Consider the following 72089-nt stretch of genomic DNA (forward strand, 5'->3'; position numbering starts at 1 on the left):
TCGATGTTGACATATGCATCCTATTCGAACCTCGAGTATCAGGTATTCCATGTGCATTATCCCATCAAATAATACCCGTCATTGCAATAGTTGCTTTCCAAGAGAAGCTGACAATTGGCGCACATCACGTATGTCACTCGCGTCCTCCTTATGCCTTAACCTGTTTGAGGCACGCCCCGTGTGTTACCACTTTCTGCATAGCCCGCCAAGGTTCCGTTGGTACGTCTACGCATTTGTGTCTTGGGTTTAAACTAACCATCGACCCACACCCCACATGCGGTGGTCTCATCCCGCTTGCTTCTAGTTTAGGACACGCCCTCTACGTCGGTCTGTTTTAGGAAACTTGTGTTTCCCAGAAAGACGGTTCCCTGTTATCAGTATCGATACCAAGTAAACTATGGACAAATGCCCCGCATGCCTCCATCACGGTCTGTTTGAGTCTCGGACATACCATGAGCGTCACATCAGTCCGTGTAACACCGCCTATCTTCGAAGTACGTCATTGCCACCAAGGATGGCAATCCCTCACATACACCTCATGCATGGTCACTTAGGTTGTTCTTTTTAGATCGTGAGTCGTATCAATGTACCAAGTATGTCATTCCCACCACTCATGTCGCTACCCCTCCAATACCTAGCGTCCTAGGGAACTTTACTCATCATGAGGGTCGTCTCAATCTCACAAGTGTCAGTCGTGTCAAGCGTCATTCAACATTGTACATCTTGTAAAGCATTGCAAGGTGAACTTGTAGGGTTCGTACTAATGTGTGTATAACAGTTGAAATGGTTTTAGGCATCGGCACTTCCAAACAGGTAAGTTAGCACAAACGACCAAAGTACTGCCGACGGCTCTGGTAAAAAAAAAAAAAAAAAAAAAAAAAAGAAAAGAAAAAAGAAGAATGGGTTTAGCTCCAGTCAAATCGTGTTTATGTTGTAAGAAATAAAGCGCAGACCACGAATCATGCATAAATCATACAACCATCTATAGGAGGCACAAGTAGATAGCTTTAGCATTCGCATCGCACGTGCATCATCAAAATTCATAATGCCTAAAAAGCTCCACTCACCGATCCTTTCTCTTTCCTTGTTAGAAACCCAACTCATGGCCCAGTCCAGCAATTCAAACCACAATCTTGAGAGCCGTGTGCAAGGGGCTTTAGCCAAATACATCTTTTCTGATGAGTTCAAACGTGCTCTTAATGATCCGGAGAATACTAAGCATGAGGGGGTTGAAAATTCCCAAGAGGAGATTTCAATCTCAGAGCAGAAATCGAGCGAGTTCTTCCCGATATCCTTGCTTCAGATGAATTCAAGATAGAGCTGAAAAGGTTGGTCAGGGAGGTCCTGAGCGAGTCACTGGTCGCAGAGATCCCAAAAGCTATTGTGGAGAAACCTATGTTCCAGCTCGCGTCACAAGTTAATCCACAAATATTCACTCCACCAAGGGTAGTCTCACACCATATTTCACGAACACAACAAGATCCACACCATCGGGGACATGAGATTACCAGGGTTGTTCGCCCTCCGTCGCCCACTCAGTATAGAAGGGAGGGAAGGGAATTCTCCACTTTCACTCAACCCTTATTAGAAGTGTTGGAGGGTCTACAAATGCATGATATACTTCATCCCCTACCAGCCACGGGAGGTCCAACCACTGAATTAGTCAAACGCAGGGGCTACTGCCACTTCCACCAGAAATATAGTCACGAAACAAGCACTTGCATGAAGTTGAAGCATGAAATCCAAGATCTCATCGAAGCTGGGAAGATAAGTGACCCAGATCCTTCTCAGCGGATGAAGTCTTCGACTTGTTCCTTGAACGGTGAGGTCTACCACGGATCAGGATAAACGAAAGAAGAGGTTCTCTAGATTGAGGACGCTTATGAAGCGGGAGAACTTGAAGCTTCCTGAAGTATTATGAGAGAGAGGATTGCACTTGTAGTCTTTATCCTTGTCTTTTATTTTATCTTCTATTCCACAAGATGTTATTAACCTCCTTTTGAATTCAATGAAATTTCGTTTCCGCAAGTTTATCCTAAACATACGTACTTACATTTGATATCCACTTAATTGAGATATTCCCGCTTCTATCATGGCACGGACATAAGCTCTAGAATATACTTATTGCTCAGTACTTAACCACTGAAGAGAGAAAATTAAGAGAATAAAAAAAAAGCAAAATAAATCATGAGAAGCGATTCCCTGACTCTACAATGATAAGTCGGACGTAGATCCATAAAACGAAGGGTTCTCACCGGCTTTTGCCAAGAAGAAGATTGAGCGACAATCAACAAAGTCCAAAAGAGAGAAAAAGAAAAGAAAATATGGAGCAAGCAACAAGCCCTCAGAGCCATACTTACACTGAGGCACCGACAAAGATTTCTCCCCCCAAGGGGGGACACAAGTACAGGAGTGCGCCATTTAGAACGAGGCGGGGGCAACTAACCTATCAGCGATAAAGTATTTTGTTCCAGGATCAACGAAAGGGTTAGACCTATGATGACTCAAAGTTAAACAAAGGAAGAAGAAAAAAAATGATGCTAAAAAGGCCCTGGGGCAAAGTCAAGTCAATCGGAAGTAAAAGAAAATAAATCAAAAGCTGACGTGATCAGCCAAGAGGCGTCAAGGTGGCAAGAACGGTTGACATTGTCCAACAAATGTGTGATCAAATGTACGAGAAAAGCTCACTGTAACGAAGAAAGATCAAATGCGTAGTCAAGGGAAGCCGAAGGCGGCAACAAAGTTCAGAACTTTAATCAATCTCGAGGGAACCGAGGAATCCTTCTCATAAAAATAAAAAAAAAAGAAAGAAAGAAAATCCCGATAGGTTGAAAATCCGCAAAGGACGGCCTATGCAACAATAAGGGACACCCCAATAAGTGAAAACCCCGTGGGGCGCTTATTTGAAAATTCCGGGGATAGAAGGAGAGAGTTAAAATAACTGAAGTGTGAAAACCCGAAAGGGCATACTTCGGTGACAGTGGTTAATAAACTGAGCAGTAATCAACTCAATGTATGTTTGCCAAGTGCTTTACTTAAGCTAGACGGTTGCATTTGCCATAAAAACACCCGCATCAATAGGCACCCCATCTCAACTGAAATCACCCCAACACCCATAAACCGATCCAAAATCTATAAAAAAAGAAAAACTAAAAAAAAAAAGACTATTCCTCTCTCTCATGCTCCATGAAGTCTGGTTCCTCTGCTCCTATGTGGTCCTCTCAAGGGTCAAACTTCGACCGAAGCGTCTCTCCTCCATAGCTACTCCCAACGGCAGTATCCCTAGTTTGGCGCACACGAAATCTCACCTCGAGTTGGCAGGGGCATACGCCCGCATCAACTTCTAACCTACACCAAGACGGTAACTTTAATCGGGGGCACGGCCCTACAATCAGATCAACATCCATCTCACTCCGGAAGCTTCTCCATTAACGAAGGCATCGGGCATGAACTCATCATCAAATGATTAGCATAGAAATGGCCCGTGAATATAAACCCCCTGTGCTATCCGGTATTATTCACAATCAAGAAAGAAAGAAAAAAAGAAGAAAAATTGAACAAAAAGGTTGGATTGAAAACCTCCAAAGAGGCGATCCAAGCAAAAGGAGAGATAGAGAAAATCAGTGAGATATAGAAAAGATGAATTGAAAACCCCTAGGGGCAGTTCATGCAAAAGGAGAGATAGAGAACATCGGAGAGATCCCGTTGAGTTGAAAACCCGAAAAGGGCAGCTCAGGCAAAAATTAGGGAAAAAATGAATACGTCAAACTCTGGTTAAAAGCGAGAGCCCCTTTGACACGAGCTCATTAAGACCAAATCCTTATCCTTACAACCCTTGGTTTCCAACTTAACCTCGCCCTCATCCTCGCACTCCTTGGGGACGGCCCGAAACATCATTTCTCGATCTGAAGCTACAAAAATCCTCCAAGCCTATGAAAAGGGAATCCATCCGAGCATTTCATCCACATGTACATAGTTCGCATACACACATGTCCATACATCCGCATAAAGCAAAACACATAAGCCACACTTATGCACATTCAAACACACGCACAGTCACCTACACACACATAGGTGTTTACATGCATCCATAGACTAGGCTACATTCATCCATCTATATGCATCACTACACACCTACGGTCGATTTAGAGACCAGGGTTGCTTTTGAGCCATTTTGACTCACGGTCGCAGACCGGAGTTGCTTTTGAGCCACCTGACTCGCGGTCGCAGATCGGAGTTGCTTTTGAGCCATCTGACTCGCGGTCGCAGACCGGAGTTGCTTTTGATCCATTTGACTCACGGTCGCAGACCGGAGTTGCTTTTGAGCCATCCGACTCACGGTCGCAGACCGGAGTTGCTTTTGAGCCATCTGACTCACGGTCGCAGACCGGAGTTGCTTTTGAGCCATCTGACTCACGGTCGCAGACCAGAGTTGCTTTTGAGCCATCTGACTCACGGTCGCAGACCGGAGTTGCTTTTGAGCCATCTGACTCACGGTCGCAGACCGGAGTTGCTTTTGAGCCATCTGACTCACGGTCGCAGATCGGAGTTGCTTTTGAGCCATCTGACTCATGGTCGCAGACCGGAGTTGCTTTTGAGCCATATTTACCTAAGATAGTAGACTAGGGTAGCTGTTTAGCCATTATCCCCGCGATCTTGAAATGGGGTAGCTGTTTAGCCATTATCCCCGCAATCTTGAAATAGGGTAGCTGTTTAGCCATTATCCCCGCAATCTTGAAATGGGGTAGCTGTTTAGCCATTATCCCCGCAATCTTGAAATAGGGTAGCTGTTTAGCCATTATCCCCGCAATCTTGAAATAGGGTAGCTGTTTAGCCATTATCCCCACAGTCGTAAATCAGGGTAGCTGTTTAGCCATTATCCTCGCGATCTTGAAATAGGGTAGCTGTTTAGCCATTATCCCCGCAATCTTGAAATAGGGTAGCTGTTTAGCCATTATCCCCGCAATCTTGAAATAGGGTAGCTGTTTAGCCATTATCCCCGCAATCTTGAAATAGGGTAGCTGTTTAGCCATTATCCCCGCAATCTTGAAATAGGGTAGCTGTTTAGCCATTATCCCCGCAATCTTGAAATAGGGTAGCTATTTAGCCATTATCCCCGCAATCGTAAATCAGGGTAGCTATTTAGCCATTATCCCCGCAATATTGAAATAGGGTAGCTGTTTAGCCATTATCCCCGCGGTCGTAAACTAGGGTAGCTATTTAGCCATTATCCCCGCGGTCGTGAACTAGGGTGCAGCCCGAAGCAGAGTCTGATGCAGTCAGAGAGCAACGCCGGAGCGTGCAGCGCAAAGGTCAGGTATGTTTCCTCCTACTCGTTACGTGTCTTTTACTTTTATATGTTTTACATTGCATGTGTTACGTTAGCAAAAAAACGTTTTCGAACCACACACATCACTGTCAAAATAGAAAAGTAGGGGCAACTGTAGACATCGAGTCGGAGGACCTGTGACGAAAACCTGAAACAAGACGGTCGAAGCGATTGATTCCGGAAGTTTTGAAAAATATATAAAGAATAATAAGCTGAGAAAAATTAACGGCACGGCGCGGGCACGCAACGGCATCCCGCACGCGGACGACGATGGTCGAACGCCCGCTTGACGGCTCGAGACGTGCGCGCGGCGTCCGTCGGACGCACCGCGAGTGGCACGCTCTCCACGCCCGAGCAATGCCTGGGACCGCTGACGGTGCGCGCCCTCGTGGGCCGTTGAGCACACGTGCCTGGCAGCGCGAGGCGCGCGTTCGGCGTCCGCGACGTGCGAGCGTCTAGCTGCGCGGAACGCGCGCTCGGCGGCCACGGAGTGCACGCGTCCGACGGCGCGGGGCACACCCCGAGGGTCGTCGGGCGGGCACCCAACCACGTCGGGCGAACGCCCAACGCGTCGGGCGGACGCCCGACGAGGGTTAGGCGTGGGCGCCCAACCTCGCGTTGGGCGCTCGCCCAACGCCGTTGGGCGATCGCCCAACCACAATGGGCGACGCCCAATTTTTTTTGGGCGTCGCCCATTGTTCCGGGATCCGTTTCCCTATATAAGGGCACGGATCCCAAGGTGAAAGGGGGGCCTTTTTTGAGAGGAAAACTTTCTCACTCTAAACATTTTTAGAGAGAGAGGGAGTGGATTTTTTTTTAGAAAAATATTTTTTTTTCTCAAAAATTCCAAATTTCCTAAGTTCAATTTTTACTAAATTTTTATTAAAATCGGGAGCTCGTGGTTCGTGGAATCAATCGGCTTCGACTGTCAGATACCGAATCAAAGGTATTATCCGAGGACTAGACTCTTTATTTTATTTAATTTATTTCTCTCCTTCTATTTATTTTTTTATGCTATAGTTTTTATTCCTTTAGTCATTTATTTATTTTGTCACGTTTTATTTAGTTAGCGTATTTATTTAATTTTCGTTTCGTGTTAAATAAAATTCGGTTTTGTTTTAAAATAAAAACCTCGTTTTGGATATCCCCATACGAACCGTGATCCGATAAAAAGGTAGTTCGGGTATCGAAAATGTTGTAATTATAAGTTTTTGATTTAAAAGAGGTTTCCAAATAACGTTTTAAAATAAAAACATCGTTTTAGGAACTTCCGTTTTCGACTATGATCCATCTTTGGTAGTTCGGAAGTCCAAAACGATTGAATTAGATTTAATTTAATGCTTTTGAATAAATCTGGAAAATGTTGGAGTGCTGCTGTAATTTGCCATTTCTGTCACTAAAGGTTGTTTACCGACGGATTTTCCGTCGGTAAATCTGCCAAAATGTAAAAAATGTCATTTCGGTCCCTTTTTCTTAACTTTTAGACTTTTAATCCTTAGTATATATATATATAATTACGTAACATATTCTTTTCAAATTATTAAAGAATTTTAGTATATATATTTATTTTAGAATATTGGTATATCATTTTTATTTTATTTTACAATATAAGTATAAATATATATATATACGTATTTCCTTTTTATTAACTTAGGCTATGTTTAAATATAAGTTATTTGATATTTTGAGAAACAATAGACGGATATTAGTATATGTCATTTTTGGTATTTAAACTATATTAATTATGTATATATATGTATAGTTTTAGGAACATTTGGGTTATTTCGTTAATTATTGAAGGAAGTTATTTTTGGGTAAATATTATTTTCTTATCCATAAGATTTACTTATTGTTTTAGCATTTTTAAAGTATAAATGTATTTTATCTAGCATTTTCATATATGTATTATATAGTTTCCTTTTATTAACTCTTATTTTCTTATCTTCTCCTTTTCGATTTAAATGTATATATATATATGTGTCTAAACTATTTTCTTTATTCTTTTGGCCCATTCATGGGTCCATGTTCCAAGAAGGCTTTATTTGAGTGTGAATATTAGTTTAAATAAGTTTATTGTTGTAAGTATAACAATTAGAGAGTCCATTAAATAAGTGGGGAAAATAAATCATAAAAAAGAGAGTTTTCAATTGAATTATTTAAACTAATGAATTTTTGGAGTTTCCTAATGTGAATAAATAGAGTCGTTTTTGTTAGCATTTCAAACCGTCTTCAAAACACCACGTTTTAAAACCTTAGTCCGTTCCAAAGGCGGATTAAAGGATTATTGTAATTAAAATCGTTTTCGTTGTGAATAATAGAATTTTCGAATCACTTTCTTAAAGAATTTGTACAAAATAAAATTGACTTGTATGTTTAACCACGTTTTCTCGTTAAAAGGTTTTTATCTCAAACGTCTTCAAATACTCGAGTCGTTCCAACGGCGATTCGGGTAAACTTCATCCAACGGGGCTTTAAAACGCACCTCAATCGTTCCAACGGCGATTAAGGCGCGAACCATGTAATAAACATCGTTTTGGGGAAATAAGTTAATGTAGAATAGACACACAACATAACATTTAAATACGGTTGTAAATAAATCACCTCTTTCTTCCCCCTCTCTGTGTATGTATAAACATAAATGGGTGATTCTTTACTGATGTGGCTTTTCAATATCATATGCTCAAAACGGTTTCCAAAAAGAGAAAGAAAAGGGTTTCAAATGAATTTTAAACTTAAAGAAGTATACGATTAGTCCGTTATCGCCTAACATGCTGAGTAGGAGGCCGGTGGTTCATAACCGGGCGATGTCGGGGTGCCTAGTAGCCTTTCTCCGGAAAGGAGCTAGCCTTCTCGGCTCGTACCTAAGTTTCCCGAACCCACACCGGTCTCCCGCAAGGGATCGGTGTTCATTTTCCCATTCGTGGGTGGAGACTCTTCCATATCTCCGAGCTCCGGTCCTGCCGAGCAGCTTGATTCCGCGATTGGTTGCTTTCGGCGCCAATCACCGCTTACGTCGCCATGAGGTTGTCCACCCCCCGGTCCGCCCGGGAGATTAGGCCGCGGCACCTCGTCTAACAGATGTCTCACTGACTGGTCAGCACCCCAGTGTTGAGCGTGCCAGCACACCTTTGTGGTGTGTCCTTTCTTCCCACAGAAGTCACACTTGACATTCCGCTGAGGATTCCATCTCTGCTGACCAGTACTTCGGTACTGAGTATTCAGAGGAATATTTCTTTTGTTTGGAACCTTTAGTTGGTTCTAAATGGATGTGACGTCCTTTCTCAGTTTCTTAGAATCTGATTGGACCTCAGAGACAAACTTTTGCATAATTCCAATGTTACTATGCAAATCTGAGTTGTCCTGAAGAAGATATCGAAGGTCACTCAGTTTGACCTCCTCAACCTCGTCACATCGCCTGCTGAGTGCTCTAACCTTTTTATTACACTTTTTGACAAGTGTGTAAAGATCACTCTGGGCATTAACCATTTCATTTCTGAGCAAGGGTAGTGATATTACCTCAGTTGAATGTTCCTCATCATCAGATGCAATGGAGGGGTCAGCATGCTCAGAAGCACATGGCTCAGCAAGTTCGTCAGCCATGAAACAAATCTTCGCTGACTCAGTGGCATCAGCTTCAGATGATGATGAATCATCACTATCACTCCAGGTTGCCACCATTGCCTTCTTGCCGTTCTTTCTTTCTTTCCTCAGCGAGGGACAGCTTGACTTGATATGGCCAGTTTGATGACATTCAAAGCAAGTAATGGGCTTTGAGTTGTCCTTCTTGTACTTGCTGTCGCTGGAGTCAGCTTTGTACTTATCAAACTTTTTATAAGGCTTCTTAGAATATTTGTCATTCTTTTTGAACAGTCTTTTCATCTTTCTGGTAAACATAGCCATCTCTTCATCGTCTGTTGAGCTTCCATCAGTGGAGTCAACTTTCATGACAAGAGACTTTTGCTTCTTGTCTTCAGACTTTTCCTTCACCTCGAAATTCTTCATCGAGATCTCATAGGTCAGCAGTGAGCCGATGAGTTCATCATACTTATAGGTGGTTAAGTCTTGAGCTTCCTCAACAGCGGTCTTCTTTGCTTGCCAGTTTTTAGGAAGACTCCTAAGAATCTTCTTGACTTGTTCTTCCTCAGTGAAGATCTTCCCAAGTCTCTTGAGCTCGTTGATGATGTTTGTAAACCTTGCATTCATGTCAGAGATTCCTTTATCATCGTTCATTTCGAACAGCTCGTATAGTCTCATCTGCTGGTTCACCTTGGACTCCTTTACTTTGTTGGTTCCTTCGTAGGTGACCTCCAGCTTCTTCCAGATCTCTTGCACTGACTCACAACCTGAAATCTTGTTATATTCTACATCATCAAGCGCACAGTGAAGCATGTTTATAGCCGAAGCGTGGTTTTGTATCTTCTTGAGATCATCTTCTGTCCATTTGGCCTCAGCTTTGACAACTGTTTGGCCAGCCACAACTTCGACAGGAACAAATGGGCCTTGGACTATTGAAAGCCATGCACTCATATTTGTTGCCTGAATAAAGTTTTTCATCCTATTCTTCCAGAAGGTGTAGTTAGACCCGAAGAATAGGGGAGGCCGAGTAATGGACAGCCCCTCAGGTAAGATCTGAGTTGTCTGGTTTCCTGGGAGAAACCGAGTGCTGTTTTCAGCCATAGTGGGGATCAGCTCAAGGTAGTTAAACCTTTCACAGTGAGCTTTTAAGCTCTGATACCACTTGTTGGTCCCTTATAACGTAACAGGTTAGTTCCAAGGGGGGGATAGGAACTATTTAAAATTTTAGTACGTTAAGGCTAACTTCTTTTACTTTGAAAAGGAATTTCACAGCGCGTTGAGTGAAGTAAGACACTGGCTTAATCAACTGGTGACTAAGTCAGCTTCTTTCTTTGAGTCAGGAGATAGCACTTGAGTCTATTCCTGAACTCAGATACTCAATGCACACAACTCAGCGTGACCTCTTTACTTGGTCAGTTTTGTTTAAGCAAGCAATATATATATTAAAGGAGTTTAAGGTTAGAACGATGTTACTCAGCAGATTTATCCAGGTTCGGCCTCTATGCCTACGTCCTGTCCCCGGAACACGTTCCGAGCTTTCGAATTCTCTACTGAGCTCTTTAACGGTAGAGCATCAAACCTTTTACAACAAGAAGCTGAGTATAACAAGAGTACCTTCCTCTATACCTCTACTCACTCCTATTCTATTGCTGAGTACTATAACCGAGTACTCAGCCTCTCCTTTCTAATTCTAGAAATGATAATTTGTCCTAAACAACAATCGCTAAGACACTTTAGATGATTGGATAATCACTCTAGACTTTTACACAGTAATATGGAAATTGGTGTAAGTATTTGCTTTGCTTTTTCACACAGATTCTTCAAGTAGAAATTTGGTCAGCGTAATGGCTTGGTGAAGATCTGCATCGAATGAAGCAACTGAAAGGCCTATTTATAGTGACACATGAGGTATCGGTTATTTCAAATTTCGAAATAACCGTTGGAGGGAAACGGCTTGATGTCGTTGTCACTCAGTACACGCTCAGTGTCGTTGGCCAATCAGATTATTGTATCTTCTGTCTTCAGTCAGTGCTGAGCAGCTTTTAGACAGACAGTCAGAATGTTTCGCCTTTTATGGCAAAGTCTTCCAGACAGCTTTCTGTGTCTTCTGAACTTTACCCAAAGTAGAAATACTTTGTCTTGAAGTTGTTCCTTGCTCAGCTGCTGTCTTGTACTCTTTGTCGTCCAACTCAGCAGCTTCGTTCCGAAGTAGATAAAGAGAGTCTTCCAGATCCTTCTTCATGCTGAGCTGCGTTTTGTCCACAACGACAGCGTTTTGTTTACACGGGCCGAGTTGTCTTGGGCTTTTGACTTTCCTTTGGGCCTTTAGCCTTTTAGTCTTTATGTCTTATAAACAATTTAACTCAATATTGAACAAACACATTAGTGTAATAAATCAAAGCATTTAAACTTAGTGTGTTTAGAATATTTTTTAATCATATACTTAAATAATTTTGTCAAATCAAAATCATGTGAAAAGGTATTTCAACAGTTTCGCCTCTTGTAATCTCCAAATATTATTTTATATATATTCTATGGAGTACTATTTCAATATTTTAAAATATATGGGACAGTTTAAGATGCATGCTTTAATTCAAGAGATTTTGTGTTGAACATTAACTCCACAAAGATAGATGTAGTATCTGGACTTTGGAGAAAATGCTTTGAGGGTGAAGGCACACAAGGGTGATTTATCACATTCTCCTATTAGCAGTAGGTCTACGAAAGCAAGTGAAGTGTTGAATTCCCCGGCCTGGATGAGCTGGCAGTATACCAGAGCAAGGCAGACCCCTCTCTTTCAATGATTTATCCATTTGCTTAAATAATAGTTTCATGATGGCAGTGTAATTTATTCGATCTAATCATCGAAAAATGTAAAGATTAGGGTGGAATTCGGTAATTGAATCATTGGGTTTTTTACACTTAATAATTACACATACGAAAAAGAAGAAGGTGCTTCAAGACGAATGTAATCATACATAATCCCCTGAAAAGGACTAGTTGCTCTAGGTTGTGTCAAAAACACTGTATTCTCTCCTTTCACAAGTCTACTCCCTTCTACTTGTATGTTGTAGAACCAATACAGCCCATGAATTCCATGTCTTGCTATTGAGTTGTCTTTCCCTATCATTCCACTTCCAAATATTGGGTTTGCTTTCTGATCATTCATTCTAACCTGCAATTCTGCAATAGTTGCTGATGCAAGTGCAATCCGCAGTTTATATATCCCATCTTCAACAACTTCCTCTAGTTTGAACTTTATTTGCCATGTACTTCTCTGGTATGTCCCATCATCTTTCTTCCTGCATCCAATATCAATTTAATTAATTAATAGGATTTTCATCCAATTATTACTAATTAATAATTGAAATAAACAACAGGTAACCTGTTAAGTTGAGCAAAGAACCAATCTTTTCTATAATCACTAACACCAACTGTGTAAACTAAGTCTCCATCAGGATACAGCTGTACATATCTTTCCCACAATCCATATTGCCTAAACCTGCCAATCAAACCCAGAAATTCAGAACTAATTTATTTATATGGTAACATAGTCTTTGCAGAATAATACGAACCTGTCAGGATGATTAACATAGAGTTTGTTGATATACAAAGGATTGGGATCAGGAATATAGAATTCTGCAGCAGAACGATCAGGAATTCCAATTTCCCATAATGTTGGACCATCTCTTGGAGGTTCATATACAAGAACGCTCATATCTATATCAGAACCTGTTTATATATATATACAACACATGAATATCTATGTAAGTAAAAAAAAGAATGGTAATTAAGAAATTACCTGGAAGAATGGTAATGAGAACATCATACTTGAAATCACCAATAAAACCAGGAACCCATGCATAAAGATTATAGTCACCAGTACGTATATTCCTAATAGAGAAATAGCCATTTTCATCTGCTCTGGTCCAGAATTGATAGTCCTAATATGCCATAACTTAATTCATTATTCCAAAGAATGATATACTCTATTTAATCAAGAAAATAACCTTACCTTGCATTCCCTTTGCCAGGATCCAACCTCTCCAGGTGGGGCCAATCCAACATATGCTCCATTTGCTGATATATACTCATCACTAATAAATCTACATATATTAATCATTAATCAGACATATCATGTAATCTCTAGGGAAATTGACAGCATAAACAAAAAGTACCTATCTTTGACAAATAGTGTACCGCTAACATTCCCCCGTTGATCTGATTTTGGGTAATCTATGGAAGCTGGAAAACAATAGGGCCAGCTTTGGGTTTCAATCTCCATCTGAATTACATCAAATATGTCATTACAGAATATAATATAGATTCTTGTTGATTGAAATTTTAAAAAAAAAAAACCTGTTGTTTAGCATCCTCCCAGAGTGAAAGTGGATCATCATCTCCAACTCCAATAGTAAGAGAATTCAAATACATAAAAACAGGACCAAACACTTTCTTCCAGGCTTCACCAGCTTTAAATTTTGGCACCAAATCTTCTCCAGAATAATGAGCACTCAGAAACATCTGATTCTCCTTAATTAGTTAAATTAGAATTAGGTGGTGATGGATGAATTAAAAGTAAAAAAGAACTTACAGCCAAAGTGGTGGGACCGACGTGGGAAGTTAAGTTCTGTTTATGGGGGCCACCTGATCGGAACTCATCGCTAGGAGTAATTTGCCAAAAGCCCAGTGGTGGGTCCATGCAAATCCAGCCATGAACCTTATTGTCTATGTTCTCACATGAATATTGATATTTGTCATCCACCTTGTTGTTGTTGTTACATTTGTCATTAATTAATATTTGTTAATTAGTTAATCCAAATGATGAGACTAGACTCGACTCGAGAGTGATACCTCTCCTTTGAGGTCAGGCTCGACTGGATTGACAAGCAACACAGCTTCAGGATAGGCCAGGGCTTGCCCTCTTGGCGCCAAACGGTCATCAGGTAATGGCATGTACCTTTGCCTATTGTTTGCTACTGCCATGTAATGGAACCTATATATTCTCCAATTTTAGTATAAATTGATTAATGAATATCCAATAGGAAATAATGAATGAATGAATGAATACTTGTCTTTTCTAAGCTTGAATGCGATTCTTGTTTCAGCAAGGTTGAAACCAGGCCATTCTTTTAAGTGCTCGTAGATGGCATATGAGTAGAATCCTGAACAACCACGAAGCATCACAAACCTACAACAATCAATTTCAACCATCATTTATTTATTCATTCATTCATCATATGATATGATATGTATAAGTATACCTTTTGTCTATATTTAATGGAACCAGTTTCCCCTCCATAGAAGGATCCCATCCTCGACCAAATGATACCTCTACTTGTTCTTCGCTTTCCATTATAACCTTAAAACTTGTTCCTTTAATCCTGCATCAATTAATACCAACTATCACTAATTTCATTCATATGTTTTCTGGGAAATACATGAGATAAATTATGTTTTACTTGTCCACCCATGAATTTTAAGTGCACCATGTCCAATGGCAAGGGAAGGCTTGCCCCCAATACACCCTTGTGGTGGGACCCCTCCCCGGACCCTCGCTCAGCGGGGACGCGTAATGCGACCGGGCCGCCCTTTTTTTTTTTTTTTAAACAGTCTTTATTTCATACATTCATACACATTAATTAATTTTTATCAAAAATATGTCTGTCTTTTAATTAAAGTGAAAATAAAAGATTAATTAAGAAACATACACGTCAAAGATTCCAGTTGTTCCTGTAGTTCCTGGCAAGCTCCAAACAAGGTCCCAATACCTACACATTTTGTAATAACCAAAAAAGATATTCCTATTTAAAAGAAAAGGTAAATATAGGTAGAAAGTATGGGTTACCCTCTATTAGATTCGTCGTTAAGAAGTTCAAGCAGATTGTCAATACCATTGTAGTGAATGGCAGTGACAATTCCTTCAGGATTTGAAAGGGTAAGTTGCAGAATTCCATTATCTATCATTACCTAAATTAACAAGAATGAAAAACGATGAATAAAATAAGAGAAAATAATAGTATTATGGTTATGGAAGGAGAAAACAATTTGGTTACATGACGATCTTGAATATAGAGTTTCACCCCTTTTAGTGGCATAGTATTATATTTATTACTTAATATGCTATTTCAACAACACAATCTACATTATATAGGAAATTGTTTGCTTAAACTGGAGTTAAAGCATTCATTCTCTTCACTACAACTTTCTCTTTACTTAGTCGCTACTCGCCCCTTGTACAATTTGGTGAACCAGATCAATGCTTATAATAATACCTACATTCAAGTAATCGCTGCTGCTTTTAGATTACCATAATCTTTCAAAATTACACCTCCCCTTAATCTATCCTAAAACACTTGTTACTGTGTTTGCACCAAAAATAAATTTTCCTGATGTATACCCTGGTTTACTCTTTTCGTGGATAAACTTTTCTTTTTAGGAAACTTTTTCTTAAAAGAACATTTTAGGAAACTTTTCCTTAAAAAGCCTGTTTAGAAAAATTTTCATTTCGGGAAACTTTTCATATTTTCCTAGTACATCGTTCACTTAACATTTCCTAGAGTGAACCTCAGTTTCCCTCAGAGGAAACATCGCAAAAAGTGTACCACGTGGGAAACCAACTTCCTACATGGTGTACCTCGTGGGAAACCAACTTCCTATATAGTGTACCTCGTGGGACACCAACTTCCTATGTAGTGTACCTTAGTGGAAATCATAGTGTACCGCGTGGGAAACCATAGTGTACCTTGGGGGAAACTATAGTTCACCTTAGGGGAAACCATAGTGTATCTTAGGGGAAACCAACTTCCTAGAGTGGAGAGTGGACATCAGGGGGACTTAAAATAAACTTAAAGGAACCAAAGATCTAGTTAATATTTTAACGTGTTCTTTGTGAGCCAATTAAAAAGCAGGAAAGTCAGAAAGTGTACATATCAATCCATCGTGGAAGTCAAAGTGGAGGTTACTCAATATGGTGGAGAACGTGACTTAGTGGAAAGAAGCAGGAAGTTACCTCCAACATCTATAAAAGGGAGGAATCACGATGAAACAAGCCCAACCAATCAACCAACTTCAGCATCTTTAGATTTCTCAGTTGTTCCCTTAGTTTCAATTTTCAGATCTAAAGTTCATTCATTTCCCAGTACATTTTTATTTTATTTGTTGTTCAATCGTTTCTATAAGGTTGGTATCGTTTTGATAATCGAATCTTTGGAATTTTACGGTCTCTTTTATTCCATACAATCGTTTTGATAATTAGAAGTTAGAAAGCGCACTCAATTTCACTCCATAGTTTGATAATACTATAATTATCTGACACGCCCGCAATTTCCCACGAAAGAGCCAAACGCTGCCTTATTATCTACCACTATTTGCAATGTTCAACTCATTCTCCCATTACCCCACTTAAATGCCGTCTCTGTGTCTGAAATCCAGAATCCCATTCCCTTTCTCCCTTAACGTTTTCTTGCTATCAAGAAAAAAGTACTCTAACCCACTACTAAACTTTGTCGCAATTATTTTTAAATATTTTTATTTAATTGCATTTTTTTTTAATGAAACTGGAATATATATTGGTATCTTTTTTTACTCTACTCATCGAGATAAATATGATAAGTTTAGATCCTCTCAATTTCAAAGTATACAGGATTAGATTTCTGTTAAGTTCAAAACGACCATGAAAAATCATGTATATAATTTCAACCATTTAATACAAATAATTAAATCCCAATCGTTCATTTCATTTTGATTCGAACAACAAAATCTCAAATTTAAAGTGCACATGAGAAGTAATTTGAATAAAAAGTTAAAATAGCCCTCAAACTTAGCATTGAGAAGTTCGCAAATTTTAACAAATTCACCTAAATTTTTATAATTTTTTGGTATTACAGATCATTTGTCAAAATTTTCCAAATTGATATATAAATTTTAATTTGGACTAAATTGAAATCCTCTCAAGTTTAAAGTTACCATGTCATTCTATTCAAAATGAATGGTCATCTAATAAACAAATAAGTTCAAAGCTATTTTCATTTCCATTCCCCATTTCAATTTCTATTTTTTCTAGGTAAATTGCACTCATGATCCTTCAACCTTGCTTTTATTTTCATCATGACCCTTAAACTTTAAAACCGGACATTATAACCCTTAAACTTTGCATTATGGCTATTTTTCGTTGACAAATCGAAATTTCCAATGACGATTTCAAAATAAAAAAGTCTAATAATTAAAAAAATCACATTTTTATGCAACTATTATTTTAGATTTTTCAAATCATAGTTTCCGGAGCTTTTACTTTTTAAACAACCTTTTTTTTCTCATGATCAAACGTTTGAATGACTTTAAAAACCAAAATGTTCTAGAGTTAAAATTAGGTCTAAATTATACACAGCCTCCTGAACTTGTCATTTTTTGTCATCTTGCCCCTTTAACTTACGGGACAACCTATTTGCCCTCTCAACTATTTAAAAGTAGTATTAGCAACCCCCTATTTTCATTATAACGGAAACAAGATGAAGTTCCAACATTAGTACAAGTGTTCATAGAAGTATTGGAACCATCTTGCATATATTTAGACGATTTAGAAAGAGTTAAAGCTATATGGAATTTTTACAAGAGAACTTTGTGTACTATCTGTACTAACCTCATTTGCAGCTTGTTTTAGTAGTGTGCAACCCTTTTTATTATGACATTGGTGCTTGCAATGAGAACATGTCATGATTGTTTCCGTTATAATGAAAAGCAAAGGGTTGCTAATACCACTTTTAAATAGTTGAAGGGACAAATAGGTTGTCCCATAAGTTTAGGGGACAAAATGACCAAAAGTGACAAATTCAAAAGGCTGCATATGATTTAGGCCTTAAAATTATTAGCATATCATTTCCATGTCCTATGCAATGAAAGATTACTACTATTGGAGTGTCATCTTCATCAATGGTAAATTGATGGATCATTCTATTGTTAAAGAGCAAAGTTCATGATTATAATGTTATGTTTTAAAATTTATGTCATAAGGAAAATAAAAGCAAAATTGAAAAGTCACAAATGTAATTTATTATTGATTTTTCTCCAATCCACTACATCAATCATTACACTAAAATAAATATTCTCTACTTAATTATTTCGTTTATCATAACCCTTTTATTAATATTTTACATAAAAATATTAAATAACTAATATAAAATAATTACAAAAAAACAAAATAATATTTTTAAATTAGTAAAACTGAAAAATCGAACTTTTTATTTTGGTTGAAAATGAGTCTCCACACCATTTAGGTATGGAGAAATGAGGGTGGTTGGAGGGACATCTCCAGAGCTCAATTGGATTAAATTTTAACCATTTATTGCATCGAAAGGTTGAGATGTTGAGAGGACTTACACAACTTCACAGTTTTTGAAGGCTTACCCAGGGATATGTCGACAACGAAGATGATGGACGAACGTGTCTACAATGTAGAGGATGCACATTTATTACATATCTCTCATTACAAATTCATTGATATAAAATACTATAATCCTATAACAAAACAATATACATTCACCCAAATTACCAATAAAAACAAAACATTTACTTACACGAAAATGAGCATGAAATTTCATTAGCGAGTCATAAAGATGAAGGACCTTCTAGCCGAATATAGTCGTACATAAGACCCTGGAAAGGGCTAGTGCATCTTGGTTGTGTCAGAAAGATGGTGTTGTCCCCTTCAACTAATCGGGCACCTGGTATATTCACATGGTACAACCAGTAGAGCCCATGAATTCCATGTCTTGCAATTGTGTTGTCCCTCCCTATCAGTCCACTTGTAAATAAAGGGCGTGCCGTATTTGGATCATTAACCCGAACCTACCAAGCAAAGCTTTTAAATACCAAGGCACAAGAAAGAGTACATTAAATTAATATGCAGTTGCATTAAGTGTCAAAACCTGAAGTTCTGCTAGAGTTGCAGCTGCAAGTGCCACTCGCAATTTGTAGGCATTCCTGTGATCAATTTTTTCAATTTTGAATTTAATTTGCCATGTCGTGCCTACATGTGAGCCATCATCTTTCCTCCTGTTGAAAATAATAATCTGTAGGCTGAGATAAAATTGTGATGACTTTTTAACCAATGGACTTGAAAACACCAGTTGAGTTGAAGAATATGAACAAGAATGATAAAGAAAAAAGATACCATCATATACTTAATTGGTACCGCTTCACTCTGTGGAAGTTGGAGATCTAGGGTTTGAAACCCAAGCCTTTCAATTCAAAATTATTGCAACAAAGGAAATATATATATATATATATATATATATATATATATATTATGCAGTTTGGTTAGGGAGGCATCATGATTGTTGTTTAAGCAAGTTCAGCAGATATGATATTGGTGACCTACAATTCTCCAGATTTTACTGTTAGTGCAATATTCTAATGATTACTTGCATGCTCATCATGATTCAAGAATAAAGCTAAACATATAAAAAAAACGCAATACATGTAGTTATCTACTCAATTAATCTCAATATGGATTTAGAATACGAAAAAGATCCCATCCGTAAAATCTTATGTTCAAAAAACTGCACCTCACAACATGAGCAAAGAACCAATCTCTTCTGTAGTCACTGAGACCAACTGTGTAAACCAAATCCGTGTCTGGATATAGATCTGCATATCTTTCCCACAACCCATACTGTCTAAACCTGCCAGTAGAAAGGACATAACAGAAGCATTAGCCTGGAGGACTGCACAGAGCCACAAATAAAAGCCGTACACGTTTACCAGCCCAATTATCAACCTTAATGAATGTTGAGAATAATTATTTTGATATCATGTATTCTTTCTCAATCGATCCAAAAGAACAAAGTCAAAATAATATACAGAAACCCTTCAAAATTACATTAAATTCTAAGGACAACCAACCTATCTGGATGATCGACAAATAATTTATTGGCATGCACTGTATTTGGATCGGGAACATAAAACTCTGCAGCAGATCTATCAGGGAAGCCTATCTCCCACAATGTGGGTCCATCTCTAGGAGGTTTATAAGCAAGATCACCCAAGTCAATATTACAACCTGCATATCATATATTATATGAACTCTATAAAACATGGGACACTTCAAAAGGGCAAGAAAAGTGGGGAAACTCAGTCTAGCTGATGAAAAAAACCTGCAACTATCGCAATGGCAGCTTCACATTTATAATCTCCAATAAATCCAGGGACCCATGCATAAAGATTATAGTTTCCAGTGCGAACATTTGCAATAAAGAAATTGCCATTCTCATCAGCTGTGGTCCAGAATTGGTAATCCTAATGAGAAGCAACAAGCAAGAAGATTATGAAGCTAAGTTGTGTTTGGACATCACCCCAAGAAAAGGCTCCAATGTGAACGTAGATAATCATTTATTTGTTTAGCAAATGTCCAAGGAACATGCAGTGGGTATGATCTAAGTCTCCTAGAGCTTTCATATGTTGGAACTACTAGATGTCCCATATAATTAGAAGCACAAATACATTACATAAATTCCAATCCATACTTTCTATATTGATTAAAGCAGGAGAAAGTGATGCCATGTAAAAGATCCAATGCTACTTGTAGAGTAGGTATTATATAGATATTATGAGGATTTTCCTCCATAATTGGAAAAATAAAGTGGGAAAAGGAAAAAAGTGAATAAAACTACGTATCCTGTTTATTTCCTCATCTCAGTAGGTATACTAATGATAGATTGATTGTCCTAAACACACAATAAATAAGATAAGGGTTTCACCTTGCATTCTCTCTGCCACGATCCAACATCACCTGGTGGGGCCAATCCAACATATGCACCACCAGCTACAATATAGTCCTCACTCATATACCTAAGCATCAAATAGAAAAATTTGATGTTTAATTGTTTGTGGCATAATAACAACTGAAGATGAAAAAGAATCATTAATCATTTCTATTTAATCTACCGTTTACTGGTCTTCACACTTAACTCTAGCTCAAACGTGCAAGATGTCTATACCACAAAGTTTGACAAAAATCCATTTGAAAGTCACTTACTATAACCCGTTCTCCCTTGTGTCATGGGTAATCTCTTCTGCAGAAATGTCCTCACTTTTGTCCAGTTTGAGGAACCAGTTATGTTCAAAGCAACCAAATCGTTCATAGGTAGGCATATTAAGTAAATTCAGTCAAATAAAAGACTATTTCAACAGCAATCCATAAATTCTCTAGATCATTAATATGAAGTACTGAAAAATCTCTGATATTCTTACAATTAAAAATCCAAAGAGATTCTGGATTTCCAAATTTCTAAACAAAATTCATGGAACTTCAAGCTGGACATTCAAATGTATTAAAATTTAACCTATACCAAGCCTGTGACCACATCCATCTTGAAACTGTTGTAGGGTACTCATTAATGTGATAAAAAAAATTAACGAATATTACCACATCAACATAAATAATAAAGGCTTAATGCATATTTACACCCTCAAACTTGGCACGTTTTGCCTATTGGCACCCTGAACTTTTAAAATAACCTATCACACACTTATAGTTGGCTTTAAAAACCTATCGCACACTTATAGTTGATTTTAAAAACCTATTGCACACCTATAGTTGGCTCATTCGGACCTCCTGCACACAAAATTGTTGATCAGTCATCTTTGATAGATGAGGCGGCATACAGAACGAACTCACGCGCTTTTCTTTTTTTATAGCACGTAAACGCCACCTTATCTGTCAAAGATGACAGATCGATGATTTTGTGGGTAGATGGTCCGAATGAGCCAACTATAGGTGTGTGATAGGTCTTTAAAGCCAACTATAGGTGTGTGATAGGTTTTTAAAACCAACTATAGGTGTGTGATAGGTTATTTTAAAAGTTCAGGGTGCCAATAGGTAAAAGTTGTCAAGTTTAAGGGTGTAATATGCATTATCCATAATAACTCAGGAAGTGTACAAGCTTTTTATCTTGTATGCTTGGGCCACGGCCCTTTTCTATTGAAAGTAGTTCCATTACATTGGATTCATGAACACCTACCTGTCATGGACTAGTAGTTTTCCAAAAACATTGCCTCTTTCTTCTGACTTTTGGAAATCCCCAGATGCTGGGAAACTGTATGGCCAGCTTTGCACTTCAGCTATCATCTGCCAATCAACTTAAGTCAGTGATTGTTCATGGGTTTTACTAACTTCTAAGAGCATGAAACTGCACGTCCTTATGTGTTAAGCATAAACCTTTATTTTTGCATCTTCCCATAGGACAAGAGGGTCATCTCTGGGTGATGCTGAATTGAAATAGATAAAAACTGGGCCAAAAACTTTCTTCCAATGCTCGCCAGGGCTAATGCTTAGAGTCAGATCCTTTCCAGCATAATGAGAACTATGAAAGATCTATTCAAATTTGATGTGAAAATTCTTATGGTCAGACACTTGAAGTCAATTATATGAAAGTTGGTTTGAGGACTTATACCATGAATGACTCTAGCACGACCAATATCTATAAGGGCTACATTCAAGATCAATTACTTACAGCAAGAGTGGTGGGGCCAACATGCGAGGTAAGGTTCTGTTTGAGGGGCCCACCAGTTCGAAACTCATTGCTTGGTGTAATTTGCCAAAACCCCACAGCCGGGTTAAAGCTTATCCACCCATGGACCTTATTATCTTTGTTCTCGCAAGAATATTGGTACTTGTCGTCCACCTGCATAAAATTACCATATCAAAATATATAGGTTTCTTCATTTGTATATAATGAAAATAAATGAAGGCAATGCCTCTAAACTCATTCCATAAATGTTTGGTGACTGTAACAGTTCAGAAGAAGAAGAAGAAAAAAATTCCGCAGCCACCTCTCCTTTAAGCTCTGGGTGCTTGGGATTAACAAGCAGCACAGCTTCTTGATAACCCAGGGTTTGACATCTTCCTGGCATTCGGTCTTCTGGTAGGGGCATTAGTCTTTTCCTATTATCTGCTATGGCCATGTACTGAAATCTGTCCAATCAAACAAATAAACTATAATTCAGAAGTATTAAGATATAAGTAGACTAGTAAAGAAGTAACAGCTAAAAACCGGCATTATTTAGCCTGTCTTTGTTTCTTTCCATGTTCAATATTGATTGACTTAAACCCTACCAAGATTTTCGAATATAAATTTTTACGTTGCATCTAACATTAGACATACATACATGCTATTCAATGTACTTATCTTTGCAACTTTTAGATTCAACTCATAGGTTAGCCTTGCCAAGATCATAACTTCACTCAAGGGGTGGATAGAAGTGGGAATTCTTATCCCATATTGACTGCATTACTAAGGCACCAGAATTTTCCATTTCATTTCTTGGAAACATAAATGATAATACAGAGGCTTCAATGCACCCAGTTGACAAGGGATTAAATCTATTAGCTATACTGATTAAAATCCATGAACAATATCAACAACTCATTAACCCCTTAAAGTCAAGCAAGGTTATGCTATTGTGAACCTGGAGCCAAATGGCATCGACCCTCACATGACAATATGGGATGGCAAGTTCTATCCTCTCAGTAGATGAATCAATTTACAAAAAAAAAAAAAAAAAAAACCATTTATGATCCTTGATTTGCAAGACAACCGGACCATAAACTTTATGCAAACTGAGACATTTTGGTTGGTTTGAATCATTTGAATTTTACTGAAGATCAAAACTAATGAAACCCAACTGTTTGTTAATCCTAATAAACAGTACATCATGGTGAGCTCTAGATGACAGATTAAATAAATTAATCCCAGGACTAGAATAGATAAACAATGTATTCAGTTCCCAGCCAATGATTGTATATAGCTCAAGGGCTACTTCTTTAACCATGAAATTTCTTGAACATCCCAACAGAAAATACAAGAAATTATGAGTTTACATACTTGTCCTTCCGAAGTTTGAAAGTGATCCTGGTTTCACCAAGTTCAAAACCCGGCCACTCCTGCAAGTGCTCATAGATAGCATAAGAATAGAGCCCTGATGAACCACGAAGCAATATGAACCTAGAGGAAAATGGAACTGATCTTTAATCTTGTAGCTGAAAATCTCATTATAATCAGCAAAGAATCTACATAGGTATCCACATTTAGTTTGAGCAAGAACCTTTTATCTATGTTTAGGGGAATATACTTGCCCTCCAGGGAGGGATTCCACATCCTTGTAAATGAGAGCTCGACTTGTTCCTCATTTTCCACAATTACTCTGAAGTTTGTTCCGCTAATACTGCATAGAAACCAGTTTTTCTTTCACACATCAGCACAAATATTCTCTCCTTTTCAGTCAATCGCATAACCGTAGTTTAGCTTACTACTATATTTTACACTTGGTGAAAAGTCATCTAAAATTTAATAGAGATCCCATACTAGCTTCTGCTATTCAAGAATTTAAAAAATAAATACAACATATAAGAATTCATTATTGTAGATGAAATCACCTGTACTTGGAATGATTCAGTTAGGAGGTATTTTGAATATTATTTCAACTTCTTCAGAAAATCTCTTAAGGGGAAAAATCAGAATATCTAGTTGATTAAGTAATGAACTTCTGTTGACAGATTAATTGTTTGGAAGAAAAGAAAAAACTCTGGTGAAATTTTGGCTCAACCATATTAAATTGCAGTCAATTTTGCGAGTCATGTAGGAAAGAAATAAGTGTGAAGAGCATACACATCAAATATTCCCTTGCCCCCAGGTGGATTCCAAAAAAGATCCCAATACCTGCACATTTAATAATATTCAATTAATGATGTGATGCTAATTGCTTATGTAGCAGTTCAGAAAAATTGAAAAACATATGCAGACCACTGCCAGTTAGATTCAGATTTAAATTAGTTATTCAGAATACATCTAATCCAATGCCTGCATATTGAATAGTAACATCCTAAATATAATATTCAATTAACTTTCTTGGGTCCAAAAGATGCAATGGTCCACGTCGATTCTTTTTACATCATATTTTTAGATACAAGTAAATAGATTATAGGAAGGTGCTGGCTAGACTAGTAATGGCACTTGTTGCCACAAGAAAGAGCTCAACTAAAGCTTTTATCTCTCTCCCATCAAGGGCCTGCAGATGAACTGACCTATCCCCTGCTATGTAGCCCAAACAATCTGACCAGAAATTTAATAAGAATTTATTTAAATAAAAGCAGCTGTAACATCATATACCCTCTGTTTGTTTCACGATTAAGAACTTCAAGCAAATTATCAATGCCATTATATCGTATGCCAGTAACAATTCCCTCAGGTTTTGATAAAGTGACTTGAATTATGCCATTATCCATCACCACCTGTAGGAAACACAGAAGCAAATGAACACCACAAGCAACAGAACTTTAACAACAGGAGCTATTATTCTTTAAGTTAATCGAGATAAAATTATCAAAATTCCAAAGTAAAGTTCCTTGAAATAATACTATGATAACAAATAGTTTGAATACAATTTAATTACATGGCGATCTTGAATATGCAATCTAACTCCATGAAAAGCCATAGTCTGATAATTTTTATCTGTCAGAGCCTGTTTACCGTGATCAAAATGCCTATCTGGGTTTTGTACATCTGCAAGATAAACAGAGTTGGGTCAGTATAAGAAAAGAATGCAGGTTGATGAAAAATTCATCCCCAAATGAGGTAAAATTGCGTAAAAGAATCCCTTTTCAGGATTAGATTGCATAATTAAATACAGATAACATATACATGAGAAAAAGCTATGTACCCAAAAAGAGAAAGAAAGAACAGAAACACGTAATTAAACAATGAAAAAGAGAACTGTGCAAGATTGACAATGCACCTTTTAAATGTCCAAAACAAAGGAGCTAATTATTCATAAGATTTTGCATTCCAGATGATCAAAAAGCAAACCTAATTAACAACTGAATAGATCATTTGGATGTGTAATATCCAAAACGTGTACTTTCTAAAATTGAATATAGCAAATTCACTCGCAATTAATTCTGATAATTCCATCCCATTGTGATCAATTATGCACCTCACTAGTTCACTGTTAGTGAAGCTGATTACCACAGTAAATGTTAATATACAGCAAAAACCAACCACTGAATCGTACGCCAGATTTCACTTTCTAAAATTTGATGAATCTGACACTTTACATATCACCTAAAAGTATAATTGAATGGAATCAAGGATCGCTCCGCTCTATGATAGATAGATAGAAGGGAAACAAGAGCGTGAGGAAAATTTAAATTCCTCGAGCACATTTATGAACAAAAAAATGTTAGGTTATTACGATAAACCTGATGAAGGAAACAACCAATAGTTTCTTTACCAAGAGGTAATTGAAAAAATCAGGGAGAAATTCTCATGCCGTTTTTAGTTGGGAGTTAATTTCTTGTAACGACAATAGTAAGGAAGAAGAATGGTCAGAAATTTGCGTACCACTAGAACCAGCGCAGTTACAGAGAGAACCGAAGATGCTTGAGAGCCTTTTTCTCATCCGAAAGAAGCCCTCTAGAAATAAAATTTGAGGGCATGAAGATGTGCTATCCGGAAATCGGTGGTGGAAGTCAGGAAGTGATAATCGGAAACTGGCGGCAAAGGTTGAACTGTTCAAATATAACAGTTCATATTAACTTATTGGTACTATTATCCAAACTCTAACTTAGCAATAATTATCGATTAAAATTATTTTTAATAATTATCGATTTTAAAATAATTTTAATAATAATATTAGATGTTAATAAGTTTATAATAATAATAATAAATAAATATATTATTAAAAATAAAATTAAATTGAATATCAAATAAAAATTTGATTCGATAAAAAGTCTATGAAATTGAATAAAAATGGATCTAATTTTAACTAAAAATATAAATTACATACAAATACAAATTTACATACAATTCAAAACCTATGAAATTAAATACAAATACAAATTTTTATATGAATACAAATTTTTATTTAAATACAAATATAAATTTTCATTCAATCACATCTAGTGGAAAATGAAGTGGGAGTAGAGAATGAAAATGATGAAAATGAAGTTAACGAAAATGAGTAAAAACAATTAAAATGTAGTTGGAGTAGTTAATTTTTTGTAACGTAAACATAATATCGTAAAATTTATAAACAATTTATACCAAATAATTATAATTATAATAAATAATGATATATATATATATAATTATAATAAAAAATGATAAATTAATATATAATAAATTATAAATTATTTATAAATAATTATAATTATAATAAATAATGATAAATTACTAAATACTGAACTGAATTCTAAACTGAACTGATTGCTACTGAACTGAACTGATTGTTATTGAAATTAACAAAAAAAAAAGAACAGAGTCTAACAGTTTATATTAATTTAGACTAAATTCTGAGACGGAATTCGTGTTTTGCTAATACCATCTCATTCATAAGTATTTAATTAAATTAATTTGTGCATTGCTAATTGGGTGATTTTCAAATTGGTGACCTTCTGATCTATAAGAAGGTTGAAGTTGGTTGAGAGGGTCGTTTTTTCTACTGAGACCTTCTGGAAGTTGGACAAAGAAGTTAGTGGGCAAGTTAGTGGGTAGGCAGTTGAGATCATGGGAAGACAGTTGAATATTATGGGCAATGAGGTTACGAAAGAAAGCCTATAAAAGCTAATCTCCTCATTTGTAAACGCAACCAACAAAAATCCAAAACCAAGCCAAAACTCTACATAATTTTACTTTCAATTCCAAATTTCTACCGTTTTTCTTTATTTCAATACATTTCCATGTAATTTTTTGTTTACTCAAGCAATTAAATTCCCGTTCTTGCACTTTTACATTTCGGAATTCTGACAATTTCGCAGCTTCCTTGCAATTTATCCATTTTTCTTTGATTTAGCTCTTGATAATTCAGGCTTTAAGGAATTATTCGGTCCCTTTTATTCCTAACAATCATTTGATAATCATATTCAACTCATTTCGAAGTTCGCGGGTACACTACAAAAGGGCCACAACATTACCATCTTTGTAAATCGTAATTTACAATGTACCGGGATATTTACCTTTTAAAAAAACTATGTCAACATATACAGCAGGTCGAATATGTTCTTTAAAAGCTTTAAGTGAATGACTCGTAACCATAAAGAAATACTTAAAGTGATCATCATCATCAGTTTCAATATGGATAACCGTACCTGGATTATTACTCTTCAATATCTCACAGTAGTCTGGTAACAACATGTATGACTCTTTCGGTGTACCATATTGAGCTTCTAACGTCCAATTTCTTGCTCTCGAAGCTTGCATATAAAAGAGGTTAATAGTGTGTTCTTTTCCAAAATCGGAAATAATGTCCTTTGGCTGATACATTCTATCATCCTAATCAAACTTATTTGCTAGAAGTGTGCCTACAACATGTTTCTCCACTTGCCTGTGATGTGGTAATATTTGATTTTTGTGGCAAGTGTGTTGGTCCATCCTATCCATTATTCGAAGCCTGAATATCTCGAAATTTTATATCACGAGAGCTCTAGCCTGGCACTTACATACATCATGTCTACATTTAACTTCAAGCAAAGAATTGTTGGATTTGTAGCCTTCCATTCATATTTTTCTTGAATTGCATGTCTTCCAAGTGCATCTTGCAATTATCGTTTGTTTAAGAAGATATCATGCACCTTTAAACCGATCACCCCTATTGATGCTTTAGATACAATAGAAATCATAGGTGCATCATGGACCTCTGGAATCTACCGAAATGCATCAGTCCTTCTTTTTCTGTTTTCGTCATCTGCCTCATAAGAGTACCCCATATATCTTTATGTATCATTTGATCAACAATTGGATAACTATTTGATTTGATCTGACACATGGTTTGGACGTGTATTGTCTTGTGGAGGGTTACTCGTCTCAAGATTCTTTTCCTTACAACCTCATGATATTTGTGCATCTATTCCTCGCGGTATCAATTCAACATATAGTGGCATCACATAGATCAGATTCTTCCAGCAATACTCTAAAAAGCATCGTGCATCATTGTGATCTACAATATATACTACTTTTCCAAGATCTTTGTTTGGAACGTCTTTTGCTTACATGGATATGTATAGATCAAATGAGGTTGAATCAACACGTGCAGAAGTGTAAATTCTCTCTTTTAAATTCTCCAACTTCAATTTCGTTAAAAACTTGGAGCAACTTCGATGCACCACTCGCGTATGTAATAATACTTACAACTTTTTTCATTGGTCATTCATGAGATCAAACAAATAACAAGCTTCGTGGACATACTTCTACTGATGAGAAAAAATCATTGTCAAATTTCTATAAAAAAAAAACATATCATATTAAACAAATACATAGATTAGGTAGTTCACAATTGTAAAATGGAGTGAAATTCATTGACTCTTTGCATTTTGTCAATCAATTCGCATTTGAGGAATTGTCACAATTTTATATTATCGGCAATTTAAATAAATTGTGAAATAAGTCACATTTTGTAAATTGCGAAGCACAAAACAGAAAGTTACTTCGCAATTGGGTCACAATTCATACTAAATGCGAAAGATAAAAGATGTTTACAATTTAGCAAGATGGTTCGCAATTGGCGATTTGCGAACCACGGAAACCTAGGTTACGTGCAACTAACTACATACAACACTTGCATACAACTAACCTAGAATTGCAATTGATTATTATGTATTTAAAATCAACAAAAACTTATATGATGATGTCAATAAGAACTTGGATTGATTATTAAAAGTGATTTGGAGATGAAGGCTAAATTGATTGTTGAAAATGTTGTTCTCAAAAACTTAAATTATATGTTGTGTTTGTTATATATATATACTAGGGGTATTTTTTGAAAAATATATATTGGAAGAGTCTAGTTTGATAGTATATGTCTAAATAGATCTAAAAATGTAAATGAACCTCTCGATTGGGCCAGTTCTATAAATTTCCCTAAACTAACCCTAAATATACAACTGTTTGTACAACAAAAATAATTTGGTAAGAATTCGTACAGTTATTTGTATTACAAAGATAATTTGGTATTATGCATTCAACTTCCATGAAAGAGAATTAACAAAGTAGAATTGCAATTGATTACAAGAATGTTAACTTACAAAAAGGCCATCATTTACGTAGCAAATGCTAAAGCTCTGAACCAAGGAGGATTAGGCAAGCTGTTTCAATATGCTATTGCAACCCCAACAAGTTAAATACATACAGTAAAGTAGTACTCTCTCATTTAGATCAGATCTAGATATAAATGGAAGAAAGTAGCCTTGCCTTAGAGCTATGATCTACAAAAGCCGGGCCCTAATGTGTACCGTCTCTGCCACTACTGCACTTGATGAGTGTCAGCTTTCCTCTGGAAAAGGAATGACCCTAGTAGAACAGCAATGCTGGTTATGGCTATGGTGAATAGGAGCCGTTTCCGTGAATAATCATCCGGCTGCCTTCTTGGAGGAGGACCTTGTGCTCTTTCAGCTGCCCTATCCACCCTTCAAATATTCCATACAAATTAGCTTTATCACAACATCATAAAGAGATTACAGATAAGACAAACTTCTGAGATTTGAGTTAATCCACAAAAATTGATTGGATAAAGATATTACATATAGTTTCTTCCTTTTCCAAACCAACACTTTTTCCTATCACAAGGACTACAACAGTAATTGTTTGTCTAAACTCAGGGCTGATATTGCAATTTTGCGCTAAAGATTTTATTTCTTAAATTAAAACTGACACTAACGGTACAAGTTATAAATCTACTTACATGGAAGAATATAAGCATATGCTTAATCAAACTTCTCGGACCACATCTCAAATTTCCAAGAGACTACAATATTATATTATAACTACCCTAAAATATCACAAGGATTTGCATACTTCTCCATTGATTTCAAGCTAGACTGCAAAATATATAATGAAACTTCTAGCATCCAGGCTTTCCCCGCTAGAAAATATCAAGACTATTGAAGGACAAGATCAACCCCTACAAGTGGAAGAATGGGCACACACGTTCCCAACAGAAACTCACAATGACCTCTCAATGCTCTAAACCCTTGAACCACTTGGGAGATTATAGACCCTTAAACCACTTGGGACATCTTGCAGAAAATTCTAGGTCCAGTCAGCATCCGTGCTGTTGATCATGGTTTTTGGTTGTTGTTCAACTCAAATGAGTAATTGAAAAGAGTAAAACAAGAAAACATGTTTTCTCAACTCAACGGTTTTGATAAACTTGTTTAGAACAGTTCCCACGCCCCTGCTGCCAAAAAATAATTGGACAACAATAGAAGACCAAAAAGTAACACGGATACCAAACAGGGGTACAAATCCAGAATCAACACATCTTCAGCTCTGTTACACAATAAGTCAATGTAATAAATGTAAGCATGCCTAAGACTGCTATAACAGCTAGATGGCTGCTAGTAGGGTCTCTACGCTTGCTCAATTATAGGAGTAATTTAGGGAGAACCTTGTATATATATTTGTAATGATCTTGAGTTTTATACATTCACGTAGGCCCTTCATCTACATGGTATCCCATGGATGTTTCTATAATTTCATGGTCTATAACAAGCCCAATAGGCAGTTTCATTTTCACAAATCACAAATACTAACAAAGACCAAAGAGTATCATGGATACCAAACAGGGGTACGAATCCAGAATGAACACACCTTCAGCTCCAAATGGTAGTTTCATTTAGACAAATACTAAAACAAGTTCAGAGACTTATTCCACTTCACACTAAAATTATGTAGCAAAAACAATGCAATTTAACAGCATTGAAATTTAAAACTTATAGAGACAGTAAAAAATCAGTCAACCATGCCCTTTTGATGGCACTATGTCTTATCAAATGGCTTACCTTTTTCACAACATGTGTTTGATCAAATAGACACCAACTGTCACATAACTAACAATCAACATAACCACAGACCCACATACTCATATATTTTGTATTTTGATTTAACTGCGACATGAAATAACTACTTAGATGGTTTATATTGTATTTCGAATCCACATGAACCACAGGTCCACAACAAATTGATTATAACATAAGCATTCACATAAGCTGCACTCTGCAAGGCTTCCTTCAACAAACCCTAAAAATTAAGTACTTTTAAGGACGCACAACATTATTGTCATGGAACCAATTGAACTAAAAGCTCAAGCTTATAGTTAAGGCCCAAGCATAGATCTTATATTAATCTCTAACACACCCCCACACGCAAATGCCCCATGGGCTTGCAGTGTGTACAACACTGGCCCATCTCACCATGTGTTTTTAATTTCACAAATTAATGAGGTTGTCAGGACTCAAACCCTCAACCGTTTGGTCCAAGAAGCTCTAATACCATGTCATGGAACCGATTGAACTAACAGCTCAAGCTGATAGTTCAAGGTCCACTTCATATAATATTGGACAATTATAACTAAATAAGGCCTATAATTCAAAAACAGAGAAAGGAAAAGCATGCCACTAAAACAACAAAGTTCCAGTTACACCACAAATAATCGAAAATTGTGGCAGGAAGTAAGCGACTACAATGAGTTTATTTAATAGTGGAAATTAGTCCGGACGGTATATCTACCTGGAAGATTCCACAATATCATCAACTGAAAGACGAAAGCATGGATGCGAGTTAAATTCTCGCAGCCGAACATATTTGTTACAGTTAAGACAACGATCTGTCCGGTTCCCACATACTTCCTGAATAAAGTCAAACGAAAACAACTCAATCAAGCAACTAAAAGTTGTATTGTATTATGTATATCATTGATGGTCCTACCTGGTGCTCAGCTAGATCAATTGCAGGCAATGGAAACTCACAGTAATTACATGTAACAATCCTTTGAGGGCAGTTTTCACCTTTATGGACTGCTAGAACCTCACGCTCCATTGTCTCACTGCAGAGAGAACAGGATACCTGCTTCCAACAAGGTAAATATAGTATCACACAAACAAACTTCACCATACGACCCATTCCTTTAAACTTCATTACCCACAGGTGAGAAGTCATAGATACTTTGTGGAGAAAATACCCTTTAGGAACAGTAAAATAGATATCTAATTCAAAAGCTGGTTGAGAAGCCTGTCAAACTTTCCATTACAGAAAAAAATTCCGTAAATAAAGGAACTTGAAGCAGCATAAGCACTTCTGAAGATTGAAACTTTCATAAAAGAGAAACATGAAGAATCTACCAAACACTTGGTCATAGTATAAAATGTTCCACTTAAAAAGCAATGTGAATTATAATATAGCAAGTTTTGCACTTTAGTTTAGACTACCCCACTACTTGGCCCTCAACCCTGCGACAATATTCTCAAAAATCCAAGAAAGTGATGGACGTAGGTATAATCCTAAGTAATTCCTTATTGCTAGGGCTGTAAATGAACAGAGCCGCTCATGAGCGGCTCGGTGATCGGCTCGATAAAAGCTCGGCTCGACTCGGCTCGATTTGTAAATGAGCCGCTCGTGAACACGATTTACTGGCTCGGTTCGTAAACGAGCCAAGCTTGAGCAGGTCAAAGCTCGCGAGCAGGCTCGATTAGAACATTTATGAACAAATTTTAGTTTTGTAGAAAACTATATAGTTTTGTGTTAGTTCACAAATATCTAAACTTAATATTATTTCATTTGCTATTAGATGAGTTCGTTTATAAACATAATAAATGAGTAATAGACGAACTATTTGTAAGCATCTTGTTTATTTATTCACGAACTTTGATTGTGAGCTTGTTTATGTACACAATTAAAGAGTTATTTGCGAGCAAACTTCACAAATATAATTAACAATTTACTTACAAACAATTCATGGTTAGATAATTTTCTTAATGAACCAAGTCCAAAAGAGCATTTTGGGCTCGAAACAAGCTCGAAGCTCGGCTTAAGCTCGTTGAGCAAGCCAAAGCTCGGCTCGGACTCGGCTCGTTAATTTTATAGCAAGCTCAGCTCGGGCTCGAGCTCGTTAATTTTATAGCGAGCCGAGCTTGAACAGGCCAAAGCTCGACTCGGCTCGGCTCGATTACAGCCCTACTTATTGCTACCAAGTCACAAAAATATTGACATCAACAGAACTGTGATTAAACATAAGTTCTCATTTCCCTTAAGATTGTACATTCCTGGTTTTCCAACAGTTTCAGGCACATGAATGTACTTCGTGAACAAAAAAATCTGATGTCCCTTGAAACTACTTCTAAGTATATTTACATCAGGACTATCAATGTGGTAGACAACTTTCAATCACCCCAAAGGGTAATATATAACAAGCAAGTTGTCAAATATATTGGACATAAAATTGAAAAGAATGGAATCACCAGGTGTATATATGTTTTTAGGTAATTTGATCTCAGCTACTCTTATACTGCTTCACCCTTTTATAATTTAAATTCTGTACCACTAAGAGAAGTTCATGCATATTTTCAAAAATGCTTAAACGGTACAAGTTGAAAATCACTTCTCCCCCACCTATTTCTGTGAGCAATTAAGCGCAAGAAACTTCACAGTTGAAGGAAAAAAAGATAAAACCGAGAATAATTAATAAAATTCTTCACTGACTAAAGGTCAATAGCTTCCCATAAACCAACATACTGGAGCATGAACATTGAAGAAGTGTTCATCAGAATGCATTCTTGGGACCATATCACCACATGTTTTGCATTTTTCAAGATTCCGGGAACAATGTGCAAAATGCAAATCAATGTTTGAGGAAGGGATAGCTCTGTCACTGGAAAAACAAAGTAAAGAAACTTATCAGTTATTAGATATGTCTAGCTGGCAAAAATCTAATCAGCTGGAATATAATCTACAATAATAAACGCACAAGTGACAGAAACCATTTGAAAGTAGAGGAATTGGGAAAGAGAAGTAAAGAAAATGCTATGTATTAATTACAGCAAACAATGGAGGGGGAAAAACACTTGCTGTGCGTGTTATATTAACATATTTAGGAAATCAAACTTGGCTCTAATAAAACATTCCAAGGAGACATCAGGTTTGACCAAAATCATAAAAAAAAAAAGGGCGGCCCGGTCGCATTACGCGTCCCCGCTGAGCGAGGGTCCGGGGAGGGGTCCCACCACAAGGGTTTGACCAAAATCATATTAAAAAAAAAAAAAAGTAAGCCTCAAACCCTCCCAAAATTATGAATTCAGATTTCTGGCATTTGCTAAAATTTTAACAGTTAAAAAAGGTTTTAACACGATTAGATGGGTTGACCAAGAGCACCGGAAACACTAATTAAAGCAACAAGAAGATGAAGAAACATGATTCAAATAGATAAGATAGAAGATTTTAGCTTCCCATACAAGGCTTTAAGTATATCCAACCAAATGACTGAAAATTCAAAACAAACAACTACGATCAAGATGCCAGAGACTATATATTAACGCTTAGGACCAAAATTGAGAAGAGAGCAAGATGATCAAAACATAAGAAGATAGGAAACATGAAATTAGAATTACCAGTGACTGCATAGTGTTGTGGTTTCCTCAGATGCAATCGCCATATCGCGAAGACACAAGACGATGTCCCTCTTCGAGCAAAAACCTTGAAAAGAAACGGAGAATTAGGGGAAAGAATCGGACAGACTACAACTCGAAAAAATGGCAGCAGGCATGCATTGATCAAGCAACGATTCGCGTTATCTGTATTAAATATTACCTTCCTCTTGATTTTGTGATTCTTTAAAATTGCTTATTCTATTCTGTTTCTTTGGAGATTTTTGACACAATCGAAGAAGGAGAGACTTTTCGTTCAACAAACTTCAGATGGAGAGACTTTTCCTTGTTGAAGCGTGCTTATACGCGCCTTGGGATTTGTCGATTTTATTTTGGACCGCATTTGGATTTTATATTAAGCCCAAAATGATCCAGTATATAATCCTGGGTCAGCTTTTAGGCTAATAAGATGTGATCGTGACCACTGAATCCCATCCAATCACGCAGCTCACGTACTGGTGGCTAATTTCAGAAAGTGTAGTCTATTGGAGCATCCCTAATGGTTGGATACTCCAACTATTAACACATCATCATTCTACACTATTACAAAATACTCTCCATATTAAAACACTCTTTAAAAAACCCCTCTAATGATTGGATACTATTTTTTTTTTTAATGGACCCCATATGTTATAATATTTTATTTTTTACTTCTTTAATTTTTGTATTATTAATATTTAATAAATTAGTAACCAAAAAATATTTAATAAATTATTCAATAACATTAAATGCTATGAAATTAATTTTTAAAATGAGAGATGAAAAAATTCATACATTTTAATTTATTGTTAAAAAACCATAGAAATTGTAAAAAGAAAATATATAAAAAAATGTAAAAAGAAAATACATCTAAAAAAAGGATTTTCATGCCATTTTATATATGGGTCCACAGTATCCAAATTTGGATACCATCTAGAATTGGATACAACACATTCTTTATTTTCTAATGGTTAGATACCCCTTTTACATTTTGTATATTTACAGTCTAAAGAAAAGAGTAGTCTCCAAGCTGCATTCGCACTAACCCTGTCTAAACATTCCTGAACCCGTCGCTTGTTGCACCACGTAAAAGCAGGCCCCTGAAAAGCCCAAATAACTCAAACCACAAGTAGCCATCATATTGTTGAAAAGTAAGCTTCTCTGCTTTTCGGCCTAACGACTGCTACCTTTTTCGATTGCTTTCATCCCTTGTGGCGAACTAGACTGAAAATTTCTTATATAAAGAGGAGTTGTCAGTCCTTTTCCTAAACCACTAAAGCTGCTCTTAGTGTTAGGTAAAAAAAAAATTAGGTTCTAGTAGTACGTTCAAACTTCATATATATAAACTACAAAATTAAAAGTGTCAAAACGTAGATCTGTTTAATTTTTTATAAGGTCAACATTAAAAATGATAACAGTTTTGTAATTTTTTATTTTTTAGTTATCATTTTTTATAATTTTCATAAATTAAAATTTATTTCAGAAATTAAGTCATTTGAGTATCAAATAAGAAATTGAATTTTTTATGTATAGAAAAGTGATAATAAAAATAAGTTCAATATTAAAAATAATTAATAGTAGTAACATAGTTATATAATTATTTGGAAAATAAAGTTTAAATAAATAAAAACTTTATAAAATAAAATAAGATAAAGTGAGATTTGAACTCAAGTTTCTTTTTTTGAAAGCATGCATCTTAAACAACACACATGGTGAAGTCATGAACCATAGAGGACTAACTTTAGGTCTACGGTTTGGGGTAATTTTTCAAAGTCTAGTCTAAGGAAAAAAAAAAGCCTCTAACACAATAAAACTTCATTGTTTTGGTATGTTAATTGAAAATTTAAAAATTTCCAAAGTGAAAAAAATAGACATATTTAATTTTCTATAAGATCAACGCTAATTACTTAAAAATGATAATATTTTTACATTTTTTATTTTTAGTTATTAATTTTTATAATTTTTATAATTTTCATAAATTAAAATTTAATTTAAAAATTAAATTATTTAAGTATCAAAGTAATAAAAGTAATTAATAATTGTAATATAGTTCTATAATTATTTATAAAATAAATTTCAAATAAATAAAAACTTTATAAAATAAAATGAGATGAGTGAGATTTAAACACAAAACCTCTTATTTGAAAACATGCATTTTAAAACAACTCAACCTCATTAAAATATTAAAATAATATTATATATAGTAAATATAAATCAATATTAAGGGGGATATAAGAGGTGGAATCACGGCTACTCAAGGGTTGAGCCGGTGGCCGGGGGACTCTAGTCCCCAAGCTCTAAGTTGGTTGCACCCTTGGCTTTGACGTTTAGTGATCCTATCATAAAAATGAATAAAGTTCAATGGCCATAGGTGTAATTTACCGATAATGTTATCAGTAATTGAAAAGAGAAAAGAAGAAAAAGATCTTATTGATTTGTTAATCTAAAATTGAATACAGAGATCGCTTATAACAATATAGAATTTGATAAATATCCTAACTGATCCTTCTACCAGCAATACCGTATAAATATATAATTTCTATTAATTTACAATTATATCCCTATTACCCCCCTCCCCTCCTTCTCAAACTGGTATGTAGATAGATGAAACACCCAGTTGTGAAGCAGAGAAGAAAAAGGTAAAGGCTTGGTGAACATGTATGTAAATTGCATTCGAGTAGAAATAGACAGTGGCTTTATTTTCCCTTCTAAAAATTTATTTCTAACAAAATGGCAATCTAACTCTATGTGTTTAGTCCTCTCATGAAAGGTTGAGTTTTTGATGATGTATAGAGCGCATATGAGTTATCATAAAAGAGTGGAATAGGTTATGGATATGAAATCTGGAGAGCTTGAAAGATGTAAAGTAGCCACTGTAACTCATTAGTTACAGCAGACATGGCTCTATATTCAACCTCAGTGGAAGATTTAGAAACAGTTGGTTGTTTTTTTAATTTTCCAACTGATCAAATATTTACTAGGGAAGACATTGTAACCTGTTATTAATTTCCTAGTATCCAAACATGTTGTCCAATCAGCATCTGAATAAGCTTGTAATGTCATGTTAGATTATGAAGAATAAAATAGTCCTTTTTCCTGGATCTTGCTTTAAGTAATGCAATATTCTATGTGTTGCTTTTTTATGAACATCAGTTGGTTGAGACAAAAACTGAATGAGAGTGTGCACAACAAAGATAATGTCAGGTCTAGTGTTGGTGAGATAAATTAGCCTTCCAATCAACCTCTTATAGGAACTAGGATCTGTCAATGGTGTGCCCCCATCTTTTGTTAATCGCAATATGGGATCCATATGAGTGGAAACTGCTTTTGCTGCTACGAGTCCTCCTTTTGTTAACAGCTCCAAAGTGTACTTCCTTTATGAAATATTAATTCCCTATCTTGATCTAGCAACTTCAAGCCCTATAACAAACTTTAATTCACCAAGATCCTTGATTTTAAACACATCATCCATTAATTGTTTAATGCTTTGAATTTCTGCAAAATTAGTTCCAGTTAATATGATATCATCCACGTAGATTAACATAATAGTACAAAGATTATTATGAACTTTAGTGAACAAAGAGTGATCTGGCAAGGACGATTTGTAACCATGAGAAGAAAACTAGAAAGGTGAGCAAACCATTGTTTACTTGCTTGTTAAGTCCATATAGAGACTTTTCTAATTCACAAACTAATCTTGGCTTAGGTAATTGTAAACCTGGTGGAGGAGTCATGTAGACTTCTTCATCTAAATAACCATGCAGAAAAGCATTATTAGCATCACATTGGACCAAATTCCAATTCTGAACAACAGCAATAGACAAAAGTAATCTTACTGTATTAAGCTTTACAACAGGAGAAAATGTATCTATATAGTCTAACCCCTCTATTTGAGTGTAACCTTTAGCAACTAATCTTGCCTTATATCTCTCAAGAGTGTCGTCACTCTTTAATTTGACCTTAAAACCCCATCTACAGCCAATAGTAACTTTCCTTTCAGGCAACTCTGCCAATTTCCAGGGTTTGGTCTTTTCTAAGGCATCTAGTTTAGGTGTCATAACAAGCCTCCAACATTTATGTTTGCCAGCTTCATTACAAGTCTTAGGCTCTGCCATGATAGTAACATTCATAACATAATTTCTATATGAACTAGACAAATGATCATAACTCAAAACCTGAGGAAGTGGATGTTGAACTTGAGTGAAAGAACTATTTATTAACGGTGTTACTGCCAATCGATTGCAGTGAAAATCTTAAAGTGAAAATCCTAAAAGGTTCAATCAACTGAGTTGAATGGGAATTTTCAATAGGATTCATAGAAGGCAAACAATCATGAGCATCTTGAGGTAATTCTAACTCATTGGAAATAATGGTTTCTAAAGTATCAGGAGTAGACACATTTATATTTGAACTATTATTGTCACTAATAAAAGAAGAGAGAATAATAGGCAGATTTGGCATTTGAATATCTGTAAAGTCTAATTTCTGTGTAAAATCACTAGACAAAACATGAAAATTCCAGGCGTTCATAGATAATAATTTTTCAGCAAAAGGAAAAACATGTTCAAAGAATTTAACATCACGAGACACAATATAAGTTTTGTTGGGGTTTAGTGTCCTATAGACAATTGTTGTAGGATATAAACTATTTGTAAATGAATTGTTCATTATCATTTGTCTTATAAGATATAGTAAATTAAACTATATAAAGGCATTAATCTTTTATCAGAACTAATTAAGTCAAATAAAAGAATTCTCAAGTTTATTTAAGTGATCATAAAGTGTTCATACAAGCATGAAGTGAGACTATACTTTATAATAAGTCAATAGACTTAAAATCAACCCAAGTCAAGTAATATGTTAAAGGGGTTGATATATTACTGTTGAGACTTGCATGTAACAGTGTTTTTTATCGAGACAGAGAGTTGATCTCACAAGCTTTAGATATGGAGATATATAAACAGTTGCATGGATCCGGTGAAGGAGTTCATTAGGATTGGGACCCAACTTAAAGTAACAATATAGATAGATTTATCTAAGTGTCAACTGTTCATCTCATTGGTGTTAGTAGGTATAAGTAATCCTCAGACTCAAACAATCATTAATTAGTGATTCTGGACTATAGAGTGTGATGTTTTGATTCTGTGCGAGCACAGTCCACTACAGGGGAGGCCATGGGGTGTGTGAGAGCAGGGTTGGGTATCACATAATTAACTAATTACTGGATAGTTAATGTTAGATTGAGCATTCGTCACTCTTGATAAGTAGGAGATATATCCAAAAGGCCGTTTGTGGTGAATTGATTGAAATCCTTGCAAGGTGATGGAGTTAAGAGTATAAATGGAGATTTCACTTAACTTGTCTTTCAGGGTTAATTCCACCTGGACAAGTATAACAAACTCTTCTTTATATGTAACATGACATGTTCCATGGTTATAAGAATTGCCTGAAGGATATAATTGATGAAGGATCGAATTATACTGAACCTAATACGGAAAGGTAGACGTCAGTATTCAACCTGGCTTCTTATCGCACTGGGGAATGTCTAAGGTTCTGCTAGTAACAGCTCTCGAAGTCATTCCATTATATATAAGTTGAAATTAATCAGGTTGAATTAATTCCAATAAATATATATAGCTAGCAACGATAAGAACCTAATGGGTCGCACATGAGACTTGGAACCGGAGGACAGAATGGTAATTAAGAGAGAGGAAGTATATGGGCCGAATTTTATACATTATGGATGAAATAATTTAATTGATAATTATAATTAGATTATGGTTATAATTAAATTATATGATTATGGGATAATATTAATTAAAGGTTTAATGTGATTATATCTCTAGTTAATTAAATCTCTAACATAAACAAATATCTAATTAGGATTAGTATTATTATCAATTTATATTAAGATATAAATAAAGATAATGTTTATATTTATTTATTTATCTAATTAGTAATCCTATTCGGAAATGATTCTAATTAATTAAATTAAATCCTAACATAAATAAATATCTAATTAGATTAAGATTATTATTTATTTATTTATATTAAGACTTAGATAAAGATAATGATAATATTTATTTATTTATCTATTAGTAAACCTATTTGGAATAGGATTCTAATTAAGTGATTAAACCTAATGTGATTAGGGTTAATATTTGAAAGACTATAAATAGTCCCCATACCTATGAATTTCGGCCAGTGCATATTCAAGAGGCTAGGAATTTCTTCCGACTTCATATCATCTTAATTACTCTTTCATTTACTCTCTCTTTGATTTCGTGTCGATTCCTTTAGAGGCAATCAATTTAGATTGTTATTCATTGGTTGATTACTAATCATTTTCTTTTCTGTTGTAATCATTGTTCGTGATATACGGCTGAGAAGTTGTGGGCACTTTGTTTGCAATGGTAGATAAATCGACAGAAAAGGTACACATATTTAATCCCTCTTTATATGAAATAACGATTAACAGATCTTGGAAAATAGATAAAATAGATAAAATTTTATATTTCCGTTGCATTTAGACTTGTCTATTTTCCTTCAAGTTTTACTAATCAAATCATAAACCTTATATCCTTTAACATTTGACTTGTAGCCAAGAAAAATGCAAGGCCTAGCTTTTGTATCAAACTTTGTCTTATAACCTTTTAAGTTTGAAATGTAAACCAATGAACCAAAACTTTCAAGTCTGAATATAAAGGCTCTTTCTTATACAAATAAGGTGTTTGATCATTCAATAAAGGTGAAGGTAGTACATTAATAAGGTAAACAGAATGTAAAATGCAATTAGCCCAAAATGGTAAGAGTAAAGGAGCATGGAACCTTAACGATCGGGTAACATTCAAGAAATCTTGGTGCTTCCTTTCAACAATTTTGTTTTGTTGTGGAGTGTAAGGATAAGAGAATTGATGGACAATCCCTTTGGAAAAACAAAAATCTTCAATTTTCAATTCAGAAGCATTGTCAGTCCTTAAAGTTTTAATTGGAACAACAAAGTAAATTAAAACATATTGGTAAAAAACCTTCTAAACATTTAGGTGCCTGAGTTGTATTTTTCAAAAGAAAAATCTAAGTGTACCTAGTATAATCATCCACTACTGTAAAAAAGTATCTATAACCAATATAAGAAACAGCATCAAAAGGACTCCAAACATCTGCATGAATCAATTCAAAGGATTCGTGTGTTTGAGTAACGTTGTCTATAAAAGAAAGTGTTGGCCCAAAATAAAATAAATTTTATTTTTATGTATATAGAAAGCTTATGTTTAATTTAGGGTATAGTTTCTATTTTTGTCTAGAAAATAATGAAAAATACACTTGTAAACTAACCGCCAACCGATGAGAAAGTCCGGCACTACGCAGGGCGTGTCTTCAATACGCGGGGCGTAGATCAAGCAACCAGAGAAGGACTGCTTCAGAAGCTCCAATACGCGGGACGTAACCCCAGGGACGCCACGCGTAAAATTTGGCAACAAGGCGTTTCGAGATCAGAAGCTCCAACACGCGGGGCGTCCATTCTCATACGCAGGACATACTTCCTTACGCGGGACGTAATGCCAAGTACGCCACGCGTATGCACCATCAACAAAACGCGCCAACTCTGGAAGCTGCACTACGCGGGGCGTAATCAACATTACGCGGGGCGTATCCAAGAATACGCGGGGCGTATCGTCTCTTCCGGTAGCAGTTGGAAGGAGTCAACAACAGTTTGAGGAAGTTGAGGTAGTGGGATGATGTGGCATTGGTGGTTAGTGGTAGTTGGAGGAAGTTGAGGAAGTTAAGTTAGTTGGTTAGAGTTAGTTGGAGTTAGTTGAGTTAGTTGGTGAATAATTACCAAAATGCCACTGAATAATTACCAAAGTGCCACTCCAAAATACTATAAATAGACCCCTTCCCCTTCATTAAAAATGACACTCAACACACAATAAAACCCCTCTCTCAAGCTCCAATGCTTAATTCCTAGCTTTTGCTCTCTAGTTCTAAGTTCTTAAGTCCCTTAGTTCTTAGTTTCTTTCAAAGTTCTTCAAGCTCCTCTTTTCGTTCTTCGTTTTTCTTAGCTTCGATTCCTTTCTTAGCTCTCCTTAGCTTCAATTCAAGTTCCAATAGCCTTCCTTCCAAGTTTCTCAATTCAATTTAGCATTCCCAAGCTGTTACGCTGCTCAATTTTCAATTAGAATTCCATTTTCCAAAGTAATTTTCCAGATTCGTCCAATCATTTTCAAAGCCCATTTTCGTCCATTTAACGTCATTTTCTGCTTTCGATCCCTTCGACAAAGTTGTTCCTGACGTCCTGAATTTCAATTTAGCCTTTTGATTCACTCAATTCCGTGTCCAGAAACGCCGTTTACAAATTAATCTTTGCACCCCAAATCATTTTAGACATTCTGTTTTCCAGATTTTTCCAGATCCGACCAGTCATTTTCAATCCTCAATTTCGTCCACTTACAATTCGTTTTAGCCTTCGATCCCTTATAGAAAGTTGTTCCTGAATTCCCGAAGTTCAATCTACACTATTTACTCGTCCAATTCCGAATTCTTAAGCATTCCAATCAAGCTCCCTAAAGTCCAAGTCTAAATCTGCCCCATTTGCCTACCAACGTTTAGTCATTGCACAAAGCACATACCGTACGGGCCCGACCAGTTGCAGCTCTCCGAGGACCTTGCACCTACACCAAAATTCAACTTCAATCCGAGATAGCTATTGTGGCTCCGAGTTTGTTGTTGAATTTCAATTTATTTTATCGCATTTCAATTCTTTGTATTGATTTGTTTGTTCCAATTCAATTGATTACCTATATGTTTAATATAGAAATTTCTCAATTGTAATTCATTTCCAAATTCATGTTTCAAACACTTATTCATCAATAAAATACCAATTTTCACTAAATCTTGTGTCAATTTCGCATCTTTAATTTCCTTTATTTTTCTGTCTTCAATTTACCCGCATTAGCTTAAATAAAACAATTTATCTAGCAAAGTTTCTATAACGGCGCTAGAGACCCAAGAGGGACTTTTTCAATCCTTGCGTCCCTCGCCAATCGTTTCGTTTAGAATTCAAGTTTTGGCGCGCAAATCCATAAACTTAACCCACTTTAATAATTGAGAAATAATTTCTCTAGCACGCCCGCACCCTAACCACACGTGACAAGGTTGAAATTAGCATATTCGCAAAATATCGCTAACAATTTTTGACACGCCCAGTGGGACATTTTTTTTTTTTTTAGCTTAGCCAAAAATTTTAAAAGCATGTTTCTTTTCGTACCACGTATATATTTTTATTCAATTCTTAAACCAATTGTTTTTCATGCTATGTTATTATTCCATTAATAAGTATTCATTTATTTTCTTGTCCTTTCTTGTTTAAACTCGGTCATTAACTTAATTCATCATTTTCACCCATAAATACTCACGGAGAATGCCTCCAAGGAAGAACACCGGGAAGGATCCAATTCCATCCGATTCAGAAGAAAGTCAGAATCAGACCCGAGATCAGAACAATGAGCCCGGCATGCCTGAAGGCTTTGTAGCCGAGACCGTGAGCAATAGCGGAAGTGCAAACCAACAACCACCTCAAGGCCCACCCATATTCGACATGACACCACTATTAGCGAGTATGGAGAAGCAAATCAGCCAATTCCTACATGGATTTTCACAAACCATGAAAGAGAATCATGAGGTTATATGCAACGCAATGCAAGCTATCAATGAGACCCTGTTCAAAACTAGCAATGAGGCGGTAAACAATTCCAACAAGGTTCCGGCTCTCGAGGAGAGGATTGTCGATTTAACCCGAGAAATCGACAAAATCCCGGAAAAATGTGCCGAGCTGTTCTCACAAAAGTCAACATCTTAAGGACCAGCGGACAATGGAAAGGGAACACCGATCTCAGGTGCCGGCGAAAGGTACATCCTGCCACTAGCCCGAGAAGAGAGTCTCAGGTTCAATGAGCGCGGCGATAGGATCAGCCCAGAACCCATTCAGGTCCCACCACCTCAACAGCATTTTAGGTCTCATATCGGGCCTAGTAACCATGCCGAATACTATGAGGAAAACCATACTCGTAATATGGGGGGCAATGGGAGAGGAACCAGCTTTCACCCACAACGGACGATGCACACACGCATGGAGCCCGCCAACAACTTGGGAGAGGCCCAATGCATAAGAAACATCGTCCAAGAGATTTATGGGCCAGCCGTAAGGGAGGTGTACCGACCCGAGTTCCAGAAACCGTATCCACGGCAGTACGATCAACTATATCCCTTACCTCACAACTTTAGAGTCCCTGATTTCACCTTGTTTTCAGGAGAGGAAGGGCAATCCACCATAGAGCATGTGGCACGCTTCACCTTTCAATGCAGTGGTTTGAGCATGGCTATGAACTTCGACATGTTGCGCTTACGCTTATTCCCAGGATCATTAACAGGACCAGCGTTCTCTTGGTACACCACTTTGCCATCCGGGTCCATTCATGGATGGGAACAAATGGAAAGGCTTTTCCATAACCAATTCTATCGAACGGAGCCCGAGGTCTGTGTGGCAGAACTTTCCCATGTAGTGCAGCGACATGGGGAACCGGTCGAAAATTTCATTAATAGATTTAAGAAGATGCGACATCGATGTCGAATCAACATTCCCGAAGTCGAATTTGTAAAAATTGCTCAACGAGGCTTGGAATTCGAAAACCGAAAGAAATTTCAAGGGATCGACTTCCATGATTATTATGAGTTGGTAGCTAAAGTATCTGAGTACGAAGAGTTGATGAAGGAGGATCATTGGCGAAAAAAGAGCACTATGGGGAGCTATCAAGAAAATATGCAAACACATGAGGTAGCTATTGCCGATTTAGCAAACACCGGATCTCGGATGTGCCCCAGTTTGTTAAAGAACCCTAAGACACCAGACGTAGTCAAAAGGAGTCCAACCACTCAGTACACTTTCGACGTCTCAAAGACGGAAGAAATCTTCGATTATTTGTTGAAGGAAAAGTTCATCACACTACCACCTAGACATGTGATTCCAGCTAAAGAAGAAATACGTGGACGAGACTATTGCAAGTATCATGACAACTGGAGCCATAATACTCAAACTTGTTTTAGTTTTAGAAATGTCGTGCAGGATAGGATAAACCGCGGGATACTCCAATTCCCGGAAAAGAAGGAAAGCATGTTGATCGATGATGATCCATTCCCGGTGGCCAACATGATCAATACCACTTCACTAATGTGGGGGGGCAAGGGAAAAGAGTGTTCCAACCCAGGGACCCGGCGAGTTTGGGTACCAAAGGCGATATCGTCAACATCTAAGTCGAAGGAGAGTTCGAAGGGCTCAAAGAAGAAGGATACGCAACAACAATGACCACGTTTTGTGAAGCCTCCAAAGACATCACCCATCGACCAATGGCAGGTAATCAACCATAAGAAGTTCCCAAGACCTCTCTCAAAAAATGCGAAAAGAAAATTAAGAAAAAGAGAGGCAAACAAAAGAAATAGTCAAAGGGAATCATCCAGCATTAGCCCTAGTGACGCAAAAGAAAAAAGCAAAAACCAAGAAAAGAGCATCCAAATCCGTGTGGGGGATTTCATCATCTAGACAGATTGTGCAACCACCTCTTTGACCTTACCTTCAAATTTTAGAGGTGAAGGCACTAAGAAGGAAGCCCCTAAGCTCGAGCACAAAGAGCGAGAAGATCCAACACCGAAGGCGTCCGTCGAAGACGCCATGAGGAGGGTTTACTTTGACAAGCCCACTCCAATGATGACTCGCCACAATAAGCCTTTATACGTTAAGGCTCATATAGATGCCAAGACAATATCCAGAGTGCTCATCGACAATGGATCAGCTGTTAACATCATGCCAATGAAGACGGTCTTGGCCCTAGGCAAATCGGAGGAAGACATAATCTCATCAGAGGCATCAGTTTCAGCCTTCACGGGAGAAATCACGAAGACATACGGTGTCCTACCTTTGGAGCTCACTATTGGCTCTCACACCACCACGGTTGCTTTCTTCGTAGTAAATTCAACTGCAAGCTATCAAGCGCTTTTAGGAAGGGATTGGATTCACTCCAACTCATGCATCCCATCATCTTTGCGCCAACTCCTTCTATTTTGGAAAGGAGAGGACGTGGAAGTTGTCCGGGCAAACGAGAAACCATTCAAAACCTACTCAAACGGAGTCGAAGCCTCCAGGAGATTGATGCAATTGGTATAACAAAAATAAAACAGAATTTTCACCAAAAAAAAAAAATCCTAAATACATTCTTTTGTGTCCAAATTTTCAATTCTAGTCAATTTATACACAAAAGAGGGGGGCAATTGTTGGCCCAAAATAAAATAAATTTTATTTTTATGTATATAGAAAGCTTATGTGTAATTTAGGGTATAGTTTCTATTTTTGTCTAGAAAATAATGAAAAATACACTTGTAAACTAACCGCCAACCGATGAGAAAGTCCGGCACTACGCAGGGCGTGTCTTCCAATACGCGGGGCGTAGATCAAGCAACCAGAGAAGGACTGCTTCAGAAGCTCCAATACGCGGGACGTAACCCCAGGGACGCCACGCGTAAAATTTGGCAACAAGGCGTTTCGAGATCAGAAGCTCCAACACGTGGGGCATCCATTCTCATACGCAGGACATACTTCCTTACGCGGGACGTAATGCCAAGTACGCCACGCGTATGCACCATCAACAAAACGCGCCAACTCTAGAAGCTGCACTACGCGGGGCATAATCAACATTACACGGGGCGTAATCAACATTACGCGGGGCGTAACCAAGAATACACGGGGCGTATCCAAGAATACGCGGGGCGTATCATCTCTTCCGGCAGCAGTTGGAAGGAGTCAACAACAGTTTGAGGAAGTTGAGGTAGTGGGATGATGTGGCATTGGTGGTTAGTGGTAGTTGGAGGAAGTTGAGGAAGTTAAGTTAGTTGGTTAGAGTTAGTTGGAGTTAGTTGAGTTAGTTGGTGAATAATTACCAAAATGCCACTGAATAATTACCAAAGTGCCACTCTAAAATACTATAAATAGACCCCCTCCCCTTCATTAAAAATGACACTCAACACACAACAAAACCCCTCTCTCAAGCTCCAATGCTTAATTCCTAGCTTTTGCTCTCTAGTTCTAAGTTCTTAAGTCCCTTAGTTCTTAGTTTCTTTCAAAGTTCTTCAAGCTCCTCTTTTCGTTCTTCGTTTTTCTTAGCTTCGATTCCTTTCTTAGCTCTCCTTAGCTTCAATTCAAGTTTCAATAGCCTTCCTTCCAAGTTTCTCAATTCAATTTAGCATTCCCAAGCTGTTACGCTGCTCAATTTTCAATTAGAATTCCATTTTCCAAAGTAATTTTCCAGATTCGTCCAATCATTTTCAAAGCCCGTTTTCGTCCATTTAACGTCATTTTCTGCTTTCGATCCCTTCGACAAAGTTGTTCCTGACGTCCTGAATTTCAATTTAGCCTTTTGATTCACTCAATTCCGTGTCCAGAAACGCCGTTTACAAATTAATCTTTGCACCCCAAATCATTTTAGACATTCTGTTTTCCAGATTTTTCCAGATCCGACCAGTCATTTTCAATCCTCAATTTCGTCCACTTACAATTCGTTTTAGCCTTCGATCCCTTATAGAAAGTTGTTCCTGACTTCCCGAAGTTCAATCTACACTATTTACTCGTCCAATTCCGAATTCTTAAGCATTCCAATCAAGCTCCCTAAAGTCCAAGTCTAAATCTGCCCCATTTGCCTACCAACGTTTAGTCATTGCACAAAGCACATACCATACGGGCCCGACCAGTTGCAGCTCTCCGAGGACCTTGCACCTACACCAAAATTCAACTTCAATCCGAGTAGCTATTGTGGCTCCGAGTTTGTTGTTGAATTTCAATTTATTTTATCGCATTTCAATTCTTTGTATTGATTTGTTTGTTCCAATTCAATTGATTACCTATATGTTTAATATAGAAATTTCTCAATTGTAATTCATTTCCAAATTCATGTTTCAAACACTTATTCATCAATAAAATACCAATTTTCACTAAATCTTGTGTCAATTTCGCATCTTTAATTTCCTTTATTTTTCTGTCTTCAATTTACCCGCATTAGCTTAAATAAAACAATTTATCTAGCAAAGTTTCTATTACGGCGCTAGAGACCCAAGAGGGACTTTTTCAATCCTTGCGTCCCTCGCCAATCGTTTCGTTTAGAATTCAAGTTTTGGCGTGCAAATCCATAAACTTAACCCACTTTAATAATTGAGAAATAATTTCTCTGGCACGCCCGCACCCTAACCACACGTGACAAGGTTGAAATTAGCATATTCGCAAAATATCGCTAACAGAAAGCCTTTTCATTTCCAAAAGAGGACAAACAGTGCTCAAAAGCTTTTTCAGAATTAGTTTAGAAACTTTAGTCCATTGAAATTTACAAAAAAAAAAAAACTTTATTAAGAGTTAGAGATAAGGGTTAAATTTAGCCATAACTGTTAGAGATAATGTTATACATTATCTTGTAAATAGATCTCTATCTAGTTAGAGTTTCAATCTATCCATATTCTTATCTAGGTAGAGTTTCAATACGTTTATAACTTGTATTGTGTATTCCTACACAAACTCTTATTTGCACTATGCCACTTTTCCTTTCACATGACACAAGATACATGATAGACATTTGTTTTCGTGTCGTCTGAATATTTTTCGTGACAATATTTTAAAATTATGTCATTTGAAGGCGTAATTAAAAACGCGCTCGATTCACATGTGGCCTTCCGATGACAGAATCCTGTCATCCAAAGAAAACGCGTGTTTTGTTAAATTTCACTTGCTCATCAGATGACACCTGTAATAAATGACTGTCATTGTATGAGGAAAACAAAAAAAAGTGGCAAATGAAATTTCACTTACGCGGCCATATACCAAATTTAGGCGCTCGATCGTTTGACTAAAATTTCACCTCATATATAAACCCTTTCTCTCATCCAAAACCCCATTTTAGGTTACGCAATCTTCATCTCTCTCATCCCTCTCTATCTCCATGGTTGATTTTTACATGCAATCAGTGAGCTCGAAAGACGATACTGGTAAGCCATCTTTTCTTGGTTCCTGGATGTATTAGAGTTTCATTGTTCCTTACTCTATCTTTTCCTCATCCGATTTACTTTTGTGTATGTCAATTTCAGCAGCTGGAATAAGGATCTATTGATTTTCATACCTATCATTGAAAGGGTTAGATCTCTCGCTTAGATACTGTTGAGCGATTTCCGCAAGTGCACGGTATACGCTTGTAGTAATAAAAGATATCGATCCCACAGGGAACGTTTTTTTTAACAAAAACTTATTTTGAATTGGTTAAATATACTTTTAAGATTTATAATATGAAAAATCGTTAAATCGGATTTGGTTTTGAAATTGCTATAATGAAAATTAGATTAGAGTATAAAGATGTTAGAAAATACTTCTGATTTAGGAATGAATTTACAAAACAGGATTGTTTAGTTCTTTAGAAAAGTAAACAAATGTATTCGTTTGCATTAAGCAAAGAAAACAACTTTAAACTTTGTATAAATTATAATGATGAAATAAATGACGGAACCTCTAATTTTTGGGCTTTGAACTGTAGTCAATCCTCCTACGGTCGGGTTAGATCGCTACCTTAACCAAATTAAAACTCTTTCGAGATAATAATTTGTCTAAGTGTTCAACAAAGTTTCCTTGTAAAGATTTTGAATTAAACTACGTTTTAATGAAAACACCGGCAATCCACTTCGGATCCTTTACCAAAGTGCTGCATAAAAATCTATCGAATAGAACAAACTTTATTAGATGAAATATAAATTGATACAAGTTTACAGAGAACAAGGAGCATGAAAACATTCGACGACGTGCAAGTGAACGGGTTGTCAATCCTTTCTTTGGGTTTCGTTAGAGTTTGTCAGACTTAGGGGCAGATTCTCTACTCAATCTTTTCATTGAATCTTCGGAATAGAGACTGGTCTATCTACTACCAAAATGTAAACTAATATGAACAAATCTAAACGCTAATGTGTTTGTTATTATTGAATAAACAATGTGTGTACATCATATTGCTTTTTACAGAAATGAAATCTAAATTCTGAATCACTTGACTCGGAATTTCTGCATAAATTCTATACTAATCTCTTTCTTCTATATCTTTCCAACTCTTCATCAACTCTTTATTTATAGATGTTAAAGAGTCGTGGTTGAAGTGTCGTGTCTGTTGTGAAGGATCGTATCCGTTGTGAAGGGACGTCTTTATCCACCCGAGCGAACGCGTTTCTTTGAATTAAACTTGTGTTCATTGTACTTGGAGGAATTTCTGCACTTACCGAGAATGTTTAATTCTCGGTCGAGAATGGGGGAGCATTTATTTGGTCTTCGAACGAAGGGTAGGAGCTGCTGAAAAACGCGTGTCGCGACCGAGAATTTAAGATTCTCGGTCGCGGCTTTTGTAAATTCTCTACCAAGAATCTTGTTTCCTCAATCGAGAATTTGACACTTTCTTCTGTTTCTGACTTCGTCTTTGTCCTCGTTTAGGTGTAATTGATCTTCGTTGTTTTTTACTCTTTTTGTAGGGTTTTTATTCTGTTTTTAAGCTCTTTTCGTTCCTATTTGGATTTTACCAAATATTTACGTACCTTGCAAGAAAGAAACAGATTCGAGAATAAAAGCATTCTAAACAGGTATAAATAGCACAAATTCGTAGCAATATTGATGTAATTACTAATGATATTTTAGGTATATTTTGGGCTTAACAAATCTCCACACTTAATCTTTTGCTAGTCCCGAGCAAAATTTTACTGAATTTATTCTTTAGCTAATCTTTTTATGAAAATAAAACATATATCTCTGTATTACCTTTTAAATTAGTTAAGCCGAAAAAGACTTACTTCGCATGGCAAATTTATACGCAAAATATCAAACTAACTTAGTATAAAGGCGATATATCATTCGTCTTGTATTTTCAATTTTTGAATTGAAGTATTCGGGACGACATAAGCACGCATGTTATTGAGTCTTTCGTCTCAAGGCATTTCAAAGCACAAAATTTCCTTTCCCAAACCTAAACTAATATATGAGATATATTAAATTTAAATAAGTACTTAGGATTAATTTATTTGCTTGGTTACGCCCGAGATAAGGGTGGTCTTGATCGTAACCTTATACGTATTTTATTGCTTTGTGTTTGCTTAAGAGGTATCGACCATGCCATGGGTGAACGCAATCGTTACTTTAAACTTAAACACGTCTATTTTTTTTATTATTAAACGTTCCTTCCATACCTCGATTGTGATAAGGGTGGTCGCAACCATGGCCAAAAGTAAACGGTACTTAATTTTCTTCCCTTTCATACCTCGATTGTGATAAGGTTGGTCTCAATCGTGGCCAAAAGTTAAGAATTCAACTAATTGATTAATTAATATGAATTATAAAATTTAAATTGTAAATTGGGAGAAAGAAAGATAGCACATTCATCCTATATTGACTTAAAATTCAACATGTATTATGGCTAAAGTTTCCTTAAAAACTTCAATTGGTGTTAATGTAAGACGAAATCAAACCGAGCTAAAATTGTTAGTTCAATTTAATGCCTATAAACCTAATTGAAAATTTAAAATGAGATTTATTGTATCATGATTTTCATGATATAAAATAGAGATTGAAAATAAAGAATTTTTTACTTAAATACATTCACTCGAGACAATTTTTATACTTAAAATCGTGTCGAAGATTTGAAAAATTTGATAAAATAATGTTTCCCGTATAGAAATAGTATTTCTAACGATAATGATAACCGACTGATATACTGAACCTGCCCCAGAAATCCTCTTACTTCTTTCTCATTTTTTGGTGTCGGCATTTCCTGTATGGCCTTTACCTTATCGGGATCCACCTCGATCCCCTTGTTACTGATCACATAGCCTAAGATTTTCCCCGATGACATACCAAAGAAGCACTTCTTCGGGTTCAACCTTAGCTTGAATTCTGCAATTCGGGCCAAAAACTTCTCAAGTGCAGCGAAATGCCCCTCTCTCATCTCCGATTTGACCATCATGTCGTCCACATAGACTTCCACTTCCTTGTGTATCATATCGTGGAACAGTGCCGTAGCAATTCGCTGGTAAGTTGCCCCAGCGTTTTTCAAACCAAACGGCATTACTCTATAGCAGTACGTTCCCCACTCAGTTGTGAATGAGGTCTTTGCTTTGTGCGTTTCGGCCATCTGAACTTGCATGTAGCCCATGAAACCATCCACGTTCGTGTGTAAGACGATGGATGCCGCACTGTTAATCAATACATCGATGCGAGGCAACGCAAACTCATCTTTGGGGCAAGCCTTGTTGAGATCTCTATAATCGACGCACATTCTCACTTTACCGTCTTTCTTCGCGATTGGCACTACATTGGCGACCCACGGAGGGTAGTCGATTACTTCGATAAAACCTGCCTCTAACTATTTCTTTACTTCTTCTCTGATCTTATCTGCCCATTCTGGCCTCATGCGTCGGAGTTTCTGTTTCACGGGTCTAGCATCGGGGTATGTTGGAATACGGTGAGTTACGATTGATTGATCGATTCCTGGCATATCTTCGTACGTCCAAGCAAACACTATTTCATATTTTTTAATTATTCTCTCAAATTCTTTCCTCTCTTCAGTAGTTAATTCTTGAGCAATTTGTATGAGTTTAGGATTTTCATCTGTGCCAAGATTGAAAGTTGACATTTCTATTGTATTGATTTCAAATGTAGGCATGTTATATGAATGAGAATGCATGGAATGATCAGAATCAACATCAAGCAAGTAAGCAAAATCAGAATTCATTTTATTGATAGCATTGGCGAGTACATCATCAGATTCAAACAAAGCGATAATACAATTGTCATCAACAAGGTTCTCGGGTTTCTCATAGGCCTTGGAGGTGTCGGGCTCATCCACCGCTCCCACCGTGGCTTCCATTATGATGACCTGCTCCTCGGCATTAAGATCTAACATCATGATCTCCTCGACGAACCAGCTTGCTTCTCCTTTGCCCCAGCTGGTGACATCGTTGAAGATCTCAAAGCCTGGCAGAATCTTTCCTTCGGTGTTAGTCCATGACTCGGGAGCCCCAGAATAAACCTTCCCGTGGCCCTCATTCACAAAATACTTCTTTAGGCCCACCTTTCCCTCACTGCCTGTGTTGGACGGACCTCCCAGCTCATATCCCAAACCCCTCCGGGTTTTCTGACTCTTGAAGTCCGGAGATTCTGGCAACCCTTGATGGTGTGCTCCCAAGCCCATACCGGGGATGAAACCCCCTTTCATCATCTTTATCACATCAGCGGTCATGTTGGACTCATAGATCCCGAAAACCTGGAATCCGGAAAAAAGCTGAGGCTCAATTCCCAATGCAGCCACTAAACTCAATTTCTCTGCTCGGATAGTCACTATCTCCTCCCCGTAGGGGAATTTGATCATCTGATGGAGTGTGGAGGGCACGCCTCCCAACTTATGGAACCATGGATGTCCCAACAACACAGCAAAAGTCACCGGTATATCCAACACAGTGAATTCAGTCTCTTCCTCATGCGGCCCCACTTTCAGCTTAGCCTTGCAAACTCCCTCGATATGGCGACGACTATCGTCGTAAGCTCGAATTATCGTCTCCGAGGCCATCAAATCTCCTCTATCCACTCCCAACTTGGACAAGAGTTTCAGCGGGCAAACATTAATGGCCGATCCATCATCAATCATTACACAGCTCGTCCTCTTCCCATTTATCTTAGCTCGGATGTACAAAGGCTTGTTGTGAGCCTTTCCTTCTTCCGGGAGATCTTCATCGGTGAAGGTGATTTCAGTTCTCTTCCGGACCATGATTGCCCCTACTAATGCCGTTGGCTCAGTATCGGTAGAGATGACCAAATTCTGCAATTCTTTCATCAAATTCTCACGATGGTACTTAGAATGGCACAAGACTTCCCACACCGTAGACTTAGCTTGTGTTTTCTTCAACTGCTCGAGGACTTGATCATCCGGCTTGGGAGCCGATCCTTCTCCCACCTCAGTTTCCACCATCGGCGCCTTTCCCTCGGCCACTCGACCTGATCTTGTCATAACGGCAATCTCCGGCTCATCGTCAGATTCATCCCAAATATTGATAGGAATTCTCCGATCAGCATCCTCCTCCTCCGAGGAACTTCCCCAAATGTCCACGACCATCAGATCCATCACGTGAGGGACGTTCGAATTCAAATAGAAGGGATCCGCCAATCCATACACGGCCCAGCCTATTAACTCATCATAGTCCCTGAGGAACACTCTGTTCATCCTTCTTACCGCCATCGGAATAGCGCCTCTCTATATGCACATGAGCTGCACCTTATCACTCATCGTTTCTTAACACTGCTCGTAGCGGTACCTCCACCTCCTAGCGTAATCCGCAAACGGTTCCTCGGGGAATTGCCTGATCCTATCCAGATCTTCCAGGGATCCCGTCCATGGAACATACATCTCATATCTCAACACAAACGCATCCCGAAGAGGTATCCAATGACCCATTTCTTCTTCTGATAGCCCTTGGTGCCACAACAAGGCTTCCCCTGTGAGAGTTTCCGGGAAGTGCTCGTGTAACTCACTTTGAGGGAACCCGGCGTCATACATATGGTTGTGAAATAACTTTGCATGTTCAGCGGGATCCCGATATCCACCATACTTGGGCATTGCTAATACTACTTCAGGTGTCTCGTAAGAGGGCGAGTCTGGTGTTTGCTCCGTAAGCATCCATACCGTATATTCCTTAATGAACCTCTTGGTCATCGCGGCCCAATCGCACTTGATACGCATCAGAAGAGACATATACCACATCAGCGGCTCCCCCATTAGTGAATTGCAAAACAGACTGGTGATCTCTTCTTCGTTAAAACCCAAAGGCCCCATGGCCGACAAGTAGAAGTGAAGGTATTCCATTGGATCCTTGTTGCCGTTATACTTACTGATAGCTGGCAACGGACGTTTAATAGGCCCAATTTGCAGCGCAAAGCGCTCCGCGGTCCTATCCTTAGCTTTCTTGTACTTCTCTAGGAATAGATCGGACAACTGTTCCCAATCATGCTTGTAGGAGTCGGGCAATGAGTGGAACCACCTCAAAGGCTCGCCTATTAACGAATGGTAGAACCACTGAGCAACATCGTCCACCTCAAAGGATTCAACAAACATATTATGCATATACTCGCGCAAGTGCACATCGGGATACTCCACCCCACTGAACAAACTCAACTCTGGCATAATAGTTCGAGACGACCCTTCCCCGATCTCTTCGGCACTATCTTCATCATACAGTGCTCCGCCGTCTAGTCCTTCATCCATCGGTTCATCCTCCTGCTCCTTGCCAAGAAATGACACATATAAACCCTTTCCTACATTACTCTTCTCATCGGAGTCCAACAACTCCTTTTCGTTCTCCTCGAAGGATTCCATGACCAAGCTCTCTTCGAGCCCAGACCCGATCATGCTCACCCTATGATTAGACAATGGATTACGCCTAGTGGAAGGGTTCGCTAACGAAGGATCAACTATCTTCTTCTCCTCAATCAAATCTTAGATCTCATGCTTCAACCTCTCACAGTTCTTAATATTGTGCCCATAATTAGTGTGGAACTCGCAGTACCCCCTAGCTTGTATCTGCGGAGTAGGCGGTGCTTTGTTATAAGGAGTGAGGGCTTTCAACAATCCCTTTTTCTGCAATCGTTCGAAAACTTTTGCGTAGGTCTGATCAAACTTGGAAAACTGCCTCTTCTCGATAGCATTAAGTTCAAACACTTTCACCGCAGCAGATTCTGTACTCGCGCTTGGCCCTCCGGCACTATATCCAGACTTCGTCCACTTGGTATAAGCTTTCTTCAGCTCACCATCCCCCTCAACTGTCAAGGCGCAACTATACATCTGATTGAAATCGGTAAAAGGCATGTACCGCAGCTCATTCTTAATATACGGCAAAGTGTTGCCAATTACCATTCGGATCTGATCCTGCTCAAGCGGCTTCTGCTTCATAACTGCCGCCTTGGCTCTCCACCGCCTTATAAAATCGGACAAAGACTCCCCAGTCTGCTGCTTAGTACTCTCCAGCTCCTTCAGAGTAACCTCAAGCATAGTGTTGAAACTATATTGAGCGATGAATGACTTCGCCAACTCCTTCCAATCTCTCTTCGTCACCAGCGGCAACGCGTGAAACCACACGAGGGCAGCCCCCTCCAGGTAAGTATTGAACAATCCAAGAACTTGTTCCTCGGTCAAGATCGTGTGTTTCATCACTGCGACATACTAGTTCATGTGAGCCGTGGGATCCCTAGTTCCATCGAACTTCTTCATGTCAGGGAGCCAAAATTTCAAAGGCAAAGCAGTTGCCGATAAACAGTTCTTCAAGTTATAAAAGTCCTGACTCCCAGAGCTTCCCCCACGCAGATCCTGTACCTCCTGAGTGATGTGCTGTTTCCACTCCTCTTCCTTAGCTTTCTCCTTCTCAAGCTGTTTCTGGTTGTAATCCTGATAGTCATCCTCATTCCCGAAGCGGGGACCAGTGTTCACCTCATTCTCAGCGCGCTTACTACCACTCTTGTTATCCTTCAACGCCAGTTCAGCTAGCTGGGCCCAAATCACGGCTAACTGATCATTAATGTTGTTCACAGAATTTTCCAATTCGGCCACCTTTTCGTTGGTCGCAGACATACTGGCTGAAGACTGAGTATACTCGGACGAAGATGATTCGGAAGCCACAACTATCGATTCAGAACTGTCAATCTGTAGCTGATCAAACTGCCTGACTAGCCGGTTACTCTCGCGAAACCATAACCGCTTAATGATAAGTCTGCGCGAACGGTATCCATTAGTATGTATGCATGATTTTATATGCATGATTCGTGGTGTGTGCGTTTATTTATTTACGGATATATAAGATAAGAAGAACAAACGTCAGTCTAATTACACGTATCACAACATATCTCTTCCACCTTTATTCCTCCACACACTCGATGGTCCAAGTCTCTTTCCTAGGATTTTGGTTTGGGGCTCACATTGCGGTCCAGGGGACGCGTGATGCCGTCGATTATTGCGGAAAAAGTAAATCATCCATCAAACAATACAGTTCGTTTTGACGTATCAACGTTCAGTGACTAAGATATCGACCAAATTGGATTGTCCTTTCGGAATAACTCGTCTTTTGTCATTTTGCGAGATACGTTGGTCCGGGTTTTAACTTCCTTCTGAGCGTATCTCGGATTTTAGACATGGCGTGAGTTACTCTTTTGGTCCAATCGTTCGTTATTGACAATGACTCGTTCCCCTTTATTCGCGTGGGTTCGTATCTCGATTTTTGGATTACGACAGGATCTTTTGGATCTATCGAGAGACGCAACCACGTGTTTATTTAGTGATGAAATCACTTTTTGGATTTTATTTTAGGGAACGGACTCATCGCGTAACGTGTTTGTTTTTAGCGTCAAGAATCCGCTTGCTCGTTTTGGCTACGTGAAAAGACGATGAGTCTTATTTGAGCGCGCAGTAATCTTTCGGCTAACCACAAATTTTTATTTCTTCCAATTTACGGGATATATCATCCTAGCGTGGTTATAGAAAATCAACGTTTCGTTGAATCACATGCTTATTCGAAGCATGGATATTACCGTTCTTTTTCATTTAGGCACGAGTTAAGCAAACACGCGTGTCGGGCCATATTTCTTGTAGTTTGGTAACGGTCGAAATGATCGAGCCATTAGTCAAACCCATAGTCTCGTCCATATGGTGCAATCATGCGGTTTCTTAGCTTAATTCGGCTTCGTGATTTTAAACGGCGTATATACTAGTTCGAGGCACGTATTTAACGAAATTGGTTCATTTTCTTTAACTACTCTTGGGATTGACATATATCGTAGATACAGAATGATTTTGGTCGTCCATTTCTCCTTAGAACAACGCAAGGTATAACGTAAGAGCTCATTTTTTATTCGGAAGGGACGAGCCAAGTTCATGAAACTCTTTACGTTACAACGGGGTCGTTCAAAACAGATATGTTCTTCATTTTCGTTTTGGTATAATATCGCTTTATCCTAACGTATTTAAAGAATGTGAATAACGGCTATCGTTAATATAGTCTTTTGAATCGAGCTATAACTATCCTTAATATCAAACCGACTTGAACTAATACGTGCTTACGTCACAACGTATTTCCTGAACATGTGCCTTCTTCGGGACACGGAAAGGGACCAGGCGGGTCGCACAAGTTCATTCATACGAGATGACTAAGTCGTCTTTAGTTCGAATCGTTTCGATGTTTTGGGGTAGTTTGTATATCGGTTTAAGAGTATATATTAACGTATCGTTTCATTTCCTTTACATATTTTAGGATTTAGACACGTATCATGGCAATTTGAAAACACGAACTGATTCATTCATCACATAAAAAATGGTAACGGGTAATCCTATGGCAACTTCTAAGGCTACTATATGCTGACATGGCTAATCGCGGGACCTCACAGGACCGCACAAATTCGCCCCTAACGAATGGATGGGGACCCTTTGGCGCCTTACTGTAAGGGGGAACTTACACTAGCCTCTTTCGAGCGACGAATGGACTCTCGCTAGAGGTTTCGCGGAAATTACCCAAAAGGTTTGCAATAATGCGTATGAATGCATACGAAAAGAAATAATATGATCCGTCCCCGTTAAGGGCTTAATACACGCCTTCCGGAATCAAATTTCTTGCTTCCCCAGCAGAGTCGCCACTTGTAGGTTCCGCGGCCTCGCCCGGGCGGACCGGGGGGTGGACACCATTGACGACAGATGCTGTGATTAGCGCCGAAAGCAACCAATTGCGGAATCAAGCTGCTCGGCAGGGCCGGAGCTCGGAGTATGGAAGAGTCGCCACCCACGAATGGGAAAATGAACACCGACCCCTTGTGGGAGACCGGTGAGGGTTCGGGAAACTTAGGTACGAGCCGAGAAGGCTAGCTCCTTTCCGGAGAAAGGCTACTAGGCACCCCGACATCGCCCGGTTATGAACCACCGGCCTCCTACTTAGCGTGTTAGGCGATAACGGACTAATCGTATATTTCTTCAAGTTTAAAATTCATTTGAAACCTTTTTTTTTCTCGCTTTGAAAACCGTTTTGAGCATGTTATTGAAAGCCATTTTATTAAAGAATCACCCATTTTGCATGAATTTAAAGCGTATAGGAGAGAGAGAGGGGAATAGAAGAAAGAATTGATTTATTTACAGTGTGAGTTATGCTATATATCATATATTACATCTACGCTAATCTCACTCCCAAAAACGAGTTTATTTACATGGTTCGTACCTTAATCGCCGTTGGAACGACTTAGGTACGTTTCAAAACCCCGTTAGTTTATATGATGTTCACTTGAATCGCCGTTGGAACGACTCGAGTGTTTGAAAACGTTGAAATGAGAAGTTTTAACGAGAAAACGTGATTAAGCATACAAGTCCATTAATTTTGTACAAAACTGTTTAGTTAGGAAAACGATTTAAAAACTCTGTTATTTACAATGAAAACGGTTTTAATTACAAGGTTCGCTTAATCCGTCGTTGGAACGAATTAAGGTTTCGAAACGTGACATTTTAGAAAACCACTTGGAACCAAAAAGAAATCAAAAACTCTTATTTACATTTTTAAAGTCTCCAAATGCCTTTAATTTATACAATTGAATTGAAATCCTTTTGTGGCTTATTTTCCCCATTTTCACTCTCTTTAACCTTCATAATCACAACAATTAACAAATCAATGCCAAATTCACCCAACCAAATACATTTGAAATATACACATATATACAAAAATAGAGTGAAAATACATATATATATACATTTTTATCTAAAAATAAGGATATATCTATAGATAAAAATGAGTAAAAGATACTATATGGTATGATAAAGAAAATGAAAAATACTAAATTTAATACGTTCTTATTCTAATTCAAAACATGTAAAACAATGAACAAAGTTCATAAATGTGAAGAATAACATTTGGTTCAAACTAGTTTTAAGTAATAAATATATAGAAAATAACTTCCATCCTAAATAATGACTAATATAACTTAAATGAGCCAAAAACTATATATATATATATATATATATATATATATATATATATATATATATATATATATATATATAAATATAATACTTTACAAAACCAAATCAAAATGAATTAAATTCCAAATATGAAATATATAGCTACATAATACGTAATTAATAGTTATAGGACTCAAAAATAATTTTTATAAGTATATTACATAATTAAATACATATGTATACAAGTATAAATATCAAAAAGTTGAGAAAAGAGGGTTAAAAGGGGAATTTTCGGATTCCAGCAGATTACCGACGGAAAATCCGTCGCTAATCTGCTGTTAGTGACAGAAAAGGCAGAATATCAATAGCAGTCCCTATACTTTCCAGATTTATTCAAACACTTTAGATTAGATCTATTCTATCGTTTTGGACCTCCGAACTACCCAAATTGGATCATAGTCTATAACGGAGATTCCTAAAACGATGTTTTATTTCAAAACGTTATTTAGAAATATTTTCGAAACTTATAATTACAACATTTTAATCCCGAACTACCCTTAAATCGGATCACGGTTCGTATTGGGATGTTAAAACGAGGTTTTTTATTTCAAAACAAATCCAAACGTTTATTTATTACGAGACGAAAATTAAATAAATACGGAATAATAAATAAAACGTGATAAATAAATAACTAACCAAATAAATAAAAACTATAAAGGAAATAAATCAATAAACAAATAAACGAAATAAATAAAAAACGAGTCTAGTCCTCGGATAATACCTCAAGATCGGTATTGACAGCTGGTGTCGATTGATTTCACGAATTTTGATTTTTCGGTGTTTTTGATATTTTGGTAAAATATTTAACTTTTAGGAAATTCGGATTTTTTTAAGAAAAAAAATATTTTTCCCAAAAAATTTACTTTCTCTCTCTAAAAAATATTTTAGAGTGAGAGAGTCCCCAAAATCCTCCTCATCAATGCATGGGGATCCGTGCCTTTTATAGGCATGGATCCCCAAAAGTTTTGGGCGTCGCCCGACGAGAGTTGGGCGATGCCCAAAACAGGTTGGGCGGACGCCCAACTTTGGTTGGGCGCGCGCCCAACAGATGTTGGACGTTCGCCCAACGGATGTTGGGCGTGCGCCCTGCGCTGCTGGGCGCGCGCTCAACTGCCGTCGGACGCGCACCGGCTGCCGCTAGGCGCTCGCCCAACGCCGCTGAGCACTCGCGAGCCGTCCACTTGACGACACGCAACACTTACGGATCCTTTCGTGATTTTTATTGTTTAAATTATCGGAATCAACCGCCTCAACCGTCTTGTTATGGGTTTTCGTCACAGGTCCTCCGACTCGGTGTCTACAGTAGCTGATTCTGATTTCAAATACACCCATTTCATATGGGGTGTATTGTGGGCCTTTTATTCTGATCGACCATTTGAATAAGTTATCATCCAGAGGACCTGTTATCATCCAAGATAAGAAGAATCATTACAAGTAGACAGAAGAAACCAGGAAGAGTTGAAGAACAACATATGGATTGACATACCATCGATGGCCAGAAGCACCATGGGCTCTCAATGTACAGTTTCTCCATCTCAGCAATTATCTGTTGTTGAACAAGCGCAAGGTGATCCATTGTACAATGTAAGTTTTCTGGGTTGAATGTATGGACACTGAACGATTGTGATACTTATTATTTATAGTGATATGATAGTGGTGGCTAAGTGAAAGGTCGTGAAAGGTCTTTAATTAGTGCGTTTAGGGTTATGTGTAATGATGCTAGTGTATTAATGACCTGCATTGGGTTTTGCAGATATCAAGACTTTGGGATTATAGGCCTAATAATGACTCCAAGATATGGAGATACATCAAGATCGATTTGTTTCAGAATTTGGATATGTATTGGTTATTTTTTTTAGTTTTAATTTAGAAATGTATGTGTACAAATGTAAACAGATTATGATTAGTGGACTCCAATAAAATTAAAACCATTGATATACAGAATTTCATGTTCATATTTGAGTATGTTTCATTATTCAGGTAAAAACCAGAAATTCATACGAAGAAGAAGGCAAAAAGTGACATTTTAATTTTAAAAAATGTCATCTAAACAACAATAAAAATACATTGAAATAAACAAATCGAAAATAAATCATTTGACATGATTGATTAAGACCTACGCCATCTAAAACAATCTATAACGGCATAAATTATTATACGAACTGTCATCGCAAATTCAATATGCCAATTTTCCACACGTCAACTTGACGGTTTTAATTATTAGTATGTCATGTGATGACATTAAAGGTGACAGTAGTAATAAATAAGATGCATCGTAACAAGAGTAAGATGATAGTACGCAAATAGGATAATATCATGTGTCGTATCTTTACATGACAAACCTAACCGTCATCTTCTGAATGTGCAATAGACGGCAGCGAGTCCCGTGACAAATTTATATCTCGTGGGACGACGGTTTTTAACCGTCGTCTGAAGGGGTTTTTGACGTAGTGTTGTATCACTATAAATAGAAGGCCTCAGGGCTAATCACAATTAAGGTGATTCAAGTATAATCTTATACCTTACTCATCTCTCTATCTTTATATTCTCACCGTATATCAACATATACATCTAACACTAACGTTTTAAAAAATGTATATTTAACCGTAATAAAAATATGTAAATTTAACTCAAATGTTTCCAATCAAGATTAATTTTAGTCATATGTTATCAATTTTGTAATTGTGTTAGTAACAGACTAAATATCTTAAACATAATTGATGTTTGGAAACGTCAAATATCAGTCAAACTAGTCTTTTTAAAATTTCGACAACATAGGGTTAAAATTGATCTTGCTTGAATGGTAAGTTTAATTTTGTACAATTTCATACGTTAAGGCTAAATTTGTACTCACATTAAAACGTTAGAGCTAAATTCAGCCTTTTATCCTAATTATTATGCACGGTTAGATTTTTAGATGTAAAAAAGAACAAAATTGCCTAGGGCGTCTAAAATATTAGAGACTGCATTTGTTAAAAGGTAAATTTCAAATAAAACCTCTGTGGTTTCACTAATTTTCAGATAAAGGACTGTGATTTACTTTTTTTTCAAAGTAAGGAATGAGATTTTCAATTTTAGCAAAATAATGACTTTTTTTGATTGATACTATTAAAATCACCATTGACGACTTCAAAAATGACATATTTTAAGAACTACTAATATTCTAAGCAACTTTAATTCTTCAACTTTTTTATTTTGAGATTATTTAGATGATTTTTGGTAAAGAGTGAGAAAGTTAATGTTTAGAGAGAGAAAGTTCTAAAAAAGATGATTTTCGAAAATCGAAAATGTAGTTCCATAGAAAATATGATATTGAACAACTTAAATTCTTGAAAATTTTCATTTTCAGGTCGTTAAAGATGGTTTTAATATCATTAATTCAAAAGGTCATTGTTTTATTAAAAGTGCGAAACCCCAATCATCGTTTTGACAAAAAATAAACCACAGTTTTTTATTTGAAAATTAGTGAAACTACAGAAGTTTTATTTGAAATTTACCCTTGGTTAAATCTAGACATAAACCGAATAACCAAATGAATTTGGTCATTCATTGTTACATCTAAGCTTATTAAAATTCTACGATAAAGATTCAAAATAATTGTAGAATTTTAATAAGATCGACAAATAACCAAATTCATTAAGTCATTAGAGCATTTTCAAGAGACTCCTAGTGCACTTTCTAAAAATAATATAAATAATTGACTCTTAGTGATTTAAGAGTGACTAAGACATATCATCTCCAACAATACTTTTTATATTCACTCTTTATTTATTATTTTATTATTAAAATTATTAATTGTTGTAATATTTACCAATAGTGTGAGGAGAGTGACTCCTTAATAATAAATTATTAATAAAAAACGAATTAAGAGGCACAAAGAGATGGGGAGAGGCTCTCTATTAATAGAGAGGATGGAAAGACTCTTACGTGGCGTTTGGTATTCTATTGGGATAAGGATAAGGATAAAAATTGGGATAAAGATAAGGATAAATGATTGGGATAGGGATAAAAATATGTAGTCGAGAATTGTTATTCAATGTTTGGTACGTGACATAGGGATAAGGATAAAATAATACATTTTACTATTTTAACCTTATTTAAACTATATAACATTAATTTGAGGGATAAGATGGACTTTTTCATCCTATTAAAATCGCAGAAGCTTATCTCACCTCCTTATACCACCCCCTCTTAGGTATAGGATTTGAGGGATAAGAGGCTTATCTCTCATCTGTCTCGCTCTCCTATCTCCCAAACAAACATGGATAATTTATCTCGTGTTTTTTATCCCTATCCCACCTCCTATATCCTTTCTAACAAACACCCCGTTAGTGATTTGAGGAGCCACTGAAAAACTGTTAGAGTTAAATTTTTATTCTCTCCTTAAATTTTAACTTGAGAACCAAGTTAAAAGGTTGTTGCAGATGCTCTTAGTATCAATGTGAATACTACTGATCCACGTAGAGACACGGGCACAGCCACTTTCCACTTCTATCCTTATCAATCTACGGGGTTTTAGTGCCTAAAACGGTGCAGTATTGTCGAAACCCTAAACTTTTTTTAGGATAAAAAAAAAATGCCGGCCGCCCTCTCTCCGTTTTTCCTTATCCTTTCATCTGGCATTTGGTCATCAAGGACTTCTCAGTTCTCATTGTGCATCTTCCCCACCTGAAGATTTTCTTTCAAAGACTTCTTGTGATTGTTCAACTCTCGACCGCCACGCGGAAGGTAGAGCCTCATCACACTTGGTGTTTGTCTATCTGATGCTATATATCTCATAACGTTTCTTATATTCATAATAATTAGGTTGTAATTCCTTCAGCCAAAGTAATGCTGTATTTATACATTCGATATTGAGGGATTATAGAATATAATTAACTCGCAGGGTTTTTGTGCACACTGTGATTGTTTTTCTTTCTTCTGTTGTATGCACTTTGCTGAGATTTTTGGGATTTTGTGGTGGTAGTTTGATTATCTGTGTCAAATTTTCAGTGTGAAACAGTTGCTTGCAATTTGACTGCTTTTTTCATGTCAAATTTGAATCTATCCTCACAAGAAGAACCTTCGCAGTTTATTCTAAATCACTGTTTTGCTTGCTAATGATCTCTGTTGTACCTATCATGCAGCTTGATTCAGCTGGTCCAGTCTTGACTCTCGTCCCAACGCCTTCCAGCTACTTGCAAAGCACCTCTCCAGCGGCTTCAATGGAGCTGAATCAATCTATTTGTAATGTGCTGGGAATGAATTAATACTTGAATTTTGCCTTTGGTTATTTAAACAGCAGAAGTTATGGATTTAATAGTACATTCCAATCATACCTATGAAGGGTTCTGCTTATTTCATCACTTCTGTAAAGAAAATAATAGAAGCAGCAGCAGTCTTATTGGAGTGAGGGTTAGTGCTAAAGTTGGTTCAAGGGTGAATAGACATATTAGAAAGTTGAGATGGAGTGGGGTTTTTGCTGTCTCTGAAGTCGAAGCATTTCATTCAAATGGTAAAGTTCGAAATTTTAATAAGCTGCCGAATGGACATATTGGAAAGGGACATGTTACTTCAAGCCCCATGCATTCTTTTCCAAACCTTGACGAAAGTGAGAGTAATAATCATCTTCGTAAATTGGTTAGGAATGGGGAGTTAGAGGAGGGTTTTAGGTTTCTTGAGAGCATGGTTTATCGTGGGGATATTCCCGATATAATACCCTGCACTAGTTTGATCCGTGGATTTTGTAAGATTGGAAACACCAGAAAGGCAACTCGGATAATGGAGGTAATAGAGGATTCTGGAGCTGTTCCTGATGTCATTACTTATAATGTATTGATTAGTGGGTATTGCAGGGCAGGGGAAATTGAGAAAGCCTTGAGAGTCTTGGATCGAATGAGTGTTGCTCCTGATGTTGTTACATATAATACAATTCTGCGAACTTTATGTGATAGTGGGAAATTGAAGCAAGCAATGGAAGTTCTTAATTGGCAATTGCAGAAGGAGTGTTATCCTGATGTGATCACATATACAATATTGATTGAGGCAACTTGTAGGGAAGGGGGAGTTGGACAGGCCATGAAGCTCCTAGATGAGATGCGGAGTAGGGGTTGCAAACCAGATGTAGTAACATATAATGTTCTTGTCAATGGGATATGCAAGGAAGGGAGGCTGGATGAAGCAATAAAGTTCTTAAACAGCATGCCATCATATGGATGCCAACCTAATGTTATTACTCATAATATCATTTTGCGTAGCATGTGCAGCACTGGCAGGTGGATGGATGCAGAGAAGCTACTAGCTGAAATGGTTGGTAAAGGTTGTTCACCTAGTGTTGTTACTTTCAATATATTGATCAATTTTTTATGCCGCAAGGGTTTAATAGGTCGAGCAATTGACATGTTGGAGAAGATGCCTAAGCATGGATGCACACCAAATTCTTTAAGTTACAACCCATTGCTCCATGGTTTTTGCAAAGAAAAGAAAATGGAAAGAGCAATTGAGTATTTAGAGAAAATGGTTTCTAGGGGTTGTTATCCTGATATTGTGACCTACAATACTTTACTCACAGCATTATGCAAAGATGGAAATGTTGATGCTGCAGTTGAGATACTTAATCAGCTAAGTAGCAAAGGGTGCTCACCTGTGTTGATTACTTACAATACTGTGATTGATGGGCTTTCCAAGGTGGGGAAAACAGATGAAGCTGTAAAACTTTTGGATGAGATGCGGGCAAAAGGTCTCAAGCCTGATATAATCACCTATTCTTCACTTATTGGTGGGCTTAGCAGAGAAGGGAAGGTCGATGAAGCGATTATGTTTTTTCATGATTTGCGAAGTCTGGGGGTCAAACCCAATGCTATCACCTACAATTCTATTATGTTGGGACTTTGTAAGGCTCGACAAACTGAGCGTGCGATTGACTTCTTGGCTTATATGGTATCGAGGGGGTGTAAACCCACAGAAGTTTCTTATACTATCCTCATTGAAGGCATAGCTTTTGAAGGTTTAGCTAAGGAGGCTTTAGATTTACTGAATGAGCTGTGCTTAAGAGGGGTAGTAAAGAAAAGCTCGGCAGAGCAGGTAGCAGTCAGGATGTAGCTTGAACTGCCATTAATGATTTTTGTAAGATCCTCAGTTTACTAGTTTTGATTTCATATCTTCCAAATGAACAAAATCCAAGAGTTGAGTTTTGGTAGATACATGATACTTGCCATGAATATACGTAGTAGGAGCTTCTCTCGTTCTAGATATAAATACTCATCCTAGTTTGCTTTCATCTGTTGCCTTGCCATATTAAGCACTATTTTCCCCCTTCAGAATAATAAGATCATCTCAAACTGCTTGCTGTAATCAGAAATTAGTATATAGAATCAATTATTTGACTTTTTTTTTTGTTTTTTTAATCTCCATCCTTTTTTAATGGAACCTAAAATGGTTGGTTTTGTGCTGGATGATATATCTGGTTTCAGCTACATTCTTCACCTGTAAAATTATTCCCTCTACCATGTGTAAATAATATATGCTGTTGGTGCTATCAACAATTCATGGCCAAAGAAAATCATAAAGTAACTCTTCAACTTATTTTTGTATGAATACATTTTGTCCATTCGGTTAAAATTATTTCTTAGAGCAACTCTAATGGATATAATTTGCTTCTTACTTTTGACAAATTGGTAACCAGCCTTTCTTTTCCATTTATTTTTGTAATTCACTTTTTAAATTGTAACTGTTTTTTTTTTTATATCATAGAGTTTATGTAGATCGTATTTTATTTCAATTTTTTTTTAAAGTATCTTAACGTATTTTATCTCAAATAAAAGGTTATTATTTATTTATCTCATGTATAATTTAATAAGGGTAAATAATTTATCATTCCCTATCTTTTTACGTAACACACTGTTTAGTTTCTCTATTTTAAAAAACACATTATAAGGTTTTTATAGTCAATATTAACCTTTTGGTCATTCTGTCTATTTTCTTTTTTAGATTTTTAACCGAATATATCTTAACTTTTAGGACAGTTACAGTAGAATATAAAATGATCATGTACTCTGTTATTTTCTATTTGTTTGTTTATACCAAATATAACGGTTAAAATTCTAAAAAAAAATAGACAGAATGACCAAATGGTTAATATCGATAAAACATGAAGATTTTAGAATCTATTTTTCAAAATAGAGGAACTAAACATTGTGTTAGGTAAAAAGTGTGGGATTAATAAATTATTTATCCATTTAATAATAATTAGTTACTTATTTACTATGAAGCACAGACTCTTCTATGGGGTCGGAGTGGCGGTGTCCGACTCGCCGGACACGGGGACTCGCCGGGGACACGGCCGGATTCGCGTCCGACACGGCAATATCGTGTCCCTGTGTTTTTTTTTTTTTTCAAATCGGACACGGCAGGGACACGGGATGATACGGCGGGACACGGTATGTACACAAACCTATTTCCCCTTTCTCTGAGTCGCGAATCCTCTTCTTCTACTGCGATTCCTTCTTCTTCTTACTCTGCAGTCTCTTCCTCTTTGCGATTCCTTCTCTTCTTTTCCGTTGTACGATTCTTAGTCTCTTCCTCCTGCTCTTCATCTCTGGTGCGATTCCTTCTCTTCAGGATTCTTTGGTGCAATTCCTTCACGCTAAGCTCTCTCTCCTATTTTCTTCCCAGTTATTATCTGGTGTGATTTTTCCTTGCTGTTCTATAGGTATTGTAGAAATAACTGGGTTGTTCCGTAGGCTATTTAGAAATAAGGGCTTCATTTCCCTAGAAATAATTGGGTTGTGTAGGTTGTGTGCTTAGTGGGTTATGTAATAATTGGGTGACATAAATGGGTTATTAGGTTATGATTAGGTAGAAATAATTGTAATATTTATTTAAATGTTATTTATGTTTTTTCTTATGTATTTTTATATGTAAATATATATAATTAATTATACAAAAAATTTACCTTGTCCCGCCGCACCCGTGTCTCATATTTTTCAAAAATGCTGTTTGCCGCACCCGCACCCGCACCCGTGTCCGTGCTTCATAGCTTATTTATTTTATTTTTTTTTGAAGAAATTTACTTATTTAATTTTATTGAAATAATAATAATACATATTGGATAAATATTTTTTTGGTATTAATAATTAGTATTGAATTAATTATATTGTTGGGTAAAAATTATTAATTGTATGTTAATTGAGTAAATATAAAATGTTTTATGATAAATGAGGTCTATTAAAAAATTGAAATAACAAGATGTTCTAGTAGTATGTGATTTTAGAGTATTATTTTTGATGATGTGGATGTAGAAAGTAACCAATTTTGTTATTTTGCATTAGAGGTGTTCTTAAAGGCTTATGGTCCGTACTTGACCAAATAGGACTATTGACCCTAATTTTTAACATGTTTTGTTAATTATTTGAATTCTCTTAAATTTAAAATTATATTTATTTTAGATATATTTATCATCAAATCGGCACATAATGCGAGTCCATATCTAGTAAAGACCTGCATTTTGTGTGAGTATATAATATTCTGCTAAATATTCAATTTAAAGCATATTATTAAAATTGAAACATATATTTAATAATTATTAAAATTCATTTATTTTATTTATTTACCTTATAGGTACGAGGAGATGTAATTAATATTTATAAAAATTTAAATAAAATATTGATAAGTAAAGAAAAAACTCCTAATACAGTATGTAAAAAATAAAGATCAAAAGCAAAATGAAATTTATAGCATTGTCTTGCGATTTAAAAAAAATGGATTTTTCTTACAAAAACGTTACCAAAGAATGACATTAACCTGTGAAACATTAGTGAATGAATTGCATATCATAAAATGAATGGCAAACAATGCATTTGCACTACTTTAAAAGTTCATAATAAATATCTGTACAGTTACGGTTTCAACACCCAATCTTTTCAATTTTCATACTTATGTTTAAATGCTACCAATTGTCGAATACAGAGAAACCAAATATTGTGTCTAGCTAGTTGCTTTGCAGAGAATAAAGTCTATGACCTTATTTCGCTAATATAGCATCTCTGTTATTCTAACAAAATTAACATATCATATTAATTTTTTTTTTATAACTTCACAAATAATTACTTTATAAATAATTTATTTTAATTATAAATATTATCACAAAAATACTTTAATTTGATTTATTAAAAAAAACAATGGTACCAAAAAGTGACAACATTACTTAAAATTTTTAAACATCCACCATCACTTCAATAGATAACACATCTTTGAGGTTGTCAAACTATTGTCACATCAAACATTCAATCAAACCCCTTTATTTGGAGATTCTCTTACATTAACTTGACTGATTAACTTTTTGTTAGCTAATTTGACTAGTTGTTTGTGTAAACATGTTTGGTAAATTTTGCCTGATTGCTAAATTTTAGAAAACTTGGAATCACAAACATAAAATAGGAACGTGATTAATCACTGTCCTTAAGGAAATATTAGCCTCCACTATCAATTGCTATTGAGTTTCTGACTAAGTTTGCTCTAGGATTTCCCTAACATGAAATTAATGATAGCAATTTCATTAATTTCCCTATGGACGTATTTGAATAATTAAAACAGTAAGTGAAAAGACATGAAGGATTGAGAATATTTATAA

General features: G+C 36.8%; 4 protein-coding genes across 5 annotated transcripts; 1 reads left to right on the forward strand and 3 right to left on the reverse strand.

Moving 5' to 3' along the window:
• Positions 1 to 11519: 11519 nt before the first annotated feature.
• Positions 11520 to 18622, reverse strand: LOC136235467 (rhamnogalacturonate lyase B-like). Of its 2 annotated transcripts, XM_066025158.1 has the most exons (15): positions 18481 to 18622; positions 18311 to 18350; positions 14754 to 14875; positions 14617 to 14676; positions 14170 to 14289; positions 13977 to 14096; positions 13760 to 13901; positions 13500 to 13670; positions 13265 to 13429; positions 13084 to 13190; positions 12921 to 13011; positions 12708 to 12849; positions 12481 to 12637; positions 12291 to 12407; positions 11520 to 12207 (listed from the first exon to the last, which is right to left on the reverse strand). In XM_066025158.1, exons 1-15 carry the CDS (start codon positions 18492 to 18494, stop codon positions 11835 to 11837), a joined length of 1941 nt encoding a protein of 646 aa, XP_065881230.1. In that variant the 5' UTR covers positions 18495 to 18622; the 3' UTR covers positions 11520 to 11834. The 2 variants fall into 2 exon arrangements, with proteins under 2 accessions (XP_065881230.1, XP_065881231.1); XM_066025159.1 differs by lacking the exons at positions 18311 to 18350; positions 18481 to 18622 and adding an exon at positions 14962 to 15154.
• On the reverse strand, positions 18387 to 26477 carry LOC136235466 (probable rhamnogalacturonate lyase B). Its single transcript, XM_066025157.1, has 16 exons — positions 26302 to 26477; positions 25355 to 25464; positions 25072 to 25193; positions 24571 to 24621; positions 24008 to 24127; positions 23788 to 23907; positions 22736 to 22877; positions 22417 to 22587; positions 22122 to 22277; positions 21925 to 22031; positions 20662 to 20752; positions 20059 to 20200; positions 19808 to 19964; positions 19471 to 19587; positions 18832 to 18958; positions 18387 to 18751 (listed from the first exon to the last, which is right to left on the reverse strand). Exons 1-16 carry the CDS (start codon positions 26357 to 26359, stop codon positions 18512 to 18514), a joined length of 2031 nt encoding a protein of 676 aa, XP_065881229.1. The 5' UTR covers positions 26360 to 26477; the 3' UTR covers positions 18387 to 18511.
• Positions 26478 to 29924: 3447 nt separating this feature from the next.
• Positions 29925 to 35697, reverse strand: LOC136235384 (uncharacterized). The gene is made up of 6 exons (XM_066025032.1): positions 35533 to 35697; positions 35334 to 35418; positions 34462 to 34597; positions 32659 to 32796; positions 32461 to 32579; positions 29925 to 30359 (listed from the first exon to the last, which is right to left on the reverse strand). The coding sequence occupies exons 2-6, from the start codon at positions 35375 to 35377 to the stop codon at positions 30197 to 30199; spliced, it is 600 nt and encodes a 199-aa protein (XP_065881104.1). The 5' UTR covers positions 35378 to 35418; positions 35533 to 35697; the 3' UTR covers positions 29925 to 30196.
• Positions 35698 to 66053: 30356 nt separating this feature from the next.
• On the forward strand, positions 66054 to 68661 carry LOC136235888 (pentatricopeptide repeat-containing protein At1g09900). Its single transcript, XM_066025969.1, has 2 exons — positions 66054 to 66208; positions 66607 to 68661. Exon 2 carries the CDS (start codon positions 66770 to 66772, stop codon positions 68558 to 68560), a length of 1791 nt encoding a protein of 596 aa, XP_065882041.1. The 5' UTR covers positions 66054 to 66208; positions 66607 to 66769; the 3' UTR covers positions 68561 to 68661.
• Positions 68662 to 72089: the final 3428 nt, after the last annotated feature.

The sequence above is a fragment of the Euphorbia lathyris genome, chromosome 7 (assembly GCF_963576675.1).
Source record: "Euphorbia lathyris chromosome 7, ddEupLath1.1, whole genome shotgun sequence".
NCBI lineage: Eukaryota > Viridiplantae > Streptophyta > Magnoliopsida > Malpighiales > Euphorbiaceae > Euphorbia > Euphorbia lathyris.

Bases quoted from the DNA above. Each gene is read 5' to 3' on its own strand.
- LOC136235467 (XM_066025158.1), bottom strand. The intron at 13,191-13,264 runs GTTTTTTTTTTT...GATGTAATTCAG, and splicing joins GGGAGGATGCTAAACAACAG to ATGGAGATTGAAACCCAAAG. The intron at 12,408-12,480 runs GTTCGTATTATT...TTTGATTGGCAG, and splicing joins TATGTTAATCATCCTGACAG to GTTTAGGCAATATGGATTGT.
- LOC136235466 (XM_066025157.1), bottom strand. From the start codon at position 26,359: ATGAGAAAAAGGCTCTCAAGCATCTTCGGTTCTCTCTGTAACTGCGCT. The intron at 25,465-26,301 runs GTACGCAAATTT...TTTATCTTGCAG, and splicing joins TAACTGCGCTGGTTCTAGTG to ATGTACAAAACCCAGATAGG. The intron at 22,278-22,416 runs GTAAGTAATTGA...AAATTTGAATAG, and splicing joins TTGGCCCCACCACTCTTGCT to ATCTTTCATAGTTCTCATTA.
- LOC136235384 (XM_066025032.1), bottom strand. From the start codon at position 35,377: ATGGCGATTGCATCTGAGGAAACCACAACACTATGCAGTCACTG. The intron at 32,797-34,461 runs GTATGTTGGTTT...TGTTGGAAGCAG, and splicing joins TCTTCAATGTTCATGCTCCA to GTATCCTGTTCTCTCTGCAG. The intron at 30,360-32,460 runs GTAGATATACCG...GAATATTTGAAG, and splicing joins GATATTGTGGAATCTTCCAG to GGTGGATAGGGCAGCTGAAA.
- LOC136235888 (XM_066025969.1), top strand. From the start codon at position 66,770: ATGGATTTAATAGTACATTCCAATCATACCTATGAAGGGTTCTGCTTA.